Consider the following 72,089-nt stretch of genomic DNA (forward strand, 5'->3'; position numbering starts at 1 on the left):
CAGTTACCTCTTTCTTTGTGAACCTGAGGATGACCGAAGAAGTGCGAAACGTTGTTCGCTCTTCTATGTAAAATATTTTCTCAACCCAAACGAGCCGTTTTTGCATATATATTACAATTCATATAAATTAGTCCACCTTCTTTCCCTTGGTAGAGTGGGGAGCATCTTAGTAAACACAATACATATAAATTAGTCCACCTTCTTCCCATGGTAGAGTGGGGAGCATCTTAGTAAACACAATACATATAAATTAGTCCACCTTCTTTCCCATGGTAGAGTGGGGAGCATCTTAGTAAACACAATACATATAAATTAGTTTACCTTCTTTCCCATGGTAGAGTGGGGAGCATCTTAGTAAACACAATACATATAAATTAGTCCACCTTCTTTCCAATGATAGAGTGGGGAGCATCTTAGTAAACACAATATATATAAATTAGTCCACCTTCTTTCCCATGATTGGGTGGGGAGCATTCTTCTCAACGCGATACATCTAAACGGGTTCACCTCTTTTCCTATGATAAGGTGGGAAACATCCGAGCTAAAACATTACATCTAAAGTGGTCCACCCTCTTTCCCATGATTGGGTGGGGGGCATCCTAGCCAACACAATACATCTAAACTGGTCCACCTCCTTTCCATACCAGATCTCCAAAGAACCAGCCTGCAGGAGATGGTATGAATGGAGTTTCTCGGCCGACTGGTATATTCATTGGCTGCTACAGCTCATTCTGAAACAAGATAAACCTTTTAACACAGTTAAGATGTCTTCTCTGTTCGTTTGCCTTAGAGATTTTCTCTTTTAGACAATTGCCATCTTGGCTCATGAGATTTCTCATAGTTCAGCATGTGTCTTCCAACAATCTTAGAAACACTAACTTCCTATTTTCTAGTTCTCTCTGTGGTATTTAAAAATTGTTTTGTAGATTTATTAGTTTTAATAACAGAGATTTGCTTTGTTCTCGAATTACATTTTTTTTCTATTTATTAACGTAGAAGTCCATATCACTATTTCTCTAACCTTTGTGAGAGAAGAATGTTTACACATAAGTGAAATTTCAACAGTGGCGAGGAGATGAAAGTTACGTATTGATGACGTGACAGCCACTTTTCATATATTAGTGAATACCATCATGTAGTCTGTAACTTCATTCACATCTATTTGACGTGACAGCCACTTTTCATATATTAGTGAACACCATTATGTAGTCTGTAACTTTATTCACATCTATTTGACATGACAGCCACATTTCATATATTAGTGAACACCATTATGTAGCCTGTAACTTTATTCACATCTATTTGACATGACAGCCACTTTTCATATATTAGTGAACACCATCATGTAGTCTGTAACTTTATTCACATCTATTTGAAGTGACAGCCACTTTTCATATATTAGTGAACACCATCATGTAGTCTGTAACTTTATTCACATCTATTTGACATGACAGCCACTTTTCATATATTAGTGAACACCATCATGTAGTCTGTAACTTTATTCACATCTGTTTGACATGACAGCCACTTTTCATATATTAGTGAACACCATTATGTAGCCTGCAACTTTATTCACATATATTTGACACTCTTTCATCCCTTCGATGTCAATAGGAAATTCAGCAGAAGGTTAGCTTGTTTGTTTACGTTCATCTACTTCTAAGGCTATGTGAACTTCCCACTGAGGACAGTATTCGACCATCCTCTCATTATGTGGGCTTAATTTCTCATGTATATTCCATTCCAGGTCTTTTTCCCTCTTCCACAATCCCGTTTGTATAAATATAATTCTGATGTATTATTTGTTTTTCATCAGTTACTTACATCTGCATACATACTGATTTCTTTTTACACCAACTACATTTCCAGGACTATATGTCTGGTCCTCGTAGTCTTACTGATTCACTGATTAAGAATTATAGTTATTTTTACATGCACTATCTAGATTCACAAACTGTGGTATAAATTTTGAATTTTTGGAAAGCTGACCAATTTATTCAGTTCAACTACCCAGTACACAATTACCCTGTCTTTTCCTGAACCTTCTTTGTTTGCCTCCTTGCACTTTACATCTTCATTTCATGTCAGAAGTACTTCATAGAGATACTGTTCCCTTTGGAATGATTCTTGTTCCATTCTGTTTTCTGCTGTGGCTTGTTCTATACAATGTTTCTTCCTCTGGTCCCACATGTCAAATAACGGATGGATTACAACCATTCTTACACATAGGATTTCTCTCCAGTTCTTTTCTCTCTAACGATCAGTTCTAAACCTGTTCAATTTCATCCACTTTGAAATCTATTCTGTTTTCTTTAGGTGTGAAGAAATTTACCAATCATCTTACAAGGTTTTACTTGATGTTCTTAAAAAGAGGTCTTTTTCCCTCTTTCACAATCCCGTTTGTATTCCTTACCACTACTTGTGAATTGTTTGATTATGATCCATTCTGATAATTTCATGGTGATTTTTTACATCAATTATAGAGCAGGTATCAGATCTTTAATTTTTTTTTAAAACACTCGACCGTCATGATTCGGCATCCATCCAATGGATTTGTTGTATAGATTCTCATGTATTTGAAGCGATTAATTTGAAAACAGATCATTTGTATCATGATCTGCCTATCAAATAGCTGCTTCACTCACAAGTTTTCTGATGCGTATGTGTTCATTTGCGTAATTACGACTTATTTTTTCTTTAATAATGCAATTTCATGAGTGGAGCAGTATAGAGGGAGCTATTAAACAATAACATCATTATCCATTAATAAGAATCATGTGAGTTCAGATCGAAGTTGCCTAAAAACTAGTGTCACGCAGATACTCAAGGCAGATGTTCACAGAAGATATAATCTCTGTGTGAAATGGTAAGTGTCTAATGGAAACACATTTTCATGTAAGAAAATGTTAACTTTTTTCCAAAACCAGATGTCTTTTGAACTAACCAGTTGGAGATAATAAAATGGGGGTTCCAATCTTCATCTCTACATTTGACACAATAGTTTTATGATGTGTTAAAATTTTTCCTTCTTTTTTTTTTACTTTAACGTTTTTCATGCTGTTTATTACTTTTTATTTTGTACAGTTATTAAGTAACTAGTTTCAAAATTCACTCCATTTAAACACGAATCTTAAATTTCGTGTTACTGTTCATACACTTTTCACCTGGGATAATTTTCAAAACATTTCTCAATCGGTCTGAATTTTCTTTCTTTTCGTTTAGATTGATGCAGTCTTAATCTGTCTACTAGTGAAGTAATTTCTTTACTGTAGGTAATAGCTGTAATGGAAGTCCTTATACCTTTGAGTCACACTCACTTTCACATCTGTTACTGAGTATAACAGAATCAATGGAACCTGGTATCCATTACTCAATACCTATAAGATCCTTTGTACAGTGTGTTATTTCAATACCCAAGTGTTCTAATAGTTATCTAATCAGTGAAATACTCAACTTCTGTACACATTTACCACCCATCTCAGAAAGAACAGTCGTAACTTTTTGGTCCCCAATACCACATGGTTTTGCTTAGATAGTAAATTAATTCTATTTAGTTAGACCAAGTTACTTATATATGTTTCCTTCTCAAGGTTTTATACGTCACTCAGTCCACACCTGCATCTGTCCTTTTGATAACACATTTATGACCAGCTCAAACTTAATTTCCAGTCCTTATCCTTCACAAAATACCCCCTCTAAGTACTTCCCCCTTAAATATCACTCATTCATCAGACTCGATGTCAAATTATCATTCCACTATCACCACTCTCCGGTTTCAAACGTGGCTTTTGAATTAACTGTACATGTAGCTTATTTACTTTTCATTTCTATATATAATTTTTCCTATACTATACTACACTAGAGAATGTTATAACTGTACAATCTCCTGCTGGTTAGTTTGTGGTAAAACTGGTTTTAGAAAAGTACTGGACCAACCAAATAGTATTAGTTGGTTAAGACACCCCTGTCATGTCTTCTTTAAAAGGTTGATTCCCAGGTGGTCTGGTATAGAAAGGAGACATACTAGTCTAGATGCACTGTGTTGGCCAGGATATCACACATCGCCATGGGAAAGGTGGACCAACCATCATATCTACAATTAAGGATGTCATCCTTTTTTTGACACCCAGTTTAGTGAAACGTACTGTCAAGATGGGCGAAGACTGTATCTGGTTATGAGCGTTGTCTCACATGTGTTTTCCTCTAGGTTGAGATGTTGCACTCCAATAGAGATGCATTTGGACACTTTCCGAAGGGTGCTCATCACTGTTTCCTCAACCAAGTCAGTGTGAGTTTAGGTAAGATATCGACTCTCACTTCTGGTACTTCTTTTCTTGGAAGCGGCTGCGACAGTAGAAGTAGTCACGTTCCTGTTGAAACCTTGGGTAGGTGGAACTAGTGTCGGCAGAAACTAAACAGTAAAGCCAACTTATGAGAAGTGGTATCTATCGGAAATATATTTACGGTGTATGAGAAATATTAAGTTTTCATAAATTCACAATCAACGTACAATAACTTTTTCTTTAAAAAATATAGGCACTACATATGTCAAGCAAAGCTAAAAATTGACATTACCAAAACTGTATTCAAATTTTATGTGTGTATTCTAGTGTATATATAAATAACCATAAATAAACGTATTTTCTGGTCCTTCTGTTTGTAAGTTCAAAAGTAGAATCATTTGACTTTCTTTATACAAAATATTTACCATCATAACTTATCAGAGTGTTTAACCTGTAAAGGCAGATCGCAGATATAATGACACATTTAAATGAAATAACAGTAATATCTGATTCTATGTAGTCCAAAACAATTATGGTAAGGATATTGTTGAAACATGTTATTGAGAAGAGATTCAAAGAGACTATATCCACATGTTCAGATTATTTATTGATACGAATAATTGAAATCATGTATATGTTTTTGCAATAAGATTTGATCAAAACTGTAGGTGTGCTGTAGAAATAAAATTATAAAAAAAAAAACAATTAAAGACTGAATTATTTAAACAGTGAACAGACAGTTTGTCTGATATATTTTCATTACAATGGTTCTTAACCAATATGAGGAATTTCTTTACATTTGTTAATTTCAATACAACTACATACTGAAAATACAAAGTACTAACTAATTTACATTTTATAGTGTCTTTGTATAGTTTTACTATTATTAGATAGGCTTGTTTAAAAGATTCTAACAAACAAGTTTTTAAATCTTCATAACATGTTCGATCCTACCTGATTCATTCAATACCAAATTATTATTTAACGGAAACTGATCAAGAAAGCATTTCTATATTTACTGAAATATTAAAATTGTTCATGTATGATGATTTAATACATTTTATATTTTTTAGTAGGATGCACAGGGTTCAGAATGTTATATTAAAATAATGTTGAATAACCAAATCAACATCTTGAATATAAGGTTCCAGTGGTACAGTAACAACATTATTTGTAATTTAGTATGTAGTTGGATGTCACTAATACTTTGTCACATTTGGGAATGTATGTGATGATCATGAAAAATAATCATGTACATGGATTGTGAAGATATGTTCACATGAAGGACTTTTCAAGATGGAGATAGTCCTTAAACTTGAATTAAGAAACAAGGCAACATACATCAACATTTTCAACAACTTTCACTAACACTATATTATTGGTATACCTTCATTAACACTATATTAGTCCTGTATGACCAGATGAGTAGTCCCAATGTGAGGGTGACGGGTTCGAATCCCTGTCCCACCAAACATGCTTGTCCTTTCAGCCAAGTGACGGTCAATCCCAGTCTTCATAACTAAAAGACCAGGTGACGAGTTGGCAGCCTTCCACTGCTATATTAGGAACGGCTAGTGGAGATAACTCTCATGTGACTTTGAACAAAGTTCAAGCTACACCAAACCAATTAACACAATATCACTGATATAATTTATTATGTAAGGGATATATTCGACTTTTATTTTGATATAGTTTCGTTGAAGTGGGTGTTTAATATAAGCTACTTTATTAATACCATTTCTACGATATTAACACCAATAACAGCTTCCCTTCAGTCACAGTGACACCCATGTTGATGTCTCAGAAGTCACAGTGACACTTGTAGAGGTAACTGAAAGCGGAGCTAGTTTTACTATCTGGCATTTTGTGTGTAGATATGACGAGTTTCTGTAACGTTTATTACATACAGGAAAACCTACTGTTTACAGTTTTGACTGATGATTTACATAAGGTAAAATGTTAGTAATTTGGAATGTCTATGACGAACTCCTATTTCAACCTTGCAACAATAACCACAGACTTAGCTGTCGTTCACAGAGACACAGTTATGGACATTCCAGACACAGAATACCTAGATGTTTTCTAATAGGCTGGGTATACAGTGTCAGACTCGTTCATTTTGGTGAGGTAGTCGAAAGTAAAGAACTGGTATAAAAATTGTTAAACTGGACCCAGATGTGTTCTATATAATCACCTGTACTTACTTAGCAGTAATTCATGTGTGCTGATGGGTGATATCTTTCTTTACCTAAAGAGAATCAGCTTGTTTGTCAGGTTGTTCGATAACGTTTACCACATTTTTTTTGTGTTAGACCTCTATTGTTTGCTTTTAAAATTTCTCGCAAAGCTTCACAAAGACTATCTGAGCTAGCCGTCCCTAATTGAGTAGTTTAAGAAACGAGGAAGGTAGGTCATCGTCACCTACCGCCAACTCTTGGGCTACTATTTTATCAACTAGTACTGGGACTGAAAACGCGAGCATGCTTGTTGTGACAGGGATTCGACCCGTTTTCTTTAGATTACAAGTCGAGTACCCTAACCACCTGGCTATGCCGGTACGTTAGACCTGGAATCTAGATCTAATTGTTTATCTATACAACGCTTATATTGTAACAATACGCTACATGTACACATTTTTAATTTACAGACCATATACTAGTAAAGTTTTTAATGTGTGATTTGATCCAAATATTCACATTTCGCGTAAAACAAGCACCACCTTCAGGCTGCTAAATATACTTACAGTTTCTGAGATAATATAATGTGTTGATGATATATGTGTAATTAATTTGTTAAAATGACTCAACACTTACAAAAGTTCTATCTTCATATTGGTGAACTTCTAATCCTGTTTGACAATAAAATAGTGAAAACATTAGGACCAACACGGTGATTAACTTACCAGAAGTTCACATATGAACAAAAGTTTATATATTAAGGGTGTATTTCACATGCTACCCTATATATGTAATCATAACTTATGGTTGGGATAGAGTATTGTTTTAGTTGGGCTTGGTTGGGTCTGTATCACAAAATGTCTGTTTTTGAAGCATTTGTGATTATAATATTAATATTCGTGATGTACTCCGATAAAACAGTGGTGCATATTCAGATGTACATCTCTAAAATCAGTGGTTCGATTCTCTCGGTAGACGCAGGAGATAGCCCAATATTCATGATAATTTCATTCTCCGAAAGAAAACATTTTAATACGTTACGAATATGTTTGTAACTACGTCAGTCACAACCACTGTCCTACAGTCGTTTGTATGGGTTGTAGTTCAACTAGAGGGTCAGGACTTGACTGTAAGTAGCACGTGCATAACAGGAATATGATGGTGTTACTCACGTGCAGCAGCCACATTATTCTGCATGGAGACACCAACAAAGATAACCAAAGGTCAACCCTGTATTTTTTCAACCAACTAGTATTATTACACGATTCATTTCTAAGTATTTAACTGGAAATATGGTTTCCGTTTTTTTATTATTTTGTTATTAGGTCCAATATAGCGGAATAAACAAAGCCGACCAGGTGCATGAAGTCACGTGCATAACCTTTATAATGATCTCATACACGTTACTCTGACACCTACATATAGACTCAAGCCAGTCACAGTGACATCTATAACAGTCTCAGTAATGTTGACATTCATAACGGTCTCACACTAGCCACTCTCACCCATAAAAATAGTCAAATCAGTCACACTGACGAATATAATCGTTCATCACTGTCATTCCGACACCCAAATCGTCTCACACCAATTATACTGGCATAAATAATATAATCAACCGTAGTTCCACTGATTCTCATCGTGGTCTCACAACAGTCACATTACCTCTAATTTAAATAATAAAACATAGATGGGGTTACTGTTATACTTTTATTAATCTCGAAGTGGTACGTTAAAAATAATATTAAACACATGTTTATTGATTCCGAAACAATCTTTTACCAATGAATCATTTTTGAACATTTGTTTTTGTTTTGCTTTAAATCCATCAAACAAAGCAAAGCATAACCAGAAACTTTCAAATTTCCTACTCTGAATACATCATGGGTTATAAACAGGTGGTTTGTTTTCTGAGTTTCTTCAACAGATGTCTTCTTTAGTCGTCCCTAATTCTTGAAGCGACAGACTAAAGTGGGTCGTTACTTTTTAACGCCTTCAAAACAGGAATGGTAGAGTTCGAATACAAGAAATCCGTTTAGCTGAGCATTTTATGTCTTAAAATTTGATTGATAAATAAAGGAAGACAAACAGAGACTTAGTAAATACATTAGATATTACACTTTATTTCAATCAAATCATACAATTAGACTGATTAGTCAGAGAAACAAGTACAATGTAATGTATTTCGATTAATTTATCACTGTGTTCAAAAGTTTAGAAACGTATTATTATTTATTAGCCAGATCTAAAACTTCTGAAAAGAAATATGGTAAACAATCATCTCAACTGGTATATAAAACAATCTGGTATATAAATCTGTCGGTTTATAACCAAATAAACATGTTTACAGTTCTTCCTCTTTTGTTATAAAATTATCAAATCACTTTATCTTGTTAACAGCGATGACAAACTCAGAGTTAACTGTACGTCTTAGATTCTCGCGTCTTTTATCAGTCTCCAACGAATCATATTGGGCCTGGCATGGCCTAGCGCGTTAAGGCGTGCGCTTCGCAATCCCAGGGTCGCGGGTTCGCGCCCAAGTCGCGCCAAACATGCTCGCCCTCCAAGCCGTGGGGGCGTTATAATGTGACGATCAATCCCATTATTCGTTGGTAAAAGAGTAGCCCAAGAGTTGGCGTTGGGTGGTGATGACTAGCTGCCTTCCCTCTAGTCTTACACTGCTAAATTAGGGACGGCTAGCACAGATACCCCTCGAGTAGCTTTGTGCGAAATTCCAAAGAACAAACAAAAAAAAAATAAACGAATCATATTATGGAAAAAGACTTAATGTTAGATTGTGTCATCTGTCTTTCTTTAACATGTCTAAGGCATGTAAGGAAGTGTATACATGTCAGTCTCATGTTAATTGTTTATTAATGTGAATGTTTTCAATCACCATATCAAGTTGTGTTTATTAATAAATATAATCAAACATCAAGCACGCCCTATATATTCCTGTTCTCAGTTACACAACCCCTTTCGAACATATGGTCAGCTCTTGGTTAGTTACCTCTTTCTTTCTTTGTCAATCTGACGATGACCGAAGAAGGTCGAAAAGTTGTTCCCTCCTATACATAAATATTTTCTCAAGACAAACCAGCTGTTTTTACATATATAATTTACTTCATGTATTGTTTGGTTTCCATTGTGTTGAATGGTAAAAAATACACATACAACAATATTAGGGGCAGGTAACTATCACAGTGAATCAGTCAATAAAATACATTGTTTGTATAACGTTATTCTTACTGACTAATCATAAAAATCACAGACAGTTAAGAACCGTGATTGGTTTAGTAATTAATTTTATGTTATTGCATGATATTTCAACTTGTATCATCTTTACGGGAACAGATACTCTGTTACCTTAAAGTTGGAAACACGACAAAATAAACGTTTACTGGAATTAAAATATTTATAAAAATATAAGGTTTTATATAGAAAGTTTAATAGTTTATACATTTTGTTTTAAAAATGGTAGATGTTTATAATAGTTTTGTAAAATGTTAACTTTTATGAAACTAAAATAGTGTTTTCTTGGAACTGATATACAAATATATAATAAACACGTGCACACAAACACTTGTTAACATGCTGTTTGACAACCTTTATCTCCAGACATCAATGTTTATATAGTAGTGGACACAGTAACAATAGAACAAAATTTTACATGAAAAATAAAAATAGCAAGTTAAAATAATGAATTTTAAGTTCTGTAAAACTTATTTCAGTTTAACAAAACTGGGAAATTAGTTCATATAATTTCTTGTATCTTGAGACTGGTTATTTCCATTAGTATATTAACATTTAGATACTTTTCATGTTGTGGTAATTATAAGAATGCATAATTGTAAACAAACGAGAATATATTATATCTTAGTCACATTACATATGTCATCTCAGGCGTTAAAGAGGCCTCTCGCCAAACACTAGCAACATAGTTAATGTAACAAAAGGTATCTGATGTATTAACCAGTCAGTAAGACCCCAGCAGTACAGCGGTATGTCTGTTTCGATATATTTCATTGTTATTGTTTGTTTTGAATTTCGCGCAAAGCTATACGAGAGCTATCTGAGCTAGTTGTCCCTAATTTAGCAGTGTAAAACTAGAGGGAAGGCAGGTAATCATCATCACCCACCACCGACTATTGGTTACTCTTTTACCAAGAAATAGTGGGAATGACCATCACATTGTAACTCTCCCACAGCTGAAAGGACAACCATGTTTGATTCGACGGAGACTCGAACCCGCATCCCTCAGATTACGAGTCGACCGCCCTTGCCACTTGGCCATGCTGGGCATGTTCACGTTTCAAAAGAACGTTCTTACAGGCCTTTCCTCTGATTTCTTGACTTCTTCCCATGAAGTAAACTGCATTTCCGTTGGGTTTTTTCAGTGGTTTGTGAAAGGATGAACAAAAAGATCTAGTTCCGGTTTCCTTGGTTACATTTACAAAAAGTGTATATATACAAATGTTTATCTTTAAAATTAATATTTATCTTACAAAAGCTACTTTTTAAATAGTTTAATTTATATTTATTTAGTGCTTTGCACAAGTCCCTTGTTGTCCCTAAACATTATATTGTGACTTTTTATCTTTATATTCCATGGTAAAGAGTAGTTTTTTTAAACTTTTTTAAACTCATAAAGCATTACATGTCTAATGTCGGGCTGAAGAGAAACAAATATTTCTGAGCGCCCCTGGTTTGCCTTAGGGGTCTCCCTAAGATCTTTAAAACCAAAATTACTGTCAAGTCTAAAATAAATAAATAAATATGTCTAATGTGCTCCTCAGACACATCCATCTTCATGAGGGTTTATTTGATAAATGATCTGAAAATTGGAGTTTGGACAGTTTCTTTTATTTGTCTGAGCATTTTTATGCACGTCCTAGTACATATTTAAGTCATTGAAGCCTTCTACAAAGACAGAAATAATGATGCACTTTCTGTATTGAAATTTCGGACATCACTTATGAGATGACCTGATAAATCACGAAAAATGTTATTTAGTTCATAATGAATAATATACAATATCTAAATCATGTAGAATTACTTTAAAACAAACATAAAGCTGACTGTGTACAAGATAAAGAATTCTTCCGTTAGATAAAAAGAGTCCACTGTGAACAAAATCAAACAAATAATTATTAAAACAATACAAAACCTGTTGTTTTGTATAGTGAAACAATCATTAAGAAACTCTTACTTTACTTGACTTAACATATATAAATATATGGACACATAACTTGTAAGTTGATTTGTTATCACGAGATACTGATATATATGTGGATTTGGTATTTAGTTGAAACTTCAAAGTATAAACAAGTGTGATGTAGTGTGTGGTTCAGTTCTTTGTTTATTCAATAAAATGTATTCCTGAAGTTGATATGTATATCATTATATATAATTTAATACGAAATTTATGTTGTTGCTATAGATTTATGTATTAGTGCACAGTTGGTACAATGTATACAAGAAGGTTGACATAGATACTTGTAATCTCTTCTCTAAAATGAACGCATGGTTACAAATTCTCAGACATTTTGTGTCAGTTCAAACATCTGAGAACCAGTTTGAATCAAGTGACAAAGAAACATAATAAGATTTTTCATCTTATTTGCATCATGGCACATTTCAGGCTAAATTTGTTTCAAAAGTTGTTACATTTTCCTCCTTAGACCTTTACTCTTTTGTTCTGTCAAAGCCTCCATCATGTGAGAAGTGTGTAGCTCACAGTAAAGGTTTTCCAGAATTCTAATCAAGAGTGGTAATCGCTCTATTGTCCTGATCTGTTTCAGTTTGTTTTCTTGTTTTGTTTTTGTATTTTTTAATTACATACAAAACTACTCGAAGGCCATCTACGCTAGCCGTCAATAATTTAGGAGTGTAAGACTAAAGGAAAGGCAGCTAGTCATCACCACCCACCGCCAACTATTGGGCTACTTTTTAACTAACGAACAGCGGGATTGACCGTAACATTATAACACCCCCCGCGGTTGAAAGGGCGAAGATGTTTGGTGAAACGGGGATTCGAACCCGCGACCCTCAGATTACAAGTCGAAAGCCTTAACTCACCTGGCCATGTCGGATAAAGCAGTGTCACAACAAACTGTCATGACCTGATCTGTGATATCATAATATTCAAGCAAACTGTAAAGGCTAACTGGTTACCCATGACCTTTTGAAGAAAGTATTATTCCTAGAAGTAAATCAACTAAATCTAAGAATGAAATAGTAATACTGACTACAAACACCAACTATAAGTTTTCTATCCTCCTCCAATTCACTCACTATGTTTGTGATAAACTAAAGGTCAATATTTGACATGTCTTATCTGATGTCTGTAGCTTCAGATTGTTAACAAGTCTTATCTGATGTCTGTAGCTTCAGCTTATTAACATGTCTTCACTGATGTTTGTAGTTTGAGATTATTAACATGTCTTCTCTGATGTCTGTAGCTTCAGATTATTAACATGTCTTCACTGATGACTGTAGCTTCAGATTATTAACGTCTTCTCTGATGTCTGTAGCTTCAGATTATTAACATGTCTTCACTGATGACTGTAGCTTCAGATTATTAACATGTCTTCACTTATGACTGCAGTTTCAGGTTCTTAACATGTCTTCTCTGATGTCTGTAGCTTCAGATTCTTAACATGTCTTCACTGATGTCTGTAGCTTCAGATTATTAACATGTCTTCACTTATGACTGCAGTTTCAGGTTCTTAACATGTCTTCACTGATGTCTGTAGCTTCAGATTCTTAACATGTCTTCTCTGATGTCTGTCGCATCAGATTCTTAACATGTCTTCTCTGATGTCGGTAGCTTCAGGTTCTCAACATGTCTTCACTGATGTCTGTAGCTTCAGATTATTAACTTGTCTTCACTGATATTTGCAGTTTCAGATTATTAACATGTCTTCTCTGACGCCTGTAGCTTCAGATTATTAAAATGTCTTCACTGATGTCTGTAGCTTCGAATTCTTAACGTGTCTTATCTGGTGTCTGTGCTTCAGATTATTAACATGTCTTCTCTGATGTCTGTAGCTTCAGATTATTAACATGTCTTCACTGACGACTGTAGCTTCGGATTCTTAACATGTCTTCACTGATGTCTGTAGCTTCAGATTCTTAACATGTCTTCACTGATGTCTGTAGCTTCAGATTATTAACATGTCTTCACTGATGACTGTAGCTTCGGATTCTTAACATGTCTTCACTGACGTCTGTAGCTTCAGATTATTAACTTATCTTCACTGATATTTGCAGTTTCAGATTATTAACATGTCTTTTCTGATGACTGTAGCTTCAGATTATTAACATGTCTTCTCTGACGTCTGTAGCTTCGAATTTTTAACATGTCTTCTCTGGTGTCTGTAGCTTCAGATTCTTAACATGTCTTCACTTATGACTGCAGTTTCAGATTCTTAACATGTCTACTTTGATGTCTGTAGCTTCAGGTTCTTAACATGTCTTCACTGATGTCTGTAGCTTCAGATTATTAACTTGTCTTTAGTGATATTTGCAGTTTCAGATTATTAACATGTCTTATCTGATGTCTGTAGCTTCAGATTATTAACATGTCTTCACTAATGTCTGTAGCTTCGGATTCTTAACATGTCTTCACTGACGTCTGTAGCTTCAGATTCTTAACATGTCTTCACTGATGTCTGTAGCTTCAGATTCTTAACATGTCTTCACTGATGTCTGTAGCTTCGGATTCTTAATATGTCTCCACTGATAACTGTAGCTTCAGATTCTTAACATGTCTTCTCTGATGTCTGTAGCTTCAGATTATTAACTTGTCTACTTTGATGTTTGTAGCTTCAGGTTCTTAACATGTCTTCACTGATGTCTGTAGCTTCAGATTATTAACTTATCTTCACTGATATTTGCAGTTTCAGATTATTAACATGTCTTTTCTGATGACTGTAGCTTCAGATTATTAACATGTCTTCTCTGACGTCTGTAGCTTCAGAATTTTAACATGTCTTCTCTGGTGTCTGTAGCTTCAGATTCTTAACATGTCTTCACTTATGACTGCAGTTTCAGATTCTTAACATGTCTACTTTGATGTCTGTAGCTTCAGGTTCTTAACATGTCTTCACTGATGTCTGTAGCTTCAGATTATTAACTTGTCTTTAGTGATATTTGCAGTTTCAGATTATTAACATGTCTTATCTGATGTCTGTAGCTTCAGATTATTAACATGTCTTCACTAATGTCTGTAGCTCAAGATTATTAAAATGTCTTCACTTATGTCTGTATCTTCGAATTCTTAACATGTCTTATCTGGTGTCTGTAGCTTAAGATTATTAACATGTCTTATCTGATGTCTGTAGCTTCAGATTATTAACATGTCTTCACTGATGTCTGTAGCTTCAGATTATTAACTTGTCTTAACTGATGTCTGTAGCTTCAGATTCTTAACATGTCTTCACTGATGTTTGTAGCTTCAGATTCTTAACATGTCTTCACTGATGTTTGTAGCTTCAGATTCTTAACATGTCTTCACTGATGTCTGTAGCTTTAGATTCTTAAAATGTCTTCACTGATGTCTGTAGCTTCAGATTATTAACTTGTCTTCACTGATGTCTGTAGTTTTAGATTATTAACATGTCTTCCCTGATGTTTGTAGCTTCAGATTCTTAACATGTCTTCACTGATGTCTGTAGCTCAGATTATTAACATGTCTTCTCTGATGTCTCTAGCTTTAGATTCTTAACATGTTTTCACTGATGACTGTAGCTTGAGATTCTTAACATGTCTTCTCTGGTGTCTGTAGCTTCAGATTATTAAAATGTCTTCACTGATGTCTGTATTTTCGAATTCTTAACATGTCTTATCTGGTGTCTGTAGCTTCAGATTATTAACATGTCTTATCTGATGTCTGTAGCTTCAGATTATTAACATGTCTTCACTGATGTCTGTAGCTTCAGATTATTAACATGTCTTCTCTGATTCTCTAGCTTTAGATTCTTAACATGTCTTCACTGATGTCTGTAGCTTCAGATTCTTAACATGTCTTCACTGATGTCTGTAGCTTCAGATTATTAACATGTCTTCACTGATGTCTGTAGTTTCAGATTATTATCACGTTTTCACTGATGACTGTAGCTTCAGATTCTTAACATGTCTTCACTGATGACTGTATTTTCAGATTCTTAACATGTCTTCACTGATGTCTGTAGCTTCAGATTCTTAACATGTCTTCACTGATGTCTGTAGCTTCAGATTATTAACATGTCTTCTCTGATGACTATAGTTTCAGATTAATAACATGTCTTCTCTGATGACTGTAGCTTCAGGTACTATAATTTTTTATTTGATTCTTCAAACATTTGCCCGAGAAAGACTGACATTATTAATGTCACCTCCAGTGAACTCCAAGAAAGCCGCCCTTCAATTCCAGCCTTAGTGGTAATCGGGATGATATGTTCCATGAGCTGATCGATAGATGTCTCCAAAATAACTTTATCAGTTCTTTTCTCTATGAGTATCTAGGTTTGGGCCATTTTATTAAATTTTTAGGTTGCATTTTTATCATGTAATAAAGTTAAAAATTAGAATTTAGCTTGCTTTTAATAAAAAATAAAAATATTATCAATGATAATATTTTGTATGGTATCGATAGTACAAGTAAAATCAATAAAACTACTTGTAATATTTTATGAAATACTTCACTCACTTATAATCATCATAGAGGGACAAATTTTGGTTTTTTAACATCATTGTATGAATATAAATAGCAATCTACAAAGTCGGGTCCCATTTGGGACAGTGGTCCTTTTTTGTGTGTAAAATAATTAAATTTCTTGTTATCTATAGATAAGATGATCATTTTGAAAACATATCCTTTTATCAGCATGTTCGTGTATTAATTTGTTTTCGAGAAAAACTGGATGGATTTTAGAATTCGTTTGACATCAATCCTCATGTTATGATATAAACGGCTGTTAAGTGCATATGTTGGTAATTTATTTCGAGAGTCAATATTTTATTATTGTTTAATTTTGTTCGTAACATGATATTTACAAGCAATTAATTTGACGGTCAAGCCCAATATTCGTTGTTAAAAGAGTAATTCAAGAGGTGGGATGGTGATAACTTGCTCTCTTCCCTGTAGTCTTACATTGCTAAATTTGGGACGGCTAGCACAGATAATCCTCTTGTATGTTTGTATGAAAAACAAAATAAATCGTTTATACCTTCCCAGTGTACGGTAACTTCTGGAATAATATGTAACATGTGATGATATTCTAAATTTATATATATTATGCAATTGTTTCTTGATGAACAATTGTTAAAGTTTCCGATAAAAAGTAGAACTGTTATTAATTAATCGTAATTATGAGTACTAATAAGTACTCTATGATTTCTTTATCTTACGTTACAATTTCATTAATCTCGCTGTTTTGGGCCAAGAATATCTGACCTGAGCGCCTCTAAGTTTGTTCAGGATTTCTCAAGTCCAGTTACATATGTCATCAAAACGCTTGGCGTAAAAGATCCTGTATCTTTGCGTTAATTTTGTTTTACTGAATATATGTATGAATGTTGTATATTTATCGATTTTAATGAATCAATTAATCAAATGTTTAATCCGTGAACTGTAAAACACATATTTTAAAGTGTTGTCATATAGCAACAAACTGACCCACAATAATAAAAGGCCGAGGCTTTTGGTTTGTGTGTGACCCCACATAACTCCAAGAGAAAAGAACTTAGAAACTTAAAGTTTTGCACACATACTACATGAGGGTATTATTACTTATCCACGTGTGTACACATCTTTTTAATGAGAAATATAGTGAAAAACTACAAAGTAAAGAAGAGTAACCACCATAACACCAAGAAAAAAGACCCTAGACACCGAGATGTTGCACCCACACTGAAGGTGTGCACCTAGGTATTACTTATCCACGTGTGTACACACCTTTTCAATGAGAAATATAGTAAGAAACTACAAAGTAAAGAAGAGTAACCGTCATAACACCATGAAAAAAGACCCTAGACATCGAGATGTTGCACCCAGACTGAAGGTGTGCACCTAGGTATTACTTATCCACGTAGATGTGCAAATGTGTGAGAAAATATTTTTATTATGCAAATTAGCGAAAACCACATAGAAAGAAATGTCAGCGTCATAGTTTATCAATAGTATTATAAAACTGTTTATAGTAAATGGCATCATTTACTGTTGAACTTCGGCTTAACGTTGATCTGAAATTAGAAGAATTTGTTTCAAGATTAAGATATGTTTTTATAATAAAATGTCATACATAGAATCGTTTTATCCAAGAGATGGGACTAATGAGGCAGTTCGGATGAAATACACAAACAAACAGCATTTTAACTCATTTATGATTGAGATTTAAATAAGTAAAAGATTGTCTAAATTTAAAAATGTGATGTATATTTAACCAAATATACCTCGGAAAGAAATCCACATTCAAAAAAGGACCCCTCGTTACACATAGTTAAATAGCCAAGTCAGAGGCTAGTTAAGACACCGGTAGGGTTTGTTTCTATTTTAGACTTGATCAGAGTGAGAGCAGTTAGCCTAAATCATCCGTCGTTACCAAATATTTTACACGTATAAGAGTACTTTTACTGTTACTCATGAACCGTGATGACGAGAAAACCCACTTGTAGAGAAAATTATGTATTTAAAAACGGCTGGAATGGGTTGAGAAGGCAGTAATAGAGGAGCGAACAACGTTTCGACTTTATTCGACGTAATTAACTCGTATCACATATTTGTTTATTACAGGATTTAATCTGTAAAAACGTACTTTTATGTTTAGCTTTAGCATAAAAAATGTTTTATTTGTGTTTCGGTTTATAAAAAAATATATTCAGGGTCTTAAAACGGAAATGTGCGTTTGTTCACTAGAGTTCTTAGGAAAATACTTGTAATACTTTGGGACCATCGATGTATTAAAGTAGTAACAACAGAAACAAGTAAACCAGAGTCTATAGGTTCAACATTAAGGACATCTATACACCGATATCCCTTTTGTAAGTTTGTGAGAATTTCCAAACAAAGAAACAAAATAATATTTAGAGATAAAAACGTCAAACTTCTTTTCCAGTAGTAACACCTGGAGAGAACTTTTTACAACATACAGTTTTGTGTTTCTGGTGCGAGGTATGGATTCTCTATTAAAAATTAACAAAAATCAATATATCTTTAGAAAGTTCTCTTGCCTCCTAGTGGCACAAAGATATGACTGCGAATTTCCAACGCTAGAATCCGGGTTTAGATACATGTGGTGGGCATAACAGAGATAATCCATTATGTAGATTTGTGCTTAACTACAAATAAAGAAGAACTAGAATTGTTTTCATATGAGACATAAATATATTTCCCGAAAAACAGAAGAAAAAATTATATGATCCTTTTCTAGCCTTTCTGATAGTCAAAACCATGAAATGTTACAAAATGTATAAAAAGAAAGTTGTCAGATGTGATTGAGGTACATGTTGTTAACACAAGTAATTAACACATTTAAAATATGACAAATGTAACAAAATGTATAAAAAGAAAGTTGTCAGATGTGATTGAGGTACATGTTGTTAACACAAGCAATTAACACATTTAAAATATGACATCTTGCTTGTTGTTTATTTGTTGAATTTCTCAAAAAGCTACATCAATGCCATCTGCATTAAGTCTAAAGAGACAAACTAGAGTGGAGGCAGATATTGCCACCCTGTTAGGATTTGACCTTCACTGTTATAATGAAAATATGTGTCCAATGTGTGGAGTACAGCTAGTCTGGACGATGACAAAATGAATACCACAAAACATTCGTTCCAGACATCGTCATCATAACCACCATGGGTCACTTTGTTACTTATAGCAAGGCTAATTCATTATTTTGTTCCATATGGAAGTAAGGTAATATTCAAACGACTGTCATATCAGCTTTAGGCTCTCAAATATATAAATACACACATATATATAAGTATTACTTTAAAGTAAACTGTATGACAAAGTACATTATCAGAATACATAAAAGTAAGAAAGAAATAACTGAAGAGAAGAAAGCAACCAATACAACGTTCAATCAGTCAGATCATAACGCTGAAATACAAATTTTGGTTGACATTGGTTCAACAGGTTACTCTGAGAAGTTTGAGTGTAAATAAACATGAACTTCATCATTATAAATACACTCAAACTTACGGGGGTGTAGCTCAGTGGTAGAGCGTTCGCTTTGCATGCGAAAGGCCCCGGGTTCGATTCCCGGCACCTCCAGGTAAGTAGGCGATTGTACGAGAAGTGTAAGTTTTTGTATATTTTTACTTAACTGTTACCATTATGTCTGAACTAGCATACCGTACACCACTATTAACAGTACACGCTCACACGATCGTTAAGAAATTTAAACCAACGAATTATTAATAGAAGAAATGACATTTACTTTATTCAACAATATAGAAAGGAACAACTAACCCCTAATTTTGTAAAGGTAAAACTTTCAAAAAATTTTAATACATACACAAACATTATCCAAAATTTACAGAAAAAACTACTTAAAGCCATGTTGAACACAAAATACAAAGAACTACATGACTTACAAAAAAAAAAAATGAACTTAGACCATCAACTGGCATGCTGCATTAAACCAGAGATTTACGGACTTATACAACGAAACATAATCCAAATCAATACTAAGAAAGACACAGACAAAAAGATCTGCCACAACAAAAAACTAAAAAAACTACGATGGAAACAACAGAAAAGACACCAAAACGACAAACCGTTGACTAACCTCATAATTAACAGATCCGACCGACAATTAAACACAGACGAGATACATCTACTTAACAAAGAACTCAACTTCGCAATAGCACCTAGGTACATTCCAACCATAGAAATCAAAACATGTTTAGAAGACCTAGCCAGAAGACTTGTGATACTTTCTACAGAGAACAACAACAAGGAAACAACCAAAAACAACCAACAGAAAGAAGACAACTTAGATAATTTTATTGACATCCAACAGCCAAACTTTCCAGGTAAAATTACAAATTTATATTTTCCAGTAACACCTAAAAACAACATCTTAAACGATTTTTATAAGAATTTTCTCACAAAACCATCAACATAATTTCACAAAACAGAAAACTAAAAAACAACCTTACAAAAAGAGACATTAATTCCATTAAAAACCTAAAACAAGACAAAAACATAAAAATTCTAAAAGCAGAAAAAGGTAACGCTATAGTCATAATGAACACGAATGAATACATCCAAAAAATGAATAACATCCTATCAGACACGAACAAATTTAAACCAATACACACAAATCCAACAAAGACACACGAGACGCAACTGAACAAATTACTACTACAAATGAAAAAAGCCAACACAATTTCACAAACACTTTATTCCTACCTACGTAAAACTGACTCACGCACACCACAAATATACGGCATCCCCAAACCTCATAAACCAGATTGTCCATTACGACCAATAATGTCCACATATGAATCGTTTAATTACAATCTTGGTAAATACATAGCATGGGCATTCTCCAAATATGTAACCTCAGCCAGCTCATTCATCAAAGACTCTTTTAATTTCAAGTCTAATCTAAATCAACTTAATCATAAAGCCTTAATGGCCAGTTTCGATGTTATATCCCTCTTCACAGAAGTTCCAACCACTAAAGCCTGCAAGATAGCCTTAGAACTCTATATCCGAGACCCTAACCCAACCATAGACATTCCCAGTAACCAGTTAGCAACCCTAATATAATTCACCACGATAGAGACAAACTTCATGTTCAACAACCAAAACTATATACAAACAAATGGCCTAAGCATGGACAACCCAGTATCACCAGTTCTAGCCAATATTTTTATGACACAAGTTGAAACACAAGCAATTAATACAGCATTACATCCACCACTATACTGGTACAGATATGTAGATGACACGGTTGCGGGATTCAAATCTACTGAACACATACTTAATTTTTTCAATCACATTAACTCTGTACATCCCAACATTAACTTCACATGTGAACAGGAGGAAAGCAATCAAATATCATTTCTTAACCTCAAAATTACAAGAACCGACACACAATTCAAAACAGAAATCCACCGAAAAATCACCCATACTGGACTATACATTCCTTGGGACTCAGCACATGAAACAAAATAAAAACTCAGCATACTAAGAAACCAAATAAACACAAACAAAAACCGATGCTCACCAGATAAAATTAACGATGAATCAGACAAAATAAAACAATACTTCATCAACATCAATAAGTTTCCTCCACAAACCGTAGAAAACATTATACGCAAACACCTAGACAGAAAGCAAAATCAACCAACTAAAGTAAACACATCTCACGAATCAAAAAATCACGAAACCATATACTGCTGTATACCATATATTCCTGACATCAGCAAACAAATAACCAACATTTGGCAAAAACTAGTAACAAAATACGACATTCCAGTTAATACCAAATTTATTCAAAAACCAGGCACAAAACTGAGGTCTATACTATGTAAAAACTACACTGACAAACACCACACCAACATTATTTATAAAATACAATGTGATAACTGCCACAACTTCTATATTGGAGAAACAAGTAGAAAAATGGAAACCAGATTCAAAGAACATAAAAAGTCACCTTCACACGTTTTCGAACACTGCAAATCAAATAAACACAACATAACGATAGAAAACTCTCAAATACTAAATAAAGAAACAAACATAAACAAACGCAAAATTAAAGAAGCCTTACTTATACAACAACTAAAACCCAAAATAAACCAATATAAAGGAACGCCTTTATACCTATATTAATATAATAAAATAAATAAAATTATATATTCAAACATCTACCACCGCCCTCTACATTCCAACTTTCAGTTACACAACCCCTTTTAAACATGTGGTCAGCTTCCGGTCAGTTACCTCTTTCTTTGTGAACCTGACGATGACCGAAGAAGATCGAAACGTTGTTCGCTCTTCTTTGTAAAATATTTTCTCAACCCAAACGAGCGTTTTTGCATATAAATTTCTCAACAAGTGGGTTTCATAAATAGGTCATGTAAAAAAATATAAACTGATATATTCAATATTAGTTTATATAAAAAAAAAATTACAGTTTTCATATTGCTATACCTTTTGCTTTTTCCTTGTCACACCAAACATGCTCGTATAATTGTTAAAATATCGTATCTGTGAAAACAGCTCTTGAAAGTGTTGGAGATATCCTGTTACTTAGACACAATCCAAAAAGGGATCACAAAAGAGTCAGCTGGTAATGAGTATCAAATACAGGTTAGATTTCGAATGATAAAAACTTATAACCTACATGTCCTAAAACCATCTATTACTCGCTGTCAGTGTAAAACACTTAGATATTTCAGTAAAAGGTGAGCTTATTTTACAGCGAAATGAATTGATAAATAAATAAAATTTCACTGAAAACATTTTATTTGAACAAAATATTTTAATAGATGTTAAAGAATAGACTTGTGTCAAGATTGACTTAAGTATAGTAATAATAATAATATTTATTTCCATCCAATTCACAATGTGTTTAGCCTAACATGACCCGGCTTAGCTAGTTGGCTAAAGCACTTGTCTCATAATCCGAATATCACGGGTTCGATCCCCCATCGCACCAAACATGCTCGTCATTTCAGCCGTGAGAGCGTTATAATGTGATGGTCAATCCCACTATTCGTTGGTAAAAGAGTAGCCCAACATTGGCGGTGGGTGGTGATGACTAGCTGCCTTTCCTATAGTCTTACACTCCTAAATTAGGGACGACTGGCGCAGACAGCTCTCTTGTAGCTTTGTGCTTAATTCAAACCAAACCAAACTTGTGTTAAGAGTGCTTAAATAATTATAATAATACCTGATTATAAAGAGTCAAGAAACATTGTTAAGAAACTCCGGCATAAATCGTTTGGTATCGTGATAAAAAGAAATCCCAGCACGGCTCAGCACGTACACATTTTCATTGTAAAGGTCGTCGAGTAGATTCACTTTTACACGAAACTTGTTTTGTAAACCAGTTTATACGCTACTCAAGTAGACAGCGATAAGGCACCAACCAGACTGGTAACTCAAGTAGTTACTAACTTAGTGTCTCAGGAATGTGGACGAATTACTTGTTAACAGTTACATAACAAGGGGCGTGTATGTATAAACATGCTCTATGGTAGTGTTCTTCATACTCATTCTACGGACAAGTATGCAGACCAACATTTGTTTCATCTGGACAAGAATCTATTATTTTATTTTTCATGCAAAAAACTAGAGTAAACTTAATCTGCCTTTCGGAATGATTCTATGTTACTTTAGTACATTAAGTGTCAAAACATGGTTTATCTTGTTATTCATTTTAAATGACAATTGTGTCAGTTAATCACTTTTCTTTACAAACTGAAAGTTTTATAAATAACTTACTCATATTCACACACACATAAAACTGATGATGTAAGTATTAGAGATTATACATCTTTAAAGGGAGACAACATCAACATAAGACTTCATCATACAATTTTAAAGGAAACCCTCGTTTTGAAAGATACAAATCGTCCACGTCATCAGCACCCTTCTGATCTGGGTAACTCATTCAGGCAATGTTATTGTGGATTCTTGTGCTACTTACTTATGTGGATCATTTCATAAACAGCTTCAACGCTGATTTGTATTCTAAGAAAGGTCAATGTGTACACCTTCGTATTTGTCAGAAAATGACAATACAATTGCAGGTTTGTTCCACAGAAGTCTTACCATATACAGTATCATTATATCCACCTGACCACCACAACAAACTTAGCATTATCTACTGGAACGTTTACGAAAGAGAAATTCGTTATATCATATATTTAATATGGCAAGAGTAGATTTGTCTAACAGAAATATTATCATACATAACATCATTATATCCATCTGCCTACCATTTCAAACTTATATTTGTCCGTCTAGATTGTTATCTAAGAATGTCATTACATGAGTCTGGCAGACGAATTTTTCAATCTATCAAACGCCAGAAATAGTATTAACAGTGTGGTTAACTAACTGATCACCAGAGTAGTCATAGAAAGGTTCTGTAGTTTGACTGTTAGTTATAATCAAGATTAATTATTACTTATTGTAATTATTATATTCATCTGTAATCAGTTATAACGTTCTTATAGAGAAGGTTGAGGCAATTCGTGATGACAGTTCCTTTAAACCAAGACAAATAAAGGTCAAAAAAAATTTTAAACCAGGTTGAAAAACTGGAAATCAATGACAGAATTTTTAGAACTGTTTGTAATGATAAGAACAGTTATGTTTGTTAGTTAACCATGGACATACTCCCTTCTGTATAATGTGACGTAAACAGGATATGCAGTTTTCAGCTGGTAGCGAGACTAGACCAAAGCTGTTATCACCATACTGGCCTAGTGATTCAAAGTAAGCAGGACGTGTACATGAACTTTTAACATTCCTACACCCATTTCTTTGCATCATTTTAAATTTCAAAAAGAAATGTAGATTTACAAATATTACAAAGTAACGCAAATATTACTCGACGTAACTAAAAAATTAGAAATTATCAAAAAATTGTAGTAACTCGGCCTGAAAAAGAAGGTTTCTTTTAAAAAGTAAAATTACACTAATTATACAGTTTACTGTAGCAGACTGGTCTATGTATTATATAGTTGAACTGAGTGACATTAGTATCATCAGAAAAGCATTTTTAGAGCTAATTAACAGTTTTAAACGACACATTACACTTACGCAGACGGTGTTCAAAGCGTTGCATGTGACGTTCTTCAAATAACAGAATATGATGAAAGTATACACCAAGAACAATAAATCTGGCTTTTGAAAATCCAAACATCATCAAACATCACGTATCAGTATCTACACCTTATTATATATATGTATATGTACGTACAATCGTAGGTGTTAGTCGGAAGGAAAAAGAGCGTTCGGAAAAAGCGTCTCCAAAACTATGATGATTAAAAACACAACAAATATTAGATATATTCACACAAATAAACAGTAAAAGCACTTAGTCATCACTACCTACCGCCAACTATTAGGCTATTGTTTACAAACGAATAGTGAAATTGATCGTTAGTTATAATGCCCTCACGACTGAAAGGGCGAGCATATTTGGTCGCGGGTCCGCATCCCGGTCACGCCAAACATGCTCGCTCTTTCAGCCGTGGGGGCGTTATAATGTGACGGTCAATCCCACTATTCGTTGGTAAAAGAGTAGCCCAAGAGTTGGCGGTGGGTGGTGATGACTAGCTACCTTCCCTCTAGTCTTACACTGCAAAATTAGGGACGGCTAGCACAGATAGCCCTCGAGTAGCTTTGTGCGAAATTCCAAAACAAACAACAAACATATTTGGTAGAACGGGGAGTCGAACGTCGTGAGATTCTGATTGCGAGTCGACCTTCCTAACCAACCTTGAGAACAAATGTGGAGTTTCTAATATGTTTTATTCACAATCAAACTTCAGTACTAATGTATATATTTTCATAAAAATTCCTTCACTACTAAAGTGTATATCTTATTATATTTTTTAAAAAATTCTATTGAAGTAACAACATATGTACATGGAGAAAAACTTCGTATAGCAGTTAATATGTGTACAAACTAAGCAAAACGTATAAAATGCAAAGTTATACACTTTGCTTACAATATCTACAACTGAAATAAACAGTACTTTCTGTAACTATATATCCTTGTATTCTATCAAGCAAATGTCTATTTTGTTTCTGCTCAACTGCATAAGTTAAGTTTAATAAACAAATAAAAATAATTCATATTATTTGATATTTTAGATAAAAAGAAGTAGGACAACCTGATGTTCAACAACAACAAACAAATTCTAAGGACAACGGGAGAAGTTTTTAACCTTCCTTCAAGATATGGGTGTTTTATGTAAAGTTTATCTTTATCAAAGACCTTTTAGTAGTCAACATGTTTTACCCCAATGGTGTCAAGAGGAAAATTATTTTACAGACTGAACAAACATCTGTATTATCCTCTCCTCATAATGATATTTTCATAGAGATAGTTCGTACATTTATATTAAAGCTATAAATTAGGATCTAAACATGTCCAATTTCATATCTCAAACGCTATTACGATGTCAACCAAACGTATAGCAACCAGTAGAAACCATTTGTAACCATTGACATCATAAAACAGAGCAATTTTAGATTCGGTATACGTGTTAGAAGAGGACAAAAAATAGTTTTTCCATTACATAATGTACAGTATGATAGGTTTAAGTGACAGTTCTTTTTCTGTCATGTAGCAATGTGCATATTCAACCCAAATTCTGGTTCAATTCAATAGACTGACAATATTTTCAATGATTCTTTTTATTTGAAGTCATTTCATTGACTTTAATAAGTGTGACTTATATAATAAAAGTCTTACTACATTTGAAAAGTAAAAAAAATAAATTTAATATTTAAAAAAAGAAGTGCTTGGTACGATAAATGTCACAGTATGACGAAGGGGTTCAAGCACTTGACTAGCAATTTGAGGGGCACGGGTTCGAATGCTTTTTACACCAAACACACTCGCCATTAAACTCCGGTAAGCGATATGACATTACGATCACTCCCACTATTTGCTAGTGAAAAAGAAGCCTAAGTGTTGGCGGATGGTGTTGATGACAAACTGTCTTCTTTTATTTTAGTCTTACACTGTTAAATTAGGGACGGCCAGCGTAGAAGGCGCATGTGTGTCTGTGTGCGAAATAAAAAAATATATATATAATTTTTGGAAATTTTTTATTGTAAGAGAAAATTTCTCATAATTTCAGATTTTTAATCACAGACGTTATACGTCCAATGGTGATTTTTCTTTGAATTTTAAATAAGTGAATATTCACTGTTATATTGTTAAAAACGCTTAGAAACCATGCAACAAACAGTATTGTCCTAGAAACCGATATTGTTAAAAATTCTTAGAGACCACGCATTAGACTTAGTAACACAGGGCCTTGAACATAAATAACGATACGTGATTACGTTTTATTAAGTTTTCGATACGACATGTCAAATTTATCTGTACTTGTGATAACACAAGCAATGTTGTCGCTAGTTGAAGTTGTTAATGCTCTTAGTATTCGTAAACCTGGACAAGTTGTTTTTTATACTGGGAAACATCTTCTGAATCAAAGATGGAATACTTATACAGATTATGCGACAATAAAAGATCCGATTTATAATGACGGTTATGCAGCTCAAAGAGGAAGGGATGATGAGACTATTTTTCGCTCAGTCATAAAAACTGTATCAGAAGATCCAGGAGTCAAAACTTCTTCCAATAAAATATCAACCAGCAAGACCAAGTCCTCCAGTAAATTATCCAACTCATCATCTTCAGGCCACAACAAACAGTACGGTCGTTTTTCTTTAAAAAAGGAAAATGAAATCCCACATGTTATTTCGCCAGTTAGTAAAGAACCAGATATAAACAATCTGCTATCTTTTAAAGAAGAAACATTTGTGAATCCAGTCATTCCTACTGATATGGAGTTTGAGAATGAAACCATTATTACGGACCAATACGAAGATGAATCTTCATTTTCGATAGCTTAGAAGCGTAAAAAACTTTTGTTCTGATTATAAAAGCAGTAATTGGATTCGTGTGTGTCATTTCTGTAGTGACATACGTTTCTTACCTCATGACGATAAAGGGTGAAGGTAGGTATCTGATAGAAGAACCAAAGAAGATTCCACTGGGCAATCCTTGTACCCCTAAAAACAGCAAGGAGGTCTACTTTAACATATAACCTCAACCATAATACCATGTTTGTTTGTTTTTGTGTCAACATTTTTATTTACATTAATTATAAGTATTTAACTGATTATTTTTGTTCGTATTTCAAAATTTAGTAATTAAAACAAGTAAATATTTAAATGTTATATAAATTGGTGATGTATAATTAATTCAAATAAAGAATTTCAATGTTGAACTGATGTTACCGAATCTCTGTTTTCTTTTAACCCTTAAACAGCGATCATCTTCAACATTCCTGTTGTTTAATGGATAATGAGTCACTTTTTTCAGTAAATAATTTTTTCACTGCTATCAAAATCGTACTTTTTAACACGATTGACTGAACTTAGCCATGAAATCAAACATGAAGTTAACATTTTTGTTGACAGCAAATATCTGATTATAATCCAACAATTTATATAATGTTTTGTTTTCAAAGTGTGCTAGAAAAGTAAAAGGATGTCTGTGAAATAAAAAACGCTGAATTAATTTTACTTTTAGACAAACCAAAAGCCCATGAAAATTACGTTAAATTAATTGTATGACACAGCGTGTCGAAATGAGATGTTGTTGTTTCTACCACAGCATTGTTATTTTTTAATCTTCATGCTGTAGTTATAAGTTGGGAGGCCTCAAATTTTCTTTTTTCTATCAAGAGGATCTTAGACTAAAAGGGATTGGAACCGCTGATCTAGTGAAACAATGAAATTAACATATCTCACAAGCCACACGTTTCAACCAATGGCCGACATGAAATTATAAGCCAATCCAAGTGTAGTGGTTTCTGTACTGTCGTTTTAATAGGTTGCTTTCCAAAAGTTCACATATAGATGCACAACCACGTTACTTGTCTCCCTTCTCCACTACGGCGGCCCATGTTTTTTAAACCTATACCACAAGCCTGTGCACTAATTCATAAGTTCGACTTACTGTTCAGAAAACTGACTCACTGATTAAAACCAGTTTCTCTCCCAGCACTGTTTATTTGTTTTACTCCAGCTATATGAACGTGTTAAGTTTAATATTGGAAAATTGTCTAGTCGTATCAATTTACATACGAAAGAAGATAAAATAACGTTCTTATGTCACAAGTGTTCTTCATAACAAATACACGTTCTATTCCAAAATGCAGCAACAGGAACTACTTATATATTTTGATAATTGTAAGGATTTTATCTTCAAGAAATACACTCCCAATTACATAAACCTTATGTAGATACATCAGACCCAAGACTATGGTCATGTGTTATATATGTGTTAATTGTATATTTTGTAGCCTGTCTTCAAAGTTCGGTATCAGAAGACCAGTGAAAGAAAGAGGCCTCAAATTTTGTGTCATTTTGCAAACCTTATGGTTAGACTTTGAGAAAGTTTTTATCGAGAAGATTGTAATAAATTATTTTTAAAACGAACTATGATTTTATAGCTACAGGTCTAGAAGGTATATATATCAGTGTGATAAAGTTCCAAAAAAAGGAAGATGAGCAGGAAGATGAGCTTGTAACGAAATGTTTAGGAGGTACTTTAGCAGTGAGATAAAGTTCCAGAAAACAGGAAGATGAGCTTGTAACGGAAGAAATGTTTAGGAGGTACTTTAGCAGTGAGATAAAGTTCCAGAAAACAGGAAGATGAGCTTGTAAAGAAATGTTTAGGAGGTACTTTAGCAGTGAGATAAAGTTCAGAAAACAGGAAGATGAGCTTGTAACGAAATGTTTAGGAGGTACTTTAGCAGTGAGATAAAGTTCCAGAAAACAGGAAGATGAGCTTGTAACGAAATGTTTAGGAGGTACTTTAGCAGTGAGATAAAGTTCCAGAAAACAGGAAGATGAGCTTGTAACGAAATGTTTAGGAGGTACTTTAGCAGTGAGATAAAGTTCCAGAAAACAGGAAGATGAGCTTGTAACGAAATGTTTAGGAGGTACTTTAGCAGTAAGATAAAGTTCCAGAAAACAGGAAGATGAGCTTGTAACGAAATGTTTAGGAGGTACTTTAGCAGTGAGATAAAGTTCCAGAAAACAGGAAGATGAGCTTGTAACGAAATGTTTAGGAGGTACTTTAGCAGTGAGATAAAGTTCCAGAAAACAGGAAGATGAGCTTGTAACGAAATGTTTAGGAGGTACTTTAGCAGTGTTTAGGGAAGATGAGCTTTGTTTAGGAGGTACAGTGAGATAAAGTTCCAGAAAACAGGAAGATGAGCTTGTAACGAAATGTTTAGGAGGTACTTTAGCAGTGAGATAAAGTTCCAGAAAACAGGAAGATGAGCTTGTAACGAAATGTTTAGGAGGTACTTTAGCAGTGAGATAAAGTTCCAGAAAACAGGATGACCTCGTTAACTTCCTTTATATTGCCATCTGCAGTCTCAACTTAATACTTATATCAGTTTAACACGCTGATATAAGTATTAATTTAAGACTGCAGACGGCAAGACAAAGGAAGTTAATGTTAATAACCAATATATTTAATAGAACTTTTGAATTATGACTCAATTTATTTCTAACCTACCAGACGTTTTAAGAACTACGTTTTATCCCTCTGCCCACCGTAGTTTAGTACCAAGCTTATAACACTAAAAGTAAAACTTTTAAACACTTAAAGTTGACTACAAACAAACAAAACATGTTAATAAATTTAAAGATAAAGAACCGCGCGTTAAGACTAATAAAGTTTGAAAACTGCTTGAGTCTTTGAATAAATTATAAGAAAACTTCATTACACGTCTAACTGGTAACAAACGAACAACGCTTCTAGAACATAGTCGAAGCACCCAGTGGCAACAAATTACTGTCGAAACACTGTATATTTGTTATTATCATAAATATGTAATGTTATCTTCCTTACCCATTCAAGACCATTAATATTCTTAACAAGTGGTTAATTTTGAAATCATCTCCTGGTAGCTATCAGTGTTAACAACGCACAAAGCATTCTGAAAGTAACATGTACTATAGTGTCCGTATTCACCAGTTCTCTACACTGATTACAGTAACTCTTTTACAGTATTTCATCAGGTTATTACATAGATATTTATTAGATAAGATGGGAGTTATAAGTTTGTTGTCTATTTTCACACACGATAAATTATATATATATTTTTAGTTTTATTGTACGTTCTCAAGGGAATGGGTCAGCGGTATGTACATTGATTAATAAACGATTAATATCGTACCTTGGGTGGTTCTGGTGGAAAACTCATTTCCTGGAGGCTTGAGGTGCTTGAAGACCAAGACGACGTCAGCTCAGGACCCAAGCTGCTGCCAAAACGCAATACTGAACTAAGGCTAACATTGTCCCTTGTTGGCGTCTTACAACGATAAGGCACCAAACTTGAACTGGAGAAATGCACGTGCTTTAGCATCCTCACATGTGAAACGCCAAAGAGCTTTTAGTCTACAAAATGTTCGTATTGATCAATGACTAGTTAAAAACCACGTGGAAAGAGAACACCATGCAAATGATGTTTCAAGCAGACCTTAGCAAAACGCTCTGGTTCCGATACACAAACTTCACCAATATTATGGACGTACATTCAACACCTCACCTTTTATTGTCCCTTACCCACACCCCACTACGAGCGTTACTCTCAAATGTTGTAAACTTTACGCTGCATGCCGATAAAATTTCCAGTTGACGGACGCTGATTCAACTGTGCTTCCTCATTGGTTCAGGGAGTGTTTCTATAGCAACGGCCTTGCTTTTGATCCTCGCTGATACGCTTGGCATTGACAGACAAGAGTATAGTTTGGGTGTTTATAAATTATCAAAGGGTAAAACCTGACACAACTTCTGGGTTGTGTCATACTTTTGTAAAACAGCACGCGCTAACTGTTGAATCTGAACACTGTGTCATGGCTCCTCCCTGCAGTGTATGACATTAACTTATATTTTTAATCACTTGTGTTGCATTGACTATGATTTCAAAAAGGTCTCAACCTGCTTTGTGTGAAAGCGGTTTAACCTACAGTACCGAATTCATCGTAATCGGCCAGTTGTGATGTCATTTTTACAAAATAACAAAGATGGAGTATGTTAGATGAATATGAATGTTCATTCTGCCCCTTTGCTGAATAAGTATCAGAACGCTCAAGTGAACAAGGGATGATAACCTTCAAGATAGCTTGAAGAGAAAGGTTGGAATAGAATAAATCTGGTTTTGTCATTTTATACAACTTTATACTTGTATCATGTACTTGTGTTCTTAGTTGTATTAAGCAACATTTGAAGTGTGTATCAATTTAGGAAGGTCACAAAGTTCACAACTGTTTATATATTTTTTATATTAAAAACGGTCATTCTTCCATTCAGTCTTGTACAAATATTTCCTTTTTTTTCTCTTCGTCAGGGATTATTTCTTTTTTCGCTTAATATAGAATAAAGTTGTAAAAGTAAGAAAAAAATAAAGCCCTTTCGCACAGTTATTTTAAATTACTCGCATGTACACATGTATATATATACCCTGGACGAAGTAGTTCGAAAATATGACATCACAACCTGTAAACAATTTGAAGCTATAACTTATCTATAATTCTACACATCAACAACTGTATTAAACTCAAAGTTTTTGTTGTTGTTTTTTTGACATGTTTCTCTTAATTCGTTCCAATGTGTATGTAGTAATAAAAAATACGTGAAGTGTAAGTATGATTGAACGTCTTGATTGAAGTTTGAACGTCGTGTAAACAATATTATTTGTCCAGAACTGAACGTGAAAGATATATATGTAGAAAGTAGTTATTTTGTAACATTTATTTGCCATTTTTCGAAGATCAAACCATAACACATTTGAAAGTTTAAATTAAAATTAATTAAAACATATATAATATATATACATATATAATATGATATATAATATTCAAATTCATTGTAACTTTCTATTTACGATCCTCCAGTGGCACAGTGGTATATTTGAGGGCTCGTACTGCAAAAAAAGCAAGTTTCGATACCCGAGATGGACAGAGCACAGATAGCCCTCTGTATAGCTTTGTGCTTATTAACTAAACACCAAAACTCAACTTACGATTTTACAATACTTATACATTTGATGAAAATAAAATAACACAAACAGCATAATTTGAAGAAAAAATAACAAAATCAGACCCTCTTATTATGATTCGAACGCCTTAACCCACCTGGCCATGCCGAGCCATATTTAAAGTAAAAATATGACAGAGAGCGAAATTCTAAAAGAAAAAAATAAATATTGCAATCAGCAAAATTTGAAGAATTTTATCATCTTCGTCTTGCTCTTTGCATCCGATGGTGCATAACATAACATTATTCATCTATGTCAGTATTCTCTGATTACTTTCCACACTGGACCATTTCTGATGATAATCATAAAGAGAAAAGGCGAACCAGAGCTTGTTGAGTATTACATTTTCTCACAAATACAGTTGTGCTTACTTTCGCAATATCTAAATATCTCAGGACGGCTGGTATGGGTATTAACACTTTTACTAATAAAGCAGAGAACAACATTTCGACGTTCTTAGATGACCTATTATCGAATGTCCAATGACATGCTAGTGTTTTCGGGAACCTTATATCGTTAATTCTTGCTCGAGAATCTTCTACAAATTTAGAGAACAACAATATAATTCACATGCATCAAACTGAAACAAACATAAACATTAACATAAATGCATAACAGTAAATCAGTTACAACCGGTGTGAGACCACTCGTTATTCTATGTAAAGCATATAAAAATAAAGATTTCACACAGTAGTATTGACCTTTGTGGTAACAAGGGGATCTACTGTCTTTGAACATCTGCAAAATGTACATTCCAGAAATAATGTACAGAGTGATATTTCAAACAAGAACAACAAAGGGAGTAGAATTATGCAGATTTACAAATTAATAAAAACTATTTGTACAACGCAATATATCTTTAGTTAACAGGACATCTTGAAATAAGACTATAGCTGGCTGCTGGGGTGAAGAGAAAACTGGTTCTTGCACAACTACATGGTGCAAAGATTAAAGCAAGAATAACGACGTATTTTAAAGTTAAACCAGGATCTTAATGGGGCATTCTATAATCCTTAGTTTTCTTGTGTCGATAGTCATTTGCAAATAAACATGTAAGGAAACCTTGCTTATACTAGTTTGTACAGTCTCTGTTTGACCAAGTGAAACGTAATTAGCTCTACTTCACAAAACAGACCCAAAACCGCTGAAGCAGGAACTCATTTCTATGAAGTCGCCATTGTACTAAGTAATGTTCACTTAAGTAGAATATTAGCGTATGCTTATGACCTTCATACATCCGATTTACCAGAAAAATGCTACCTACAGACAGAACACTTGCACAAAAATGTGTATATATAAATAAAGATATATTCTATCCTCGTTATGAAAGGGTAAACTACTTATACCAATATCATAATATTGCATTACGTGTGATATTATGATTTCCTTTTTTCTTTAGTGTTACTTTTGTTATTAGGGTCCCAGTAATATCATTGGATTACAAACAATTTGGTCACAAATAATTTAGCAAAATGTGACCCCATCAATAATTCAGTGGTTAGTTAAAATATTATGTTCATAATTTTGTATATACTTCAAAATAATATTCGAGAAAATATGCATTACAGTGTTACTTAACAACATATGGCAGCGAAACGATTCTGTAATTTATCCAGAGTACGCGTAAACGATTATTTAAAATGCGAAATAAGATTAAGAATTATTAGGATTTCTAACCAGACATGCAGTTAGGAACACACACACCTAACGGATTTGAAACTTAACTAACAGGGAAAGAACTAATAGACAATAGAGAAATAGCCTGTGATTATGTTTTAATAGCTCTTAGTATTCGTAAATCTAACAAGAGAGAATTCTCAATAGTAGCGACTGTAATTAGATATCAAATCGGTCAAGAGATGGAAATATGAGCTAAAAGTTTGTACTTGAAAAAAAACAACAAAACAACCTCAAATTTATTCTATGAGCCGCTAGAAACAGGAAGTAGAATCCAGAATACTGTTTACAGTTACAACTTTTACAGTTGTTTTTCAGAATAGATATGACGTTTCGATCACTGATATGATAATTCTAAAATACACAAGTTTTAATGGTAAAGTTTTTGATAAGATGGGTAGTAAATTACACTAGTTTGTACAATCCCTGTTTCACCAGGTGAAATGTAATTAGCTCTACTTCATGTATGGATGCAAAATTTCAGGTTTCTAGATTCTTCCTTCTTAAAGCTACGGCAATCACATTTCCTTTCTATATGTTTTTTTTTTCACATAAAAAAGATGCGCACGCTCATGCACGTAAGCACGTAGATAAGTAATAATACCTACGCGCACACCCTGAGGGTCCACTTAGTATCGGTGTAAAATTTAAGCATTAAGTGTTGTTGTAACCTGTATTTTTACAAATATTATTATAAAGCATCCACATATTTATGAATATACTATATTATCTAACTATTGAATTACTGATCGGGTATAATTCCATCAATTTTATAATAACATTTTACTAAACTACTTACGACCAAAGTTTTTGTGGACTAATGATATTATTGATGTTTTCTTGCCGTTAAAACTTGTGTATTTGAGAATGATCGAACCAGTAATCAAAACGTTGTACTTTTCCTAATAACAAATCTTACTTTTTGTAAAAGCTGTAATTTTAACGTTACATGATTGATCAAAAAGTAAATTCAAAACGAAATTATTAAAATATAGAATGCTTGAATCAGTTTACACTATTTAACTATTTGGCAGCTATAGCAATAGATTTTTAGGCTACCGTATATTTCTGCTCAAGAAAAGCATAAATTATTACTTTTGTCTATGCCACAGAGACTATTTTCCAATATAAAAAAAAAATCATAAGTTGATATACGGGTAATAGATTTTAGTTATGCGTCTGGTAAAGAAACATAGGTTGAACGTTTACGTATAAATGTGGAAATATATGTGCCATTCAAATAAAGTGTATTTTTAAACAAGTTACTGAAACTCCATTTCCTTCCTTGTAAGTAAAGTGTTCTTTCAAACGAGAGTATCCAATGGGGTTAAGGATTACAACGGTATTTACACAATAAATAATGTCTGTGTGCGTTCACCGGATGAAGAGAAGGATCATTCTCTAAGGACATGGCCAAAGTCCCAAACTCTTTCGCCTCAGCCCAGTTTCTAACATTGTAGTTAAGTTTATTGTACTTTTCATTTTAAAATTCGTTTTTGATCTAATACACATACCGTAACTTGAGAATAAGCCCTCGAATAATATTTGCACTTAAGTGTAAATATAATCATTTACTTATATTTAATTTTAGATTTTTTTGTGATTAAGTCCAAGGCTACACAATGAGTTATTTGTGCTGTATCCACCATGGGTATCGAATCGAAACCCGACTTCTTGCGTTATTCGTCCAAATATTTAATTAGCGTTGTGCCACTCGTGGAGGTGGAGCGTAACATTTACCGTGATTAATTCAACTAAGTTGTCACTAAACGTCCGATCATTAAAGTTTGAAACACCACCGATATAATTATCAAATTTAAAATTACTGTACGAACTTTTAACAGTTATTAGGTTCCACGCAGAGTAATTCAACACATACTTGTAAACTACATTTTTTTTCAGTTGTACAAGGGCCTGGCCTGGCCAGATGGATTAAGGCGTTCGGATCGTAATCTCAGAGCCGCGGGTTCGAATCCCCGTTGCACCAAACATGTTCACCTTTCAGCCGTGGGGGTGTTATAAGGTGACGGTCACCCTACTATTCATTGGAAAAAGAGTAGCCCAAGAGTTGGCGGTGGGTATTGATGACTAGCTGTCTTCCTTCTAGTCTTCCACTGCAAAATTAGGGACGGCTAGCGCAGATAGCCCTCGTGTAGCTTTGCGCGAAATTAAAAACAAACAAACAATCAGATGTACATGTCTGAATTAATTTTTAAGCCTATGAAATTAGGAATATCTAAACTAACACGATCGTCCAGGAATATGGGATTTCTGTCTTAACAGATTTGTTTAGAAATGTGAATTTTCCATCGTAACGCGATTGTAAAGGGGTGTGGGGTTTTTGTCCCGGCGTGATTGCCCAAGTATGTAGTCTTTCCTCCTAACGCAACTGTTTAGGAAGGCGGGGCTTCCATCTTAATGCGACTGTTCAGAAACACGAGAATTCCCACCTGGAATTGGCTTGTGTATCACTTATAAAAGACAAATCAGTCATTCATAAAAAAGTATTTCCTTTTCCAAAAATGTTAGTAAGTGTAATATGAAGAAAACGCCAAATAAATCGTCAGTAACCTGTGATAAGTTTGATTTCTGTAAATACGTTAATATATCCCATTTAGGATCTAAAGAAAGGGAATATTTTTCAGGCATATTCCGATCATGGAAATTCATCAACTGAATACGTTAAAAAACTTTAAATCATTAAAAGAATATTTATAAAATTTAACTAAATATAGAAGAGGAAATCACTATATCTGTTTGTTGTAATTCAAAGCTAGACAATAGATAATCTGTGTGGCCCGGCATGGCCAACTGTTAAGGCGTCACTCGTAAACTGAGTTTCGCATCCCCGTCGAGCCAAACATGCTCGCCCTTTCAGCTGTGGGAGCGTTATATGTGACTGTCAATCCCACTATTCGTTGGTGAAAGAGTAGCCCAAGAGTCAGCAGTGGGTGGTGATGACTTGCTGCCTTCCCTCTAGTCTAGTCTTACACTGCTAAATTAGGGACGGCTAGCACAGAGCCCTCGAGTAGCTTTGTGCGAAATTCAAAAACAAACAGACTATCTGCGTTTTATCCACCGTGGGAAGTCGAATGCTGGATTTTAGGTGTGTAAATTTTTAAACTTACTACTGATCCACTACAGAGAAAAACATAAATTCTGTTGCTGATTATTATGTTTATCGGTTTGAACTAAATACAAAAACAACACAGAAACTTAATGACAGTGTACTTAATCGTTTTAACTAAACATGGAATACAGAATAATCCAGTAACGGTATGTTCATTAATTTTAACTTTTGAAATTACATTTAATTCTATTTAACTTCAACTTAAAGCTCATTTTATTATTTGTAAAACATCATTTAGTTCTAAATCAGTTATACCATCTTTATTTATTGACACAGCTCAGTGGTTAGGGCGCTTGACTTATCACTTGCTGGTTCGAATCCTTTTCAGCTTTGAGAGCGTTATAATATAATAGTAAATCTCACTATTCATTGGTAAAAGGATGCCCCAACAGTTGGCGGTGGGGATAGTGAAGACTAGCTGTGGTGTTTCATTGTTAAAGTAGGGACAGCTAGTGCAGACAGCCTTCGTGTAACTTTGCACGAAATTCCAATGAAACCATACCTTTATTCATTTAACTGAGAAGTTCTTGAAACACGGAGTGTCAAACGTTTATGTATATTTATATACTGTCTGCGAATATAGAGTCATACAGTATTATACGAAAGTTTTATTGGTTATTTCAAAAGCCATCTCTGCGTAGCCGCTCCTAAGTTTGACCTGATAGACTAAAGGGAAGCCAGCTGATTAACAACATGAATGATCAATTCCTGGGAGACTATTGTTTGACCGAATATTGAAATTTCACTTTTACAGCATACCCACAGCTCTTAAGTCTATAGCGCTTTATTTTAGCAGCAACGAAGGAAGAACAAATGAAAATAAAAACGGTTTTGCAGTCAAAGTTCGATAAAAATAAAACCATGTCTGACTCCAAGGCGGAAGGAAAGTGCACATTTATAGGTGTGTGTGTGTTTATATATATAAACAGGTACAATTATATTTGTATAATATTATTATTATATTAAGGCATACAAAGATGATCCTTATTCGATCGAAATGTTTTAATTCAGAAAATAACCTGCTTATTAAGATTTCCATTATGTGTTTGTGCATGCGTACGTTTAGTGTATGCACAACTTATGAAGCATCTTTCTTTGGGTGGGGTCCGTGTCGGTATATGTCACCACCGATTCAAAATGTCCGTTAAGTGTCTAGTTTTTAAAATAGCCCTGCGATTAAAGTACTTATCCAATACAAGAATGGATGACTATTTTATAGGTCACATTTGTTATATCTATTAATATAAAGTTTCATCCTTATTTAATGAGGTAATTACCATTTTCAGAAATAAAACTTCCTGTTCGTGAAAAAATAAAACTGAAGGGAATCAATGAGAATAATATACAAGAAAGTCAATTAAATAAGTTACAATAGTTTCATGTTCAAGTGAAAATACATTCAAATGCATTAAACAGATTTCACCTGTGCATTACAAACACAGGTAATGTGCATTTACCTGTTATTTACACGTAAATAAAACACGGTCTGGAAGCGGAACAAGAAATATTTGGTATTAGCTGCCACGTGCTCTATATTAATTAGTTTTTTCATTGTTTGTTTTTTAATTTCGCGCAAAGCTGCTTGAGGACTATCTGCGCTAGCTGTCCCTAATTTAGTATTGTAAGACTAGAGGGAAGGCAGCTGGTCATCACCACTGACCGCCAACTCTTGGGCTATTCTTTTACCAACGAATAGTGGGATTGACCGTCACATTATAACGCTCCCACGGCTGAAAGGGCGAGCAGGTTTAGTGCGGCGGGGATGCGAATTCGCGACCCTCAGATTACGTGTCACACGCCTTAATCCACCTGGCCATGCCGGGCCGTATATTAATTAGTATTAGAACACAGGTTTTTCTCTCAATGTTATTTTGCATATCATGCTGTTTCCTGGAAATAATTTATGCATAAAATAACCTATATAGAGAGAAATTCCAAGCTATTGGAATAATTTTTTCCACGCAAAAAAATAAACATTGATAATTATGAGCTGAAACGCTGTTGAGAGTAATATTATTTAAGAACAGTTATTTTAAAATTATTTTTATTTTATTTTATTATGCTAAATGTTTCAACAGAAGATTGACCTGTTTTCTACAAGCAAGAATAAAACAGACCAAACTTCTGCTGACACATGTAGTATGTTCCCAAACAATAAAAACACTTAATTTCCATTACAAACCCTTTTCTGTCCGTTTACTGTGATGTTAGCATAATGTACTTCCATACACATGAAATATATTAAAAAATATCATCGTGTAAATTTTATTAATCACATTAAATGTTTTAATAAGACAACAAATGTGCATTCGAATAGCAGTGAGTTATATTTTGATATGTCATAAGTTTCTTCATAATAACGTGAGAGAAAACAGAGAATTCCAAATTGCTCATCAATTTTAATTACAAACGATATTTTTACAGAAATATTTGATGAATATAAAAGGTACAAAGTGTTTGTTTAGAATTAAGCACAAAGCTACACAATGGGCTATCTATGCTCTGCCCACCACGGGTATCGAAACCCGGTTTTTAGTGTGTAAGTCCGCAGACATTATGCTACTAGGGGGCAAAAGATACAAACATAATGCAATATAAATAAATCATTATAAGAATATTCATTTAGGATTATCAATACATTATATAAATAAATCATTATAAGAATATTCATTTAGGATTATCAATACATTTAGCTATCATAAGACAGCTATCATGGTCGTCCGGAGATGTTGTGTCAAGTTTCAGTAATTTCAGCCTCAGCACGTAGCTTTGTGGTTGTACTAAGATTCACTATAAGAAACACCGGAATTACCTGGTACTGCGTCGCTGTTGTATTAAGTTTAATTACAGGTGACAATAATATATAAGTCTGTGGAATTATTATAAATATATTTAAAGACATTATCGGCTTATGTTCCCAGTATAACTACATACGGGTCTGGGACATTTCGTTACGTCGCGAGTAATTGTTTATGATTGATTACTTTTGATACTAAATTCATCATTACCATTTGAATTCTTGAAACATGTTTTCCAACAAATTCAGGAGTTATCTAAGAGGGATGACTTCACTCAGATTTATAATTATTTGAACATGAATTTTCATAGATTACAAAACCTGATAAAACTACGGTAAAGAGTTGTAATCATAAATATATTAATGTAATTGATTAACTTAATTGTCAATGTTTTATTGGCATTTTCAAACAGGTTTATTCACAAAACCTCACTATGAAATATATATTTTACTAATAACAAAGTGCATTCTCTGAATTTGTATGCCCACATCGTCATTCAAACATTTACGTTCAAAGTTTACAATAAATTATAATTTTTTAATTATAAGCTTCACATTTTCCGAATCCATAAAAGCTATGTTACTGTGCTTATTGTTTACTGCTTATTTCAAAGTTTATCCAATATTGCATTATTTCAGGATCAGACCTAATAAATTCATTTAACGTTTCACGAACAACGTTTCTCCTCCTCCCACCCGTTTCTTCTGAGTTTTCCTCTAGCATTATATTTTATTTGCGTTAGATATCTTCTCACACTTCTTTGTCAGATTTGCCATTTCGTTGATTTCATTTTTAAATATCTTATTATAATATTATTAATGCATATTTTTCAATCTTACTCTATATAGCATGAGGGCACATACACAATATTTCTTACCTACTTTTATCTAGTATACTGAACTTTTTTAATTTTTTTTTTCAAAAACAAATAGCGTATGCACAATTTCAAACATTTTTCCCCTTTTTTTCCACAATAGTGAGCTCTTCAAAGCTAATTTTCTTTCACTCTAGTTTCATGTTTTGCTGGATACAAATTTCGCACAAAGCTACACGACAGCTATCTGCGCTAGTCATCCCTAAGTTATTAGTATAAGGCTAGAGGGAAGGCAGCTAGTCATCACCACCCACCGCCAACTCGTGAGCTATTATTTTACCAACGAATAGTGGGATTGACCATCACATTATATCGCCCCACGGCTGAAAAGGCGAGCATGTTTGGTGCAACAGGGATGCGAACCCGCGACCCTCAGATTACGAGTCGCACGCCTTAACTCACCAAGCCATGCCGGGCCTCAATAGTTTCGTTTTAAAACAGAATGAATGTGAAGATCCTGTATAGCATGTTTAAAATAGTACTATGGATGTGAAGATCCTGTATAGCATGTTTAAAATAGTACTATGGATGTGAAGATCCTGTATAGCATGTTTAAAATAGTACTGTGGATGTGAAGATCCTGAAAAGCATGTTTAAAATAGTACTGTGGATGTGAAGATCCTGTATAGCATGTTTAAAATAGTACTATGGATGTGAAGATCCTGTATAGCATGTTTAAAATAGTACTATGGATGTGAAGATCCTGTATAGCATGTTTAAAATAGTACTGTGGATGTGAAGATCCTGTATAGCATGTTAAAAAGAGTACTATGGATGTGAAGATCCTGTATAGCATGTTTAAAATAGTTCTATGGTACAAGAACTCGGTAGATCTTGCTTTGTAAGTGTGTTTAGCAAATGAATGAGTGCGAATATCCGATATCGTGACTGTTTAAATAGTGCAGTGACGTGTTTGTGTTTTATAGCAAAGCCACATCGGGTTATCTGCTAAGTCAACCGAGGAGAATCGAACCCATAATGTAAGCGTGTTAAATCCGTTTACTTACTTCTGTACTACCGAGGAACTGGTGCAGTAATAGGAGAAGTTTGTTGGAAGTTCTTCCTTCATAGACCATGTAGTAATCGTTTATCTGGCATGATTTCGAACCCGGGAAGGTTCTACTGATGGCCTGAGACACTGTCAGAGTCATGCCTTCCAAGTTTGATGCACTTGTATAATTATGCAGTGGAAATTTATTTATGTTCCAGTGTAACTTTAACTTTTATTATTTTGAGCTATTTAATTTCAGCCCTGTCAGGTCATCAGCAGCCACCATAATCTTACGTACAAACCTAACTTGTGAGCTCTCCACATTTACAGTAGATACGTATATAAAATCTTCAGATATCTCATGTCTAAGTTATAGAACTAACTAAGCTTTTAAGTTTCTTCAGCACCATAGTTGTCTGACCAAACACATTAACTATCCTTAAGAAAAAGGTTTTGATGATACTTTTTGTTATAAGTTGATGACATCCTGGATGTATTCTGTATTAAACCATTGTTTGAATCAGAAGGGATATTATCTTCAGAAGGGATATTATCTTCGCATCTGGCCTTTAAGCTCATATTAGTGAAATATTAAGCAGTTTTGTATATTTTCTTTTAACGTACTTAGTTCTCTCCTAATTGCCAGAGGTAAACATAATCTTATATTTTATATAGATGTGCTGTATTGCATTCAAATAATCAAATGAAGTAGGCATTAGTTTAGTATTTGATCTTGAGAGTTACAGGTGAAATTTTACATAAATATGCCATTTTTTGCAAGGTTTTGACATATGTGTGAATACACACTTGCATCTTGTTTCCATTGTATCTGTATTGTGCTTGCATTCTATCATTATTTCCATTAAAGCGCGTGTGACAAAACCCTTTTTATTTTCTCTCAGGTTCTTATGTGGCACTAGACCATAGAGGTGAATCAACCAATTCATCTAAACACAGAAGGGAAGATGATGAAATTTCCCAGTGTATTATTTACCAAGAGGACGGAAAAGTACCTCTTCGCCCTTCTCCATCAGAAGTTGGAAAGGTTAGACAAGTGAAGATTACCAAAGGAAGACAAAAGTTTTAAGTTACAGATTCAGCTCATGTTATTGATAGTATAACTGGACTTTATGAACGTTGTGACAAGGGAGATCTTATCAAATAACATGAAGTTTGATTTTGCAGATTCACAGCTGGAAGCAAGCTGCAACGGCTGATAATGGTCTGAAGAACCTGAAGCAATGAGACAAAAGCCAGTAAAGCATAGTTCAATGCCTTCGTTTGTCCTGCATTCTGAATAAGTTTTGTCAAACACTGTGCAAACACAAACCCATATATAATGTAGTTTGTTGAAATATTGCTTTCTGTGTGTGTTTTCTTCTTCTGTTATAAATAATAGAAAGATATGGAAACATTACTAACTCTGTGTATGTTTATTTTTCTATTATCAACAATGTAAATAGAAATACTGCTATCTTTGTCTATGTTTATTCTCCGTTATTAATAATGTGAGCCATAGAGAAGTGCTAAGAGTGATTGCTTATTTTTCTGTTATTAAAAATGGAGGCTAAAGATATACTGCCATCTATAGAAACATTGCTACCTGTGTGTAGATTTATCATTCTGTAATTAATAATGTTAACTATAGAAATCTGTGTGTATGTTAACTATAGAAACATTTCAATTTTGTGCATGTTTATTCTTTTATTACTAATAATGTGAACTATAGAAACACTGGTGTGTGTGTTTAACTATTATTAGCTCAGGGAAAAACCAGATAGGTTTTTTCCTTGAGTAAAAAATTATAGAATTGTTCGTCATGTGTATAGTTAAAACGTACTGTGACAAGTCCCATGTGAAATGCAACGATCTAAAACCTGTAAGACAGATAGGTGAAAATTTTTCTTGTAACAGTTATCTCCACGATCAATTACCTGTAAAAGATCTTAACATAGTATCCAATTTTTAATTCATGCCTGAGGTGGTAAAGTCAAAAACGTCTATATATAGAAGTGGTTCATTATGTGGTTTTGCTTCCCCATTTCAAACGAAAAATATGTACGACTATTTTAACTGACTTTTTCGTTACGTCAATACCATCTAGTCCTGCTGTTTATTCAGCTGTTTGTCAGTCAATGAACGGGAACAACATGAATGTCTGAAATTATTTTATTTAAAAAGTAGTTACATCTATAAAGAAAAAACAAACAAACTTATACCATAACATGAGTTTTGTTGAAGCTATATATCCCAGATTTGATATAGGAAGGTAAATATTTTAATAAAATATAAATAATTAGCGTAAGAGGTCTTAAAATTATTATTGCGTTAAACTATAGTAACTTTATTAGTGTTGCGTACTATACGATTCCAGCAGGTAATTCTCCAACATATAGCAGACTCGTAATTTACCTCAAACGCTTTGTAAAATATAAATTTAAACGTCTATAATGAAGTGAATATTCGTCTCACACGTGTGTAGAATAATATTTACTTGATTTTTCATATCGTCACATATCGTCAGCCCTTCTGGTAGTAGTAGTGTCTAGTGCCTTACGAACCTACCTGAGTGGGTGTATCTGGCACAGCTTCACATTATCATCAGCCCTACTGGTAGTAGTAGTGTCTAGTGCCTTGCGAACCTACTTTAGTGAGTGGATCTGGCACAGCTTCCACATATCGTCAGCCCTTCTGGTAGTAGTAGTGTCTTGTGCCTTACAAACCTACCTGAGTGGGTGTATCTGACACAACTTCCACATATCATCAGCCCTTCTGGTAGTTGTCGTGTCTAGTGCCTTACGAACCTACCTGAGTGGGTGGATCTGGCCCATCTTCCTCATTATCATCAGCCCTTCTGGTAATAGTAGTGTTTAATGCCTTACAAACCTACTTGAGTGAGTGGATCTGACACAGCTTCCACATTATCATCATCCCTTCTGGTAGTAGTAGTGTTTAGTGCCTCACGAACCTACTTGAGAGAGCGGATCTGACACAGCTTCCACATTATCATCATCCCTTCTGGTAGTAGTAGTGTTTAGTGCCTCATGAACCTACTTGAGTGAGTGGATCTGACACAGCTTCCACATTATCATCATCCCTTCTGGTAGTAGTAGTGTTTAGTGCTTCACGAACCTACCTGAGTGGGTGTATCTGACACAGCTTCCACATTAGCATAAGCCCTTCTGGTAGTAGTAGTGTTTAGTGCCTTACGAACCTACCTGAGTGGGTGTATCTGGCACAGCTTCCACATTATCATTAGCCCTTCTGGTAGTAGTAGTGTCTAGTGCCTTACAAACCTACGTGCGTGGGTGTATCTGACACAGCTTCCACATTATCATCAGCCCTTCTGGTAGTAGTGGTGTCTATGCCAGCAGTAGCCACAGTTACTTATTTAATATTATTTTCTACTCACACTACTTATAGAACCTTAAACTAACTTCTCTACCTCAACTTCTTTCTTTACTTTAACCAACCTGTTGTTACGTACTCCAAAAGTATCCTCCAAGACTTCACCAATCACGTAACGCTGAGGAGGCAGGCCGAGTGGTTGGTTTAGCTTAGGTGTTGGAACTTCGACTGACAGTACGTGTTGTTACACGACTTATTTATTTTTAAGTGAGGATGTAGATGATACTAACTCGAGACTAATTGTCTTCCCTCTAGTCTTACACTGCGAAATTAGGGACGGGTAGCGCAGATAGCCCACCTTTAGCTTTGCGCGAAATTCAAACCGAACCACGTCGATAGAACAGCAGAATTAGTTATCATAAAATGGTTAATAAAGATAAATTATTGTTCATGAAGAACTTAAAACCATTGATGTTGAATATAAGTACAGTTTTCAAAGGTATTAAAGATATACCGCTGATGTATTTTCAAGGTAACTGATGGGTGAATAATCTTCCAAAACTGATATTTATCAAATACAGTTGACAAACTTACCGATTGGACTCGATATTTATTTTTAGTATTTTAAACGATTTATCAACTGAGTAATTAAGAAAGATAAATTAATAGCGGAAACACTAAATATTTTAAAATCCTGTATGGATATAGGTTGACGTACCATAGCGAGTAGAAGACAACTAAAACACAATTTATAGATACATAACATTGAGTAGGAAACTGTCCAATGACTTTGTACTTAGTAATCGAATATTCAGTACGTTATCTCAGTAAGTCAACCACTTGACCATTGTACAGGGTATCCAGGGTTCGATACCAACCTTACTAGTAAGTGATGTAGGGGTGAAGTTTGTAGAGCACTTTCATAACGTACGACAGCTAATATCACATAAAAATAAAATTACCACACCAAGAAGCTTTATTCCAATGAGAGGACAAAACTTTATTTTAGTAACACACATACTAAAACATATAAAATCTTAAATTCATTTGAAAAATTAAACTTGAATAAAATTCTGTGTTTCTTCAGACAGAAGAGTGTAAAAATAATACATATAGTGTCTTCTTCACGGAGAATAATAGAATAATCAAGTATGTGTTGATAAACCAGGAAGCTACGGAGGGAAAGAAAAGACGGCAATACATTACTTCTAATTGTACTACAGTTGGTCAGCTACAGAAATGATACACGTAAAGCAATGTTTCTAATATTGTATTTTTATATTGTACTGATTTCTGATTTGAGTAGCAATAAAGATATGGTGAATAATGGGAGATTTTTTAATTTTATATTATTGGACTAAGTGAGAAATAAAAACCAGTATAAATAAAGAGAGCCAGCACAATCATAATAAACAAATTTTATCATGAACCACAGTAGTATTTCGTAAAATGGATCACAACAAAACCGTATAGAATGTGACGACGAAAAACACCTTAAATAGTAAATATTCAGTTCAGTTCAAACAACACTTTAAACCCTTTGTTGTTTATTACCAAGGCTATACCTGTATAAAAATATGTAAAAATAAAAGCAGGTCAAAACGACCCATTTAAAAATGTTAAATATAAGGTGAAAGAAGAATTATCAGCCCATAACAGATAAATATATTTATATGTAACATATAGATACTAAATGCTTTCTACATTATACACTCGGTCACCTCTAGTGGCACAGTGGTACATCTACGAATTTATAACGCTAGAAACCGAGTTTCGATACCCATGGTCCCCATGTAATTTAGTGTTTAATTCTAAACAAACAGTTGGTGTTTTTAAGTAGCCAGCCCCTATATTATATATGAAGAGAAGTAGTAAATAAATTAATACACATAATATCAAATTTTATTACACACATGGTAGAATAATTACTTTAAAATACACGAAGAAATATTTATAGTGACATTTTAGTCTTACATGTTTTATTTGAAATACTGCTGTTGTACTTGTAAAATGTTATACTCACGTAGTGGAAGTTGTGTCTTGTATATAGTTTTACTTTACTATACATACATAATGTCGCTACACGGCAGCTATTAATGTTCACTATATTCTCAAACAAATCTCCATCTGCAGTTTAACATTTTATATTTCAAACAAATGCGATCAAATAGTCAATAGTACAGTAAATAATCACGAACCGTATCAACTAGGTATTAGTTATGTATATTATCATTACAATGTATAAAGTTTGCTACCTGCAAATAAACGCCATAAAATAATCAGGAAAGAAAGTTCATTTTGAAAACACCAAATATAAGCAAAGGTAAAAACATGGAACCAAAATAAGGGTTTCTAGTTTCAGTAAATAATGTTTACAGTATATCCAATCCGGTTTCCTTGTTTTGTTTACAATCCATATTTACATATTTTTAAATTCTTATTTTTATATTTATTTTGTCTTAACAAGTACAGCAAACAATATAGTTTATTTGCCACAAAAGACAGTCGTTTTCACTGGAGAGTTCTGTTTGAAGTTCTTGTGAATGTGAAGTAAGATTTGCTGTATTGAGATACTCTTCAGTTTGTTACTATTGTGTTCAAGACAGTAAATATCACGTTGTTCAGCCACCTTGATAATGTAAAACTTGTCCAGAGTGACTATCACTTCCCATATGTTTATTTATTTGTGGATGTTCAGCCGGTTCTAATTTTGAAGTTAATACACTACAAATGAGGCAGCTTGTAAACATCATCCTCCGTGAACTCTTGGACTACTTTTTACCATGGAATATAAAGATAAAATGTCACAATATAATGTTTAGGGACAACAAGGGACTTGTGCAAAGCACTAAATAAATATAAATTAAACTCTATTTAAAAAGTAGCTTTTGTCAGATAAATATTAATTTTAAAGATAAATATATGTATATACACCTTTTGTAAATGTAACCAAGGAAACCGAAACTAGATCGTTTTTGTTCATCCTTTCACAAATCACTGAAAAACCCAACGGAAATGCAGTTTACTTCATGGGAAGAAGTCAAGAAATCAGAGGAAAGGCCTGTAAGAATGTTTTTTTGAAACGTGAACATGCCCAGAATGGCCAAGTGGCAAGGGCGGTCGACTCGTAATCTGAGGGATGCGGGTTCGAGTCTCCGTCGAACCAAACATGGTTGTCCTTTCAGCTGTGGGAGAGTTACAATGTGATGGTCATTCCCACTATTTCTTGGTAGAAGAGTAGCTAATAGTCGGCGGTGGGTGGTGATGATTACCTGCCTTCCCTCTAGTTTTACACTGCTAAATTAGGGACAACTAGCGCAGATAGCCCTCGTGTAGCTTTGCGTGAAATTCAAAACAAACAATAACAATGAAATATGTCGAAACAGACATACCGCGGTACTGCTGGGGTCTCACTGACTGGTTAATACATGAGATACCTTTTAACGTATTAACTATATTGCTAGTGTTTGGCGAGAGGCCTCTTTAACGCCTGAGATGACATATGTAATGTCACTAACATATTCTCGTTTGTTTACAATTATGCATTCTTATAATTACCATAACATGAAAAGTATCTAAATGTTAATATACTAATGGAAATAACCAGTCTCAAGATACAAGAAATTATATGAACTGATTTCCCAGTTTTGTTAAACTGAAATAAGTTTTACAGAACTTAAAATTCATTATTTTAACTTGCTATTTTTATTTTTCATGTAAAATTTTGTTCTATTGTTACTGTGTCCACTACTATATAAACATTGATGTCTGGAGATAAAGGTTGTCAAACAGCATGCTAACAAGTGTTTGTGTGTACGTGTTTATTATATATTTGTATATCAGTTCCAAGAAAACACTATTTTAGTTTCACAAAAGTTAACATTTTACAAAACTATTATAAATGTCTGCCATTTTTAAAACAAAATGTATGAGCTATTAAACTTTCTATATAAAACCTTATATTTTTATAAATATTTTAATTCCAGTAAACGTTTATTTTGTCGTGTTTCCAACTTTAAGGTAACAGAGTATCTGTTCTCATAAAGATGATACAAGTTGAAATATCCTGCACTGACATGTATACACTTCCTTCTAGATGCCTTAGACATGTTAAAGAAAGACAAATAACACAAAATAACATTAAGTCTTTTACCATAATATGATTCTTTAGAGACTGATAAAAGACGCGAGAATCTAAGACGTACAGTTAACTCTGAGTTGGTCATCGCTGTTAACAAGATAAAGTGATTTGATAATTTTATAACAAAGAGGAAGAACTGTAAACATGTTTATTTGGTTATAAACCGACAGATTTATATACCAGATTGTTTTATATACCAGTTGAGATGATTGTTTACCATATTTCTTTTCAGAAGTTCTAGATCTGGCTAATAAATAATACGTTTCTAAACATTTGAACACTGTGATAAATTAATCAAAATACATTACATTGTACTTGTTTCTCTGACTAATCAGTTTAATTGTATGATTTGATTGTAATAAAGTGTAATATCTAATGTATTTACTAAGTCTCTGTTTGTCTTCCTTTATTTATCAATCAAAATTTAAGACATAAAATGGATTTCTTGTATTCGAACTCTACCATTCCTGTTTTGAAGGCGTTAAAAAGTTTTGACCAATCCCACTTTAGTCTGTCGCTTCAAGAATTAGGGACGACTAAAGAAGACATCTGTTGAAGAAACTCAGTAAACAAACCACCTGTTAATAACCCATTATGTATTCAGAGTAGGAAATTTGAAAGTTTCTGGTTATGCTTTGCTTTGTTCGATGGATTTAAAGCAAAACAAAAACAAATGTTCAAAAAATGATTCATTGGTAAAAGATTGTTTCGGAATCAATAAGCATGTGTTTAATATTATTTTTAACGTAACCACTTCGAGGTTAATAAAACTATAACAGTAGCTCTATCTGCTGTTTAGTGTTTCAATTAGAGCCGATGTGACTGATGTGACACTACGATGAGCATCAGTGCAACTAGGGTTGATTACATTATTTATGTCAGTATAACTGGTGTGAGACGATTTAGGTGTCAGAATGACATTTGAGAAACGATTATAGGAGTCAGTGTGTCTAACACTGTTATATTCCTCAGTGTAGCTGATTTGACTATTTTTATAGGTGACAGTGGCTTGTGTGAGACCGTTATGAATGTCAACATTACTGAGACTGTTATAGATGTCACTGTGACTGGCTTGAGTCTATATGTAGGTGTCAGAGTAACGTGTATGAGATCATTATAAAGGTTATGCACGTGACTTCATGCACCTGGTCGGCTTTGTTTATTCCGCTATATTGGACCTAATAACAAAATAATAAAAAACAGAAACCCTATTTCCAGTTAAATACTTAGAAATGAATCGTGTAATAATACTAGTTGGTTGAAAAAATACAGGGTTGACCTTTGGTTATCTTTGTTGGTGTCTCCATGCAGAATAATGTGGCTGCTGCACGTGAGTAACACCATCATTTTCCTGTTATGCACGTGCTACGTACAGTCAAGTCCTGACCCTCTAGTTGAACTACAACCCATACAAACGACTGTGGGACAGTGATTGTGACTGACGTAGTTACAAACATATTCGTAACGTATTTAAAGTCTTTTCTTTCGGAAAATGAAATTATCATGAATATTGGGCTATCTCCTGCTTCTACCGAGTGAATCGAACCACTGATTTTAGAGATGTACATCTGAAGTTGCACCACTGTTTTATCGGAGTACATCACGAATATTAATATTAGAACCACAAAAGCTTCAAAAACAAACATTTTGTGATACAGACCCAACCAAGCCTAACTAAAACAATACTCTATCCCAACCATATGTTATGATTACATATATAGGGTAGCATGTGAAATACACCCTTAATATATAAACTTTTGTTCATATGTGAACTTCTGGTAAGTTAATCACCGTGTTGGTCCTAATGTTTTTACTATTTTATTGTCAAACAGGATTAGTAGTTCACCAATATGAAGATGGAACTTTTGTAAGTGTTGAGTCATTTTAACAAATTAATTACACATATATCATCAACACATTATATTATCTCAGAAACTGTAAGAATATTTAGCAGCCTGAAGGTGGTGCTTGTTTTACGCGAAATGTGAATATTTGGATCAAATCACACATTAAAAACTTTACTAGTATATGGTCTGTAAATTAAAAATGTGTAAATGTAGCGTATTGTTACAATATAAACGTTGTGTAGATAAACAATTAGATCTAGATTCCAGGTCTAACGTACCGGCATAGCCAGGTGTTTAGGGTACTCGACTTGTAATCTAAAGAAAACGGCTCGAATCCCTGTCACAACAAGCATGCTCGCGTTTTCAGTCGAGGTGGCGTTATAAAATGAGTGAATTCCAGTACCAGTTGATAAAATAGTAGCCCAAGAGTTGGCGGTGGGTGATGATTACCAGCTGCCTTCCTCGTTTCTTAAACTACTCAATTAGGGACGGCTAGCTCAGATAGTCTTTGTGTAGCTTTGCGAGAAATTTCAAAAACAAACAATATAGATATAACACTAATAGACATGGTAAACGTTATCAAACAACCTGACAAACAATTTGACTCTCTTTAGGTAAAGAAAGATATCACCCATCAGCACACATGAAATATTGCTAAGTAAAGATGATTATATAGAACACATCTGGGCCCAGTTTAACAATTTTTGTACCAGTTCTTTACTTTCGACTACATTACCAAAATGAACGAGTCTGACACTGTACACCCAGCCTATCACAAGACACCTAAACTTTTATACCTTCAATATGAGGCAATGAACCCTAAGTAACTGAAAACATCTAGGTATTCTGTGTCTGGAATGTCCATAACTGTGTCTCTGTGAACGGCAGCTAAGTCTGTGGTTATTGTTGCAAGATTGAAATAGGTGTTCGTCATAGACATTCCAAATTACTAACATTTTACCTTATGTAAATCATCAGTCAAAACTGTAAACAGAAGGTTTTCCTGCATGTAATGAACGTTACAGAAACTCGTCATATTTACACACAAAATGTCAGATAGTAAAACTAGCTCCGCTTTCAGTTACCTCTACAAGTGTCACTGTGACTAAAGCGAAGCTGTTATTGGTGTTAATATCGTAAAAATGGTATTAATAAAGTAGCTTATAGTATACACCCACTACAACAAAACTATATCAAAATAAAAGTCGAATATATCCCTTACATAATAAATTATATCAGTGATATTGTGTTAATTGGTTTGGTGTAGCTTGAACTTTGTTCAAAGTCACATGAGAGTTATCTCCGCTTGCCGTTCCTAATTTAGCAGTGAAAGGCCGCCAATTCGTCACCTGGTCTTTTAGTCATGAAGACTGGGATTGACCGTCACTTGGCTGAAAGGACAAGCATGTTTGGTGGGACAGAGATTCGAACCCGTCACCCTCACATTGGGACTACTCATCTGGTCATACAGGACTAATATAGTGTTAATGAAGGTATACCAATAATATAGTGTTAGTGAAAGTTGTTGAAGTGTGTTGCCTTGTTTCTCAATTCAGCAAAGTTTAAGGATTATCTCCATCTTGAAAAGTCCTTCATGTGAACACAGCTTCACAATCCATGTACATGATTATTTTTCATTTGATTTGGTTATTCAAACTTATTTTAATATAACATTCTGAACCCTGTGCATCCTACTAAACATATAAAATGTATTAAATCATCATACATGAACAATTTTAATATTTCAGTAAATATAGAAATGTTTTCTTGATAAGTCTCTGTTAAATAATAATTTAGTATTGAATAAATCAGGTAGGATCGAACATGTTATGAAGATTTAAAAACTAGTTTACTAGAATCTTTTAAACAAGCCTATCTAATAACAGTAAAACTATACAAAGATACTATAAAATGTAAATTAGTTAGTACTTTGTATTTTCAGTACGTAGTTGTATTGAAATTAACAAATGTAAAGAAATTCCTCATTTTGGTTAAAAACCATTGTAATGAAAATATATCAGACAAACTGTCTGTTCACTGTTTAAATAATTCATTCTTTAATTGGTGTTTTTTTATAATTTTATTTATACAGCACACCTACAGTTTTGATCAAATCTTATTGCAAAACATATACATGATTTCAATTATTCGTATCAATAAATAATCTGAACATGTGGATATAGTCTTTTTGAATCTCTTCTGAATAACATGTTTCAACAATATCCTTACCATAATTGATGTTTTGGACTACATAGAATCAGATATTACTGTTATATCATTTAAATGTGTCATTATATCTGCGATCTGCCTTTACAGGTTAAACATACTGATAAGTTATGATGGTAAGTGTTTTGTATGAAGAAAACCAAATAATTCTACTTTTGAACTTACAAACAGAAGGACCAGTAAATACGTTTATTTATAGTTATTTGTATATACACTAGATTATACACATAAAAGTTGAATACAGTTTTGGTAATGTCGATTTTCAGCTTTGCTTTACATATGTAGTGTCTATATTTTTTAAAGAAAAAGTTATTGTACGTTGATTGTGAATTTATGAAAACTTAATATTTCTCATACACCGTAAATATATTTCCGATAGATACCACTTCTCATAAGATGGCTTTACTGTTCAGTTCTGCAGACACTAGTTCCACCTATCCAAGGTTTCAACAGGAACGTGACTACTTCTACTGTCGCAGCCGCTTCCAAAAAAAGAAGTACCAGAAGTGAGAGTCGATATTACGATATCTTACCTAAACTCACACTGACTTGGTTGAGGAAACAGTGATGAGCACCCTTCGGAAAGTGTCCAAATGCATCTCTATTGGAGTGCAACATCTCAACCTGGAGGAAAACACATGTGGGACAACGCTCATAACCAGATACAGTCTTCGCCCATGTTGACAGTACGTTTCACTAAACTGGGTGTCAAAAAGAGGATGACATCCTTAATTGTAGATATGATGGTTGGTCCACCTTTCCCATGATAATGTGTGATATCCTAGCCAACACAGTGCATCTAGACTAGTCTGTCTCCTTTCTATACCAGACCACCTGGGAATCAACCTTTTGAAGAAGATATGACAGGGGTTTCTTAACCAACTAATACTACTTGGTTGGTCCAGTACTTTTCTAAAACCAGTTTTACCACAAACTAACCAGCAGGAGATTGTACAGTTATAACATTCTCTAGTGTAGTATAGTATAGGAAAAATGATATATAGAAATGAAAAGTAAATAAGCTACATGTACAGTTAATCCAAAAGCCACGTTTGAAACCGGAAAGTGGTGATAGTGGAATGATAATTTGACACCGAGTCTGATGAATGAGTGATATTTAAGGGGAAGTACTAAGAGGGGGTATTTTGTGAAGGATAAGGACTGGAAATTAAGTTTGAGCTGGCCATAAATGTGTTATCAAAAGGACAGATGCAGGTGTGGACTGAGTGACGTATAAAACCTTGAGAAGGAAACATATATAAGTAACTTGGTCTAACTAAATAGAATTAATTTACTATCTAAGCAAAACCATGTGGTATTTGAGACCAAAAAGTTATGACTGTTCTTTCTGAGATGGGTGGTAAATGTGTACAGAGGTTGAGTATTTCACTGATTAGATAACTATCAGAACACTTGGGTATTGAAAGAACACACTGTAGGATCTTATAGGTATTGAGTAATGGATACCAGGTTCCATTGATTCTGTTATACTCAGTAACAGATGTAAAAGTGAGTGTGACTCAAAGGCATAAGGACTTCCATTACAGCTATTACCTCCAGTAAAGAAATTACTTCACTAGTAGACAGATTAAGACTGCATCAATCTAAACGAAAAGAAAGAAAATTCAGACCGATTGAGAAATGTTTTGAAAAATATCCCAGGTGAAAAGTGTATGAACAGTAACACGAAATTTAAGATTCGTGTTTAAATGGGGTGAATTTTGTAACTAGTTACTTCATTAATGTACAAAATAAAAAGTAATAAACAGCATGAAAAACGTTAAAGTAAAAACAAGAAGGAAAAATTTTAACACATCATAAAACTATTGTGTCAAATGTAGAGATGAAGATTGGAACCCCCATTTTATTATCTCCAACTGGTTAGTTCAGAAGACATCTGTTTTTGGAAAAAGTTAACATTTTCTTACATGAAAATGTGTTTCCATTAGACACTTACCATTTCACACAGAGTTTATATTTTCTGTGAACATCTGCCTTGAGTATCCGCATGACACTAGTTTTTAGGCAACTTCAATCTGAACTCACGTGATTTTTATTAATGGATAATGATGTTATTGTTTAATAGCTCCCTCTATACTGCTCCACTCATGAAATTTCATTATTAAAGAGAAAATAAGTCGTAATTACCCAAATGAACACATACGCATCAGAAAACTTGTGAGTGAAGCAGCTATTTGATAGGCAGATCATGATACAAATGATCTGTTTTCAAATTAATCGCTTCAAATACATGAGAATCTATACAGCAAATCCATTGGATGGATGCCGAATCATGACGGTCGAGTGTTTTAAAAAGAAATTAAAGATCTGATACCTGCTCTATAATTGATGTAAAAAATCACCATGAAATTATCAGAATGGATCATAATCAAACAATTCACAAGTAGTGGTAAGGAATACAAACGGGATTGTGAAAGAGGGAAAAAGACCTCTTTTTAAGGACATCAAGTAAAACCTTGTAAGATGATTGGTAAATTTCTTCACACCTGAAGAAAACAGAATAGATTTCTAAGTGGATGAAATTGAACAGGTTTAGAACTGATCGTTAGAGAGAAAATGAACTGGAGAGAAATCCTATGTGTAAGAATGGTTGTAATCCATCCGTTATTTGACATATGGGACCAGAGGAAGAAACATTGTATAGAACAAGCCACAGCAGAAAACAGAATGGAACAAGAATCATTCCAAAGGGAACAGCATCTCTATGAAGTACTTCTGACATGAAATGAAGACATGAAGTCAAGGAGGCAAACAAAGAAGGTTCAAGAAAAGACAGGGTAATTGTGTACTGGGTAGTTGAACTGAATAAATGGGTCAGCTTTCCAAAAATTCAAAATTTATACCACAGTTTCTGAATCTAGATAGTGCATGTAAAAATAACTATAATTCTTAATCAATGAATCAGTAAGACTACGAGTACCACACATATAGTCCTGGAAATGTAGTTTGTGTGAAAAGAAATCAGTATGTATGCAGAGGTAAGTAACTGATGAAAAACAAATAATACATCACGATTAGATTTATACAAACGGGATTGTGAAAGAGGAAAAAAGACCTGAAATGGAATATACATGAGAAATTAAGCCTACATAATGAGAGGATGGTCGAATACTGTCCTCAGTGGGAAGTTCACATAGCCTTAGAAGTAGATGAACGTAAACAAACAAGCTGACCTTCTGTTAAATTTCCTAATGAACTCGAAGGGATGAAAGAGAGTCAAATATATGTGAATAATGTTGCAGGCTACATCATTGTGTTCACTAATATATGAAAAGTGGCTGTCACCTCATCAACATGTACCTTTCATCTCCTCGCCACTGTTGAAATTTCCCTTATGTATAAACATTCTTCTCTCACAAAGAATAGAGAAATAGTAATATTGACTTCTACGTTAATAAATACAAAAAATATGTAATTCGAGAAACAAAGCAAATCTCTGTTATTAAAAACTAGTAAATCTACAAAACAATTTTTAAATACCACAGAGAGAACCAGAAAATAGGAAGTTAGTGTTTCTAAGATTGTTGGAAGACATATGCTGAATTATGAGAAATCTCATGAGCCAAGATGGCAATTGTCTATAGAGAAAATTCTCTAAGGCAAACGAACAGAGAAGACATCTTAACTGTGTTAAAAGGTTTATCTTGTTTCAGAAGGAGCTGTAGCAGCCAAAGAACATACCGAAAAACTCCATTCATGTCAACTCCTGCAGGCTGGTTCTTTGGAGATCTGGTATGGAAAGGAGGTGGACCAGTTTATATGTATTGTGTTGGCTAGGATGCCCCCCACCCAATCATGGGAAAGAGGGTGGACTAATTTATATGTATTGTGTTTACTAAGATGCTCCCCACTCTACCATGGGAAAGAAAGTGGACTAATTTTTATGTATTGTGTTTACTAAGATGCTCCCCACTCTACCATGGGAAACAAGGTGGACTAATTTATATGTATTGTATTTACTAAGATGCTCCCCACTCTACCATCAGAAAGAAGGTGGACTAATTTATATGTATTGTGTTTACTAATATGCTCCCCACTCTACCATGAGAAAGAAGGTGGACTAATTTATATGTATTGTGTTTACTAAGATGCTCCCCACTCTACCATGAAAAGAAGGTGAACTAAATTATATGTATTGTGTTTACTAAGATGCTCCCCACTCTACCATGGGAAACAAGGTGGACTAATTTATATGTATTGTATTTAATAAGATGCTCCCCACTCTACCATCAGAAAGAAGGTGGACTAATTTATATGTATTGTGTTTACTAATATGCTTTCCACTCTACCATGAGAAAGAAGGTGGACTAATTTATATGTATTGTGTTTACTAAGATGCTCCCCACTCTACTATGAGAAAGAAGGTGGACTAAATTATATGTATTGTGTTTACTAAGATGCTCCCCACTCTACCATGAGAAAGAAGGTGGACTAATTTATATGTATTGTGTTTACTAAGATGCTCCTTACCCTATCATTGGAAAGAAGGTGGACTACTTTATATGTATTGTGTTTACTAAGATGCTCCCACCCCTATCATGGGAAAGAAAGTGGACTAATTTATATGTATTGTGTTTACTAAGATGCTCCCCACCCTATCATGAGAAAGAAGGTGGACTAATTTATATGTATTGTGTTTACTAAGATGCTCCCCACCTTATCATGGGAAAGAAGGTGGACTAATTTATATGTATTGTGTTTACTAAGATGCTCCTTACCCTATCATTGGAAAGAAGGTGGACTACTTTATATGTATTGTGTTTACTAAGATGCTCCCCACCCTATCATGAGAAAGAAGGTGGACTAATTTATATGTATTGTGTTTACTAAGATGCTCCTTACCCTATCATGGGAAAGAAGGTGGACTAATTTATATGTATTGTGTTTACTAAGATGCTCCTTACCCTATCATTGGAAAGAAGGTGGACTACTTTATATGTATTGTGTTTACTAAGATGCTCCTTACCCTATCATGGGAATGAAAGTAAACTAATTTATATGTATTGTGTTTACTAAGATGCTCCCCACCCTATCATGAGAAAGAAGGTGGACTAATTTATATGTATTGTGTTTACTAAGATGCTCCTTACCCTATCATGGGAAAGAAGGTGGACTAATTTATATGTATTGTGTTTACTAAGATGCTCCTTACCTATCATTGGAAAGAAGGTGGACTACTTTATATGTATTGTGTTTACTAAGATGCTCCTTACCCTATCATGGGAATGAAAGTGGACTAATTTATATGTATTGTGTTTACTAAGATGCTCCCCACCCTATCATGAGAAAGAAGGTGGACTAATTTATATGTATTGTGTTTACTAAGATGCTCCTTACCTTATCATTGGAAAGAAGGTGGACTACTTTATATGTATTGTGTTTACTAAGATGCTCCTTACCCTATCATGGGAATGAAAGTGGACTAATTTATATGTATTGTGTTTACTAAGATGCTCCCCACCCTATCATGAGAAAGAAGGTGGACTAATTTATATGTATTGTGTTTACTAAGATGCTCCTTACCCTATCATGGGAAATAAGGTGGACTAATTTTTATGTATTGTGTTTACTAAGATACTCCCCACTCTACCATGGGAAAGAAGGTGGACTAATTTATATGTATTGTGTTTACTAAGATGCTCCCCACTCTACTATGAGAAAGAAGGTGAACTAAATTATATGTATTGTGTTTACTAAGATGCTCCCCACTCTACCATGAGAAAGAAGGTAGACTAATTTATATGTATTGTGTTTACTAAGATGCTCCTTACCCTATCATTGGAAAGAAGGTGGACTACTTTATATGTATTGTGTTTACTAAGATGCTCCTTACCCTATCATGGGAATGAAAGTGGACTAATTTATATGTATTGTGTTTACTAAGATGCTCCCCACCCTATCATGAGAAAGAAGGTGAACTAATTTATATGTATTGTGTTTACTAAGATGCTCCTTACCTTATCATGGGAAAGAAGGTGGACTAATTTATATGTATTGTGTTTACTAAGATCCTCCTTACCCTATCATTGGAAAGAAGGTGGACTACTTTATATGTATTGTGTTTACTAAGATGCTCCTTACCCTATCATGGGAATGAAAGTGGACTACTTTATATGTATTGTGTTTACTAAGATGCTCCTTACTCTATCATGGGAATGAAAGTGGACTAATTTATATGTATTGTGTTTACTAAGATGCTCCCCACCCTATCATGAGAAAAAAGGTGGACTAATTTATATGTATTGTGTTTACTAAGATGCTCCTTACCTTATCATGGGAAAGAAGGTGGATTAATTTATATGTATTGTGTTTACTAAGATGCTCCTTACCCTATCATTAAAAGAAGGTGGACTACTTTATATGTATTGTGTTTACTAAGATGCTCCCCACCCTATCATGAGAAAAAAGGTGGACTAATTTATATGTATTGTGTTTACTAAGATGCTCCTTACACTATCATTGGAAAGAAGGTGGACTACTTTATATGTATTGTGTTTACTAAGATGCTCCTTACACTATCATGGGAATGAAAGTGGACTAATTTATATGTATTGTGTTTACTAAGATGCTCCCCACCCTATCATGAGAAAGAAGGTGGACTAATTTATATGTATTGTGTTTACTAAGATGCTCCTTACCCTATCATGGGAAAGAAGGTGGACTAATTTATATGTATTGTGTTTACTAAGATGCTCCTTACCCTATCATTGGAAAGAAGGTGGACTGCTTTATATGTATTAGGTTTACTAAGATGCTCCTTACCTTATCATGGGAAAGAAGGTGGACTAATTTATATGTATTGTGTTTACTAAGATGCTCCTTACCCTATCATTGGAAAGAAGGTGGACTACTTTATATGTATTGTGTTTACTAAGATGCTCCTTACCCTATAATGGGAATGAAAGTGGACAACTTTATATGTATTGTGTTTACTAAGATGCTTCCCACCCTATCATGAGAAAGAAGGTGGACTAATTTATATGTATTGTGTTTACTAAGATGCTCCTTACCCTATCATGGGAAAGAAGGTGGACTAACTTATATGTATTGTGTTTACTAAGATGCTCCTTACCCTATCATTGGAAAGAAGGTGGACTAATTTATATGTATTGTGTTTACTAAGATGCTCCTTACCCTATCATTAAAAAGAAGGTGGACTAATTTATATGTATTGTGTTTACTAAGATGCTCCTTACCCTATCATGGGAATGAAAGTGGACTAATTTCTATGTATTGTGTTTACTCCCCACCCTATCATGAGAAAAAAGGTGGACTAATTTATATGTATTGTGTTTACTAAGATGCTCCTTACCCTATCATTGGAAAGAAGGTGGACTACTTTAAATGTATTGTGTTTACTAAGATGCTCCTTACCCTATCATGGGAATGAAAGTGGACTAATTTCTATGTATTGTGTTTACTAAGATGCTCCCCACCCTATCATGAGAAAGAAGGTGGACTAATTTATATGTATTGTGTTTACTAAGATGCTCCTTACCCTATCATGGGAAAGAAAGTGGACTAATTTATATGTATTGTGTTTACTAAGATGCTCCTTACCCTATCATTGGAAAGAAGGTGGACTAATTTATATGTATTGTGTTTACTAAGATGCTCCTTACCCTATCATTGGAAAGAAGGTGGACTACTTTATATGTATTGTGTTTACTAAGATGCTCCTTACCCTATCATGGGAATGAAAGTGGACTAATTTATATGTATTGTGTTTACTAAGATGCTCCCCACCCTATCGTGAGAAAGAAGGTGGACTAATTTATATGTATTGTGTTTACTAAGATGCTCCTTACCCTATCATGGGAGAGAAGGTGGACTAATTTATATGTATTGTGTTTACTAAGATGCTCCTTACCCTATCATTGGAAAGAAGGTGGACTAATTTATATGTATTGTGTTTACTAAGATGCTCCTTACTCTATCATGGGAATGAAAGTGGACTAATTTATATGTATTGTGTTTACTGAGATGCTCCCCACCCTATCATGAGAAAGAAGTTGGACTAATTTATATGTATTGTGTTTACTAAGATGCTCCTTACCCTATCATGGGAATGAAAGTGGACTAATTTATATGTATTGTGTTTACTAAGATGCTCCCCACCCTATCATGAGAAAGAAGGTGAACTAATTTATATGTATTGTGTTTACTAAGATGCTCCTTACCTTATCATGGGAAAGAAGGTGGACTAATTTATATGTATTGTGTTTACTAAGATCCTCCTTACCCTATCATTGGAAAGAAGGTGGACTACTTTATATGTATTGTGTTTACTAAGATGCTCCTTACCCTATCATGGGAATGAAAGTGGACTACTTTATATGTATTGTGTTTACTAAGATGCTCCTTACTCTATCATGGGAATGAAAGTGGACTAATTTATATGTATTGTGTTTACTGAGATGCTCCCCACCCTATCATGAGAAAAAAGGTGGACTAATTTATATGTATTGTGTTTACTAAGATGCTCCTTACCTTATCATGGGAAAGAAGGTGGATTAATTTATATGTATTGTGTTTACTAAGATGCTCCTTACCCTATCATTAAAAAGAAGGTGGACTACTTTATATGTATTGTGTTTACTAAGATGCTCCCCACCCTATCATGAGAAAAAAGGTGGACTAATTTATATGTATTGTGTTTACTAAGATGCTTTTTACCCTATCATTGGAAAGAAGGTGGACTACTTTATATGTATTGTGTTTACTAAGATGCTCCTTACACTATCATGGGAATGAAAGTGGACTAATTTATATGTATTGTGTTTACTAAGATGCTCCCCACCCTATCATGAGAAAGAAGGTGGACTAATTTATATGTATTGTGTTTACTAAGATGCTCCTTACCCTATCATGGGAAAGAAGGTGGACTAATTTATATGTATTGTGTTTACTAAGATGCTCCTTACCCTATCATTGGAAAGAAGGTGGACTGCTTTATATGTATTGTGTTTACTAAGATGCTCCTTACCTTATCATGGGAAAGAAGGTGGACTAATTTATATGTATTGTGTTTACTAAGATGCTCCTTACCCTATCATTGGAAAGAAGGTGGACTACTTTATATGTATTGTGTTTACTAAGATGCTCCTTACCCTATAATGGGAATGAAAGTGGACAACTTTATATGTATTGTGTTTACTAAGATGCTTCCCACCCTATCATGAGAAAGAAGGTGGACTAATTTATATGTATTGTGTTTACTAAGATGCTCCTTACCCTATCATGGGAAAGAAGGTGGACTAACTTATATGTATTGTGTTTACTAAGATGCTCCTTACCCTATCATTGGAAAGAAGGTGGACTAATTTATATGTATTGTGTTTACTAAGATGCTCCTTACCCTATCATTAAAAAGAAGGTGGACTAATTTATATGTATTGTGTTTACTAAGATGCTCCTTACCCTATCATGGGAATGAAAGTGGACTAATTTCTATGTATTGTGTTTACTCCCCACCCTATCATGAGAAAAAAGGTGGACTAATTTATATGTATTGTGTTTACTAAGATGCTCCTTACCCTATCATTGGAAAGAAGGTGGACTACTTTAAATGTATTGTGTTTACTAAGATGCTCCTTACCCTATCATGGGAATGAAAGTGGACTAATTTCTATGTATTGTGTTTACTAAGATGCTCCCCACCCTATCATGAGAAAGAAGGTGGACTAATTTATATGTATTGTGTTTACTAAGATGCTCCTTACCCTATCATGGGAAAGAAAGTGGACTAATTTATATGTATTGTGTTTACTAAGATGCTCCTTACCCTATCATTGGAAAGAAGGTGGACTAATTTATATGTATTGTGTTTACTAAGATGCTCCTTACCCTATCATGGGAATGAAAGTGGACTAATTTATATGTATTGTGTTTACTAAGATGCTCCCCACCCTATCATGAGAAAGAAGGTGGACTAATTTATATGTATTGTGTTTACTAAGATGCTCCTTACCCTATCATGGGAAAGAAGGTGGACTAATTTATATGTATTGTGTTTACTAAGATGCTCCTTACCCTATCATTGGAAAGAAGGTGGACTAATTTATATGTATTGTGTTTACTAAGATGCTCCTTACCCTATCATTGGAAAGAAGGTGGACTACTTTATATGTATTGTGTTTACTAAGATGCTCCTTACTCTATCATGGGAATGAAAGTGGACTAATTTATATGTATTGTGTTTACTGAGATGCTCCCCACCCTATCATGAGAAAGAAGTTGGACTAATTTATATGTATTGTGTTTACTAAGATGCTCCTTACCTTATCATGGGAAAGAAGGTGGACTAATTTATATGTATTGTGTTTACTAAGATGCTCCTTACCTATCATTGGAAAGAAGGTGGACTACTTTATATGTATTGTGTTTACTAAGATGCTCCTTACCCTATCATGGGAATGAAAGTGGACTAATTTATATGTATTGTGTTTACTAAGATGCTCCCCACCCTATCATGAGAAAGAACGTGGACTAATTTATATGTATTGTGTTTACTAAGATGCTCCTTACCCTATCATGGGAAAGAAGGTGGACTAATTTATATGTATTGTGTTTACTAAGATGCTCCTTACCCTATCATTGGAAAGAAGGTGGACTACTTTATATGTATTGTGTTTACTAAGATGTTCCTTACCCTATCATGGGAATGAAAGTGGACTAATTTATATGTATTGTGTTTACTAAGATGCTCCTTACCCTATCATTGGAAAGAAGGTGGACTATTTTATATGTATTGTGTTTACTAAGACGCTCCTTACCCTATCATGGGAATGAAAGTGGACTAATTTATATGTATTGTGTTTACTAAGATGCTCCCCACCCTATCATGAGAAAGAAGGTGGACTAATTTATATGTATTGTGTTTACTAAGATGCTCCTTACCCTATCATGGGAAATAAGGTGGACTAATTTATATGTATTGTGTTTACTAAGATGCTCCCCACCCTATCATGAGAAAGAAGGTGGACTAATTTATATGTATTGTGTTTACTAAGATGCTCCTTACCCTATCATTGGAAAGAAGGTGGACCAATTTATATGTATTGTGTTTACTAAGATGCTCCTTACCCTATCATTGGAAAGAAGGTGGACTAATTTATATGTATTGTGTTTACTAAGATGCTCCTTACCCTATCATGGGAATGAAAGTGGACTAATTTCTATGTATTGTGTTTACTCCCCACCCTATCATGAGAAAAAAGGTGGACTAATTTATATGTATTGTGTTTACTAAGATGCTCCTTACCCTATCATTGGAAAGAAGGTGGACTACTTTATATGTATTGTGTTTACTAAGATGCTCCTTACCCTATCATGGGAATGAAAGTGGACTAATTTCTATGTATTGTGTTTACTAAGATGCTCCCCACCCTATCATGAGAAAGAAGGTGGACTAATTTATATGTATTGTGTTTACTAAGATGCTCCTTACCCTATGATGGGAAAGAAAGTGGACTAATTTATATGTATTGTGTTTACTAAGATGCTCCTTACCCTATCATTGGAAAGAAGGTGGACTAATTAATATGTATTGTGTTTACTAAGATGCTCCTTACCCTATCATTGGAAAGAAGGTGGACTACTTTATATGTATTGTGTTTACTAAGATGCTCCTTACCCTATCATGGGAATGAAAGTGGACTAATTTATATGTATTGTGTTTACTAAGATGCTCCCCACCCTATCATGAGAAAGAACGTGGACTAATTTATATGTATTGTGTTTACTAAGATGCTCCTTACCCTATCATGGGAAAGAAGGTGGACTAATTTATATGTATTGTGTTTACTAAGATGCTCCTTACCCTATCATTGGAAAGAAGGTGGACTACTTTATATGTATTGTGTTTACTAAGATGCTCCTTACCCTATCATGGGAATGAAAGTGGACTAATTTATATGTATTGTGTTTACTAAGATGCTCCTTACCCTATCATTGGAAAGAAGGTGGACTACTTTATATGAATTGTGTTTACTAAGATGCTCCTTACCCTATCATGGGAATGAAAGTGGACTAATTTATATGTATTGTGTTTACTAAGATGCTCCCCACCCTATCATGAGAAAGAAGGTGGACTAATTTATATGTATTGTGTTTACTAAGATGCTCCCCACCCTATCATGAGAAAGAAGGTGGACTAATTTATATGTATTGTGTTTACTAAGATGCTCCTTACCCTATCATGGGAAATAAGGTGGACTAATTTATATGTATTGTGTTTACTAAGATGCTCCCCACCCTATCATGAGAAAGAAGGTGGACTAATTTATATGTATTGTGTTTACTAAGATGCTCCTTACCCTATCATTGGAAAGAAGGTGGACTAATTTATATGTATTGTGTTTACTAAGATGCTCCTTACCCTATCATTGGAAAGAAGGTGGACTAATTTATATGTATTGTGTTTACTAAGATGCTCCTTACCCTATCATGGGAATGAAAGTGGACTAATTTCTATGTATTGTGTTTACTCCCCACCCTATCATGAGAAAAAAGGTGGACCAATTTATATGTATTGTGTTTACTAAGATGCTCCTTACCCTATCATTGGAAAGAAGGTGGACTACTTTATATGTATTGTGTTTACTAAGATGCTCCTTACACTATCATGGGAATGAAAGTGGACTAATTTCTATGTATTGTGTTTACTAAGATGCTCCCCACCCTATCATGAGAAAGAAGGTGGACTAATTTATATGTATTGTGTTTACTAAGATGCTCCTTACCCTATCATGGGAAAGAAAGTGGACTAATTTATATGTATTGTGTTTACTAAGATGCTCCTTACCCTATCATTGGAAAGAAGGTGGACTAATTTATATGTATTGTGTTTACTAAGATGCTCCTTACCCTATCATTGGAAAGAAGGTGGACTACTTTATATGTATTGTGTTTACTAAGATGCTCCTTACCCTATCATGGGAATGAAAGTGGACTAATTTTTATGTATTGTGTTTACTAAGATGCTCCCCACTCTACCATGGGAAACAAGGTGGACTAATTTATATGTATTGTGTTTACTAAGATGCTCCCCACCTACCATCAGAAAGAAGGTGGACTAATTTATATGTATTGTGTTTACTAAGATGCTCCCCACCTATCATGAGAAAGAAGGTGGACTAATTTATATGTATTGTGTTTACTAAGATGCTCCCCACTCTACCATGAAAAAGAAGGTGAACTAAATTATATGTATTGTGTTTACTAAGATGCTCCCCACTCTACCATGGGAAACAAGGTGGACTAATTTATATGTATTGTATTTAATAAGATGCTCCCCACTCTACCATCAGAAAGAAGGTGGACTAATTTATATGTATTGTGTTTACTAATATGCTTTCCACGCTACCATGAGAAAGAAGGTGGACTAATTTATATGTATTGTGTTTACTAAGATGCTCCCCACTCTACTATGAGAAAGAAGGTGAACTAAATTATATGTATTGTGTTTACTAAGATGCTCCCCACTCTACCATGAGAAAGAAGGTGGACTAATTTATATGTATTGTGTTTACTAATATGCTCCTTACCCTATCATTGGAAAGAAGGTGGACTACTTTATATGTATTGTGTTTACTAAGATGCTCCTTACCCTATCATGGGAAAGAAAGTGGACTAATTTATATGTATTGTGTTTACTAAGATGCTCCCCACCCTATCATGAGAAAGAAGGTGGACTAATTTATATGTATTGTGTTTACTAAGATGCTCCTTACCTTATCATGGGAAAGAAGGTGGACTAATTTATATGTATTGTGTTTACTAAGATGCTCCTTACCCTATCATTGGAAAGAAGGTGGACTACTTTATATGTATTGTGTTTACTAAGATGCTCCCCACCCTATCATGAGAAAGAAGGTGGACTAATTTATATGTATTGTGTTTACTAAGATGCTCCTTACCCTATCATGGGAAAGAAGGTGGACTAATTTATATGTATTGTGTTTACTAAGATGCTCCTTACCTATCATTGGAAAGAAGGTGGACTACTTTATATGTATTGTGTTTACTAAGATGCTCCTTACCCTATCATGGGAATGAAAGTGGACTAATTTATATGTATTGTGTTTACTAAGATGCTCCCCACCCTATCATGAGAAAGAAGGTGGACTAATTTATATGTATTGTGTTTACTAAGATGCTCCTTACCCTATCATGGGAAAGAAGGTGGACTAATTTATATGTATTGTGTTTACTAAGATGCTCCTTACCCTATCATTGGAAAGAAGGTGGACTACTTTATATGTATTGTGTTTACTAAGATGCTCCTTACCCTATCATGGGAATGAAAGTGGACTAATTTATATGTATTGTGTTTACTAAGATGCTCCCCACCCTATCATGAGAAAGAAGGTGGACTAATTTATATGTATTGTGTTTACTAAGATGCTCCTTACCTTATCATTGGAAAGAAGGTGGACTACTTTATATGTATTGTGTTTACTAAGATGCTCCTTACCCTATCATGGGAATGAAAGTGGACTAATTTATATGTATTGTGTTTACTAAGATGCTCCCCACCCTATCATGAGAAAGAAGGTGGACTAATTTATATGTATTGTGTTTACTAAGATGCTCCTTACTCTATCATGGGAAAGAAGGTGGACTAATTTTATGTATTGTGTTTACTAAGATGCTCCCCACCCTATCATGGGAAAGAAGGTGGACTAATTTATATGTATTGTGTTTACTAAGATGCTCCCCACTCTACCATGAGAAAGAAGGTGGACTAATTTATATGTATTGTGTTTACTAAGATGCTCCCCACCCTATCATGAGAAAGAAGGTGGACTAATTTATATGTATTGTGTTTACTAAGATGCTCCTTACCCTATCATTGGAAAGAAGGTGGACTACTTTATATGTATTGTGTTTACTAAGATGCTCCTTACCCTATCATGGGAATGAAAGTGGACTAATTTATATGTATTGTGTTTACTAAGATGCTCCCCACCCTATCATGAGAAAGAAGGTGGACTAATTTATATGTATTGTGTTTACTAAGATGCTCCCTTACCTTATCATGGGAAAGAAGGTGGACTAATTTATATGTATTGTGTTTACTAAGATCCTCCCACCCTATCATTGGAAAGAAGGTGGACTACTTTATATGTATTGTGTTTACTAAGATGCTCCTTACCCTATCATGGGAATGAAAGTGGACTACTTTATATGTATTGTGTTTACTAAGATGCTCCTTACTCTATCATGGGAATGAAAGTGGACTAATTTATATGTATTGTGTTTACTGAGATGCTCCCCACCCTATCATGAGAAAAAAGGTGGACTAATTTATATGTATTGTGTTTACTAAGATGCTCCTTACCTTATCATGGGAAAGAAGGTGGATTAATTTATATGTATTGTGTTTACTAAGATGCTCCTTACCCTATCATTAAAAAGAAGGTGGACTACTTTATATGTATTGTGTTTACTAAGATGCTCCCCACCCTATCATGAGAAAAAAGGTGGACTAATTTATATGTATTGTGTTTACTAAGATGCTCCTTACACTATCATTGGAAAGAAGGTGGACTACTTTATATGTATTGTGTTTACTAAGATGCTCCTTACACTATCATGGGAATGAAAGTGGACTAATTTATATGTATTGTGTTTACTAAGATGCTCCCCACCCTATCATGAGAAAGAAGGTGGACTAATTTATATGTATTGTGTTTACTAAGATGCTCCTTACCCTATCATGGGAAAGAAGGTGGACTAATTTATATGTATTGTGTTTACTAAGATGCTCCTTACCCTATCATTGGAAAGAAGGTGGACTAATTTATATGTATTGTGTTTACTAAGATGCTCCTTACCTTATCATGGGAAAGAAGGTGGACTAATTTATATGTATTGTGTTTACTAAGATGCTCCTTACCCTATCATTGGAAAGAAGGTGGACTAATTTATATGTATTGTGTTTACTAAGATGCTCCTTACCCTATCATGGGAATGAAAGTGGACTAATTTATATGTATTGTGTTTACTAAGATGCTTCCCACCCTATCATGAGAAAGAAGGTGGACTAATTTATATGTATTGTGTTTACTAAGATGCTCCTTACCCTATCATGGGAAAGAAGGTGGACTAATTTATATGTATTGTGTTTACTAAGATGCTCCTTACCCTATCATTGGAAAGAAGGTGGACTAATTTATATGTATTGTGTTTACTAAGATGCTCCTTACCCTATCATTAAAAAGAAGGTGGACTAATTTATATGTATTGTGTTTACTAAGATGCTCCTTACCCTATCATGGGAATGAAAGTGGACTAATTTATATGTATTGTGTTTACTCCCCTTACCCTATCATGAGAAAAAAGGTGGACTAATTTATATGTATTGTGTTTACTAAGATGCTCCTTACCCTATCATTGGAAAGAAGGTGGACTACTTTATATGTATTGTGTTTACTAAGATGCTCCTTACCCTATCATGGGAATGAAAGTGGACTAATTTATATGTATTGTGTTTACTAAGATGCTCCCCACCCTATCATGAGAAAGAAGGTGGACTAATTTATATGTATTGTGTTTACTAAGATGCTCCTTACCCTATCATGGGAAAGAAAGTGGACTAATTTATATGTATTGTGTTTACTAAGATGCTCCTACCCCATCATTGGAAAGAAGGTGGACTAATTTATATGTATTGTGTTTACTAAGATGCTCCTTACCCTATCATTGGAAAGAAGGTGGACTACTTTATATGTATTGTGTTTACTAAGATGCTCCTTACCCTATCATGGGAATGAAAGTGGACTAATTTATATGTATTGTGTTTACTAAGATGCTCCCCACCCTATCATGAGAAAGAAGGTGGACTAATTTATATGTATTGTGTTTACTAAGATGCTCCTTACCCTATCATGGGAAAGAAGGTGGACTAATTTATATGTATTGTGTTTACTAAGATGCTCCTTACCCTATCATTGGAAAGAAGGTGGACTAATTTATATGTATTGTGTTTACTAAGATGCTCCTTACCCTATCATGGGAATGAAAGTGGACTAATTTATATGTATTGTGTTTACTAAGATGCTCCCCACCCTATCATGAGAAAGAAGTTGGACTAATTTATATGTATTGTGTTTACTAAGATGCTCCTTACCCTATCATGGGAATGAAAGTGGACTAATTTATATGTATTGTGTTTACTAAGATGCTCCCCACCCTATCATGAGAAAGAAGGTGGACTAATTTATATGTATTGTGTTTACTAAGATGCTCCTTACCTTATCATGGGAAAGAAGGTGGACTAATTTATATGTATTGTGTTTACTAAGATCCTCCCACCCTATCATTGGAAAGAAGGTGGACTAATTTATATGTATTGTGTTTACTAAGATGCTCCTTACCTTATCATGGGAAAGAAGGTGGACTAATTTATATGTATTGTGTTTACTAAGATGCTCCTTACCCTATCATTGGAAAGAAGGTGGACTACTTTATATGTATTGTGTTTACTAAGATGCTCCTTACCCTATCATGGGAATGAAAGTGGACTAATTTATATGTATTGTGTTTACTAAGATGCTTCCCACCCTATCATGAGAAAGAAGGTGGACTAATTTATATGTATTGTGTTTACTAAGATGCTCCTTACCCTATCATGGGAAAGAAGGTGGACTAATTTATATGTATTGTGTTTACTAAGATGCTCCTTACCCTATCATTGGAAAGAAGGTGGACTAATTTATATGTATTGTGTTTACTAAGATGCTCCT

General features: G+C 34.1%; 1 protein-coding gene and 1 non-coding gene across 3 annotated transcripts; one reads left to right on the top strand and one right to left on the bottom strand.

Annotated features, from left to right (window-relative positions):
• Positions 1–4,298: 4,298 nt before the first annotated feature.
• On the bottom strand, positions 4,299–31,850 carry LOC143249962 (uncharacterized). Of its 2 annotated transcripts, none has more exons than XM_076500599.1 (2): positions 31,424–31,850; positions 4,299–4,445 (listed from the first exon to the last, which is right to left on the bottom strand). In XM_076500599.1, the coding sequence occupies exons 1-2, from the start codon at positions 31,610–31,612 to the stop codon at positions 4,314–4,316; spliced, it is 321 nt and encodes a 106-aa protein (XP_076356714.1). In that variant the 5' UTR covers positions 31,613–31,850; the 3' UTR covers positions 4,299–4,313. The 2 variants fall into 2 exon arrangements, with proteins under 2 accessions (XP_076356714.1, XP_076356715.1); XM_076500600.1 differs by lacking the exon at positions 4,299–4,445 and adding an exon at positions 28,160–28,235 and having other exon boundaries at positions 31,424–31,844.
• Positions 19,653–19,724, top strand: TRNAA-UGC (transfer RNA alanine (anticodon UGC)). The gene has a single exon. It is a non-coding gene; the product is annotated as a tRNA-Ala (tRNA).
• Positions 31,851–72,089: the final 40,239 nt, after the last annotated feature.

The sequence above is a fragment of the Tachypleus tridentatus genome, chromosome 4 (genome assembly GCF_004210375.1).
Source record: "Tachypleus tridentatus isolate NWPU-2018 chromosome 4, ASM421037v1, whole genome shotgun sequence".
Classification (NCBI taxonomy): Eukaryota; Metazoa; Arthropoda; class Merostomata; order Xiphosura; family Limulidae; genus Tachypleus; species Tachypleus tridentatus.

Bases quoted from the DNA above. Each gene is read 5' to 3' on its own strand.
- LOC143249962 (XM_076500599.1), bottom strand. From the start codon at position 31,612: ATGCTAAAGCACGTGCATTTCTCCAGTTCAAGTTTGGTGCCTTATCGT. The intron at 4,446-31,423 runs GTACGATATTAA...TATTTCCGATAG, and splicing joins TTCCACCAGAACCACCCAAG to ATACCACTTCTCATAAGTTG.